Here is a 65,251-nt window from a genome sequence, read left to right on the forward strand (position 1 = left end):
TGCTGCCCTGAGTCTCATGGATCTCTCATTTGCTAAGCGCTGTGGATTTACTCTTGAACCATTAGAAAATCCTATTCCTCTTAGGGGTATTGATGCTACACCATTGGCAGCAAATAAACCGCAGTATTGGACTCAGGTTACCATGTGCATGACTCCTGAACACCGCGAGGTGATACGTTTCCTGGTTTTACATAAAATGCATGATTTGGTCGTTTTAGGGCTGCCATGGTTACAGACCCATAATCCAGTCCTGGACTGGAAGGCTATGTCAGTCTCAAGTTGGGGCTGTCGTGGTATTCATGAGGATTCCCTGCCTGTGTCTATTGCTTCTTCTACGCCTTCGGAAGTTCCGGAGTATTTGTCTGATTATCAGGATGTCTTCAGTGAGTCTGAGTCCAGTGCACTGCCTCCTCATAGGGACTGTGACTGTGCTATAGATTTGATCCCAGGCAGTAAATTTCCTAAGGGAAGACTGTTTAATCTGTCGGTACCTGAACATACCGCTATGCGTTCATATATCAAGGAGTCTCTGGAAAAAGGACATATTCGTCCGTCTTCTTCCCCTCTTGGTGCGGGATTCTTTTTTGTGGCAAAAAAGGACGGATCTTTGAGACCTTGTATTGATTATCGGCTTTTAAATAAGATCACTGTCAAATTTCAGTATCCTTTACCGCTGTTGTCTGACTTGTTTGCCCGGATTAAGGGTGCCAAGTGGTTCACCAAGATAGACCTTCGTGGTGCGTACAACCTTGTGCGCATTAAGCAAGGTGATGAATGGAAAACCGCATTCAATACGCCCGAAGGTCATTTTGAGTACTTGGTGATGCCTTTTGGGCTCTCCAATGCGCCTTCAGTTTTTCAGTCCTTTATGCATGACATTTTCCGGAAGTATCTGGATAAATTTTTGATTGTTTATCTGGATGATATTTTGGTTTTTTCTGATAATTGGGATTCGCATGTGGAGCAGGTCAGGTTGGTCTTTAAAATTTTGCGTGAAAATTCTTTGTTTGTCAAGGGCTCAAAGTGTCTCTTTGGTGTACAGAAGGTTCCCTATTTGGGGTTCATTTTTTCCCCTTCTGCTGTGGAGATGGACCCAGTCAAGGTCCGAGCTATTCTTGATTGGACTCAGCCCTCGTCAGTTAAGAGTCTTCAGAAGTTCTTGGGTTTCGCTAACTTCTACCGTCGTTTTATCGCTAATTTTTCTAGCATTGTGAAACCTTTGACGGATATGACCAAGAAGGGCTCCGATGTAGCTAACTGGGCTCCTGCTGCCGTGGAGGCTTTCCAGGAGTTGAAACGCCGGTTTACTTCGGCGCCTGTTTTGTGCCAGCCTGACGTCTCACTTCCCTTTCAGGTTGAGGTGGATGCTTCGGAGATTGGGGCAGGGGCCATTTTGTCGCAGAGAGGCCCTGGTTGCTCTGTTATGAAGCCTTGTGCCTTTTTCTCTAGGAAGTTTTCGCCTGCCGAGCAAAATTATGATGTGGGCAATCGGGAGTTGTTGGCCATGAAATGGGCATTTGAGGAGTGGCGTCATTGGCTCGAGGGTGCTAAGCATCGTGTGGTGGTCTTGACTGATCACAAAAATCTGATGTATCTCGAGTCTGCTAAACGCCTTAATCCGAGACAGGCCCGCTGGTCATTGTTTTTCTCCCGCTTTGATTTTGTTGTCTCGTATTTACCAGGTTCAAAGAATGTGAAGGCCGATGCTCTTTCTAGGAGCTTTGTGCCTGATGCTCCTGGAGTCGCTGATCCTGTTGGTATTCTTAAAGATGGAGTTATCTTGTCAGCTATTTCTCCGGATCTGCGACGTGTGTTGCAGAGATTTCAGGCTGATAGGCCTGAGTCTTGTCCACCTGACAGACTGTTTGTCCCGGATAAGTGGACCAGCAGAGTCATTTCCGAGGTTCATTCCTCGGTGTTGGCAGGTCACCCGGGAATTTTTGGCACCAGAGATCTGGTGGCCAGGTCCTTTTGGTGGCCTTCCTTGTCAAGGGATGTGCGGTCATTTGTGCAGTCCTGTGGGACTTGTGCTCGAGCTAAGCCTTGCTGTTCTCGTGCCAGCGGTTTGCTCTTGCCCTTGCCTGTCCCGAAGAGACCTTGGACACATATCTCCATGGATTTCATTTCTGATCTTCCGCTATCTCAGGGCATGTCCGTTGTCTGGGTGATATGTGATCGCTTCTCCAAGATGGTCCATTTGGTTCCTTTGCCTAAGCTGCCTTCCTCTTCCGATCTGGTTCCTGTGTTTTTCCAGAACGTGGTTCGTTTGCACGGCATCCCTGAGAATATTGTGTCAGACAGAGGATCCCAGTTCGTTTCCAGGTTCTGGCGATCCTTTTGTAGTAGGATGGGCATTGATTTGTCGTTTTCGTCTGCTTTCCATCCTCAGACTAATGGACAGACGGAGCGAACTAATCAGACTTTGGAGGCTTATTTGAGGTGTTTTGTCTCTGCTGATCAGGACGATTGGGTGACATTCTTGCCGTTGGCTGAGTTTGCCCTTAATAATCGGGCTAGTTCCGCCACCTTGGTTTCGCCTTTTTTCTGCAACTCTGGTTTCCATCCTCGCTTTTCTTCGGGTCATGTGGAGCCTTCTGACTGTCCTGGGGTGGATTCTGTGGTGGATAGGTTGCAGCAGATCTGGAATCATGTGGTGGACAACTTGAAGTTGTCACAGGAGAAGGCTCAGCGCTTTGCCAACCGCCGCCGCGGTGTGGGTCCCCGACTACGCGTTGGGGATTTGGTGTGGCTTTCTTCCCGCTTTGTTCCTATGAAGGTCTCCTCTCCCAAATTTAAACCTCGTTTTATTGGGCCTTACAAGATATTGGAAATCCTTAATCCTGTATCTTTTCGTCTGGATCTTCCTGTGTCGTTTGCTATTCACAATGTATTTCATAGGTCCTTGTTGCGGCGGTACATTGTGCCTGTAGTTCCTTCTGCTGAGCCTCCTGCTCCGGTGTTGGTTGAGGGCGAGTTGGAGTACGTGGTGGAGAAGATCTTGGATTCTCGCCTCTCCAGGCGGAGGCTTCAGTACCTGGTCAAGTGGAAGGGCTATGGTCAGGAGGATAATTCCTGGGTGGTCGCCTCTGATGTTCATGCGGCCGATTTAGTTCGTGCCTTTCATGCCGCTCATCCTGATCGCCCTGGTGGTCGTGGTGAGGGTTCGGTGACCCCTCACTAAGGGGGGGGTACTGTTGTGAATTTGCTTTTTGCTCCCTCTAGTGGTTACTAGTTTTTTGACTCTGGTTTTTCTGTCATTCCTTTTATCCGCACCTGGGTCGTTAGTTAGGGGTGTTGCTATATAAGCTCCCTGGACCTTCAGTTCAATGCCTGGCAACGTAGTTATCAGAGCTAGTCTGCTGTGCTCTTGTCTACTGATCCTGGTTCCAGTTATATCAGCTAAGTCTGCCTTTTGCTTTTTGCTATTTGTTTTGGTTTTGTATTTTTGTCCAGCTTGTCCCAATCTATATCCTGACCTTTGCTGGAAGCTCTAAGGGGCTGGTGTTCTCCCCCCGGACCGTTAGACGGTTCGGGGGTTCTTGAATTTCCAGTGTGGATTTTGATAGGGTTTTTGTTGACCATATAAGTTACCTTTCTTTATTCTGCTATCAGTAAGCGGGCCTCTCTGTGCTAAACCTGGTTCATTTCTGTGTTTGTCATTTCCTCTTACCTCACCGTCATTATTTGTGGGGGGCTTCTATCCAGCTTTGGGGTCCCCTTCTCTGGAGGCAAGAAAGGTCTTTGTTTTCCTCTACTAGGGGTAGCTAGATTCTCCGGCTGGCGCGTGTCATCTAGAATCAACGTAGGAATGATCCCCGGCTACTTCTAGTGTTGGCGTTAGGAGTAGATATATGGTCAACCCAGTTACCACTGCCCTATGAGCTGGATTTTTGTATTCTGCAGACTTCCACGTTCCTCTGAGACCCTCGCCATTGGGGTCATAACACCCGATACCCGATATCACAAAAATATCGGATCTCGGTATCGGAAATTCCGATACAGCAAGTATCGGCCGATACCCGATACTTGCAGTATCGGAATGCTCAACACTACTTGTCAAGTATCCTCAAGAATAACTGTGCTTCATAGACTTTCTGCGTGTTTGCATTTTCCTCTGAAGTTCCCTATAGACTGCTAAGCTGCTTTTAATATTTACACCAAGTGTTGTGGACTTGAGTTTCTCTCTGCACCTGTTTGAATCACCGTGTGATAATATAGACTTTACCACTTATAAAACCGTGTCCTGTAGTTGTCTTGTTCCATGCAAGAGTCTCCTGAGTTATCCCCTATAATTATTAAAGGGAGACTGGATTCTCCAGAAGCAAGGGGGAACTTCTTCACTGACAAAACAGCAAAAACTTATGCTGCGGATCCATTTGGGAAAGAGAAAGCAGCGATGTACCTGTCACCATGCACTGAAGAAGGGCCTCAAAGCTCTCTTACGAGGTTTATCTATCTACATAAAGACAAGACACCAGATGATGAAAATAAGTCGTGGCAAGAAGGAGGAGCTAAAAAGGATGAAGTTGGAGTCTGGAGGATGAACAAAAAGATCTGTCTACCCCGTAATCTTTACCCCTTAGTGACAGACTGGGCACACGGCATCACCCATAGAGGCAATAATCAGATGAATAACTTGATTTGGAAGACTTATATGGCACCTGGGATCTCTACTGTCACGCATAAATATTGCAAGTCCTGCTTTGTGTGTGCAACATGCAATCCAGCACTGCCTCAGAAAGTTCCTCAGAAACATTAAGCTAAACCACTCAATTCCTTTCAGAGAATTCAAATCAATCATATTCAAATGCCAAAAGTATGGAAGTATGAGTATGTACTGGTAGTGACTGACATGTTCTCAGGATGGCGCGAAGTCTATCCAGTAACCAACATGACTGCCAGAGTGACTGTTAAGAGACTGGTGATGACTGAAGTAGTATGCAGATATTGGGTCCCAGAGGTAATTGAGAGTGACCAAGGACCCGCATTCATTGCAGCACTAAGGAACTGTGGACTTTGGTAGGGGCTGATTTGGGTTTACACACTCCATATCACCCTCAGAGCAGTGGAAAAGTAGAAAGACTGAATGGCACCTTGAAAAATAAAATACTGAAAGCCAGTCAGGAGATAAGTCTTCCTTGGACAGACATTTTGCCCATTGCCTTATACTCAGTCAGAAACACTCCAAGGGGTCCCACTAAACTCATACTATACAAGATTCTTTTTGGGGGCCTCCAATGTTGGGTCAATATATTCCACAACAGCTAGCCTTAGGAAGTAATACTCTGGCAAATTATGTCATTACCCTTACTAAAGAACTGTCAGTAACACATGCACAAGTTTTATCATTTATTCCAGATCCAGATTCCAGTGAAGGTACCCATACTTTTCAACCTGGTGACTACGTGCTGGTAAAGAAGTTGATCAGAAAGACATACCTGCAATCAAGATTTGAGGGTCCCTACCAAGTGCTCCTGACCACTCCTACTTCGGTCAAACTTGAAGGAACACCGATGTGGACACACGCCTATCACTGCAAGAAGTCCTCCATCAGAACCTTCTACAAAATGTTGCATATCCTTTACTTTGTGTGTTGTGCCACTCTATACTCCTTTGTAGGAGCACAACAGGTCACAATTACCTAAGCAGAAGGGGGGGGGGGGTGATCATATTCTGGTCTAACACTACTGCACATGTTGCTTCTTCTAAATTTGATTATTGTGATGTAGTACAGTGTGACACTAAATGGGTTTCCTCATCTTCCACAATGAGTCAACTGGGACAGCTGAGATCAGGACAACAATATATATGTGTTACGTGTGATGGTTGGGGACAAACTTAATTCATGGAGGGCGGTTGGGTGGAACACTGGTGAAGATTGGGGGTATAGACCAAACACAGCCTCAAGAAAACAAGACTCACAGGGCAAATCCCTACTCACTAGGATGACACTCTCCCTTACAAAAGTCCTCAAGCCCAGTGATACCATTGGCCAATGCAACCCTTTAGTCCTCAACCCGGAGAACCCTCAACCTGGCGATAATGGCACCTATCTGCTGGGTACATATGTAAATGGTGTGTGCCAGTTGTGCCCATATAGGCCAGTTCATATTAGCAGACATAAAAGAAATGTCAACAAAAGTTAAAAATACGCACTCAAACCCCCTAATGTTCCGTATCAAAAACTTAAAATGATAGCCATGGCAAGCCCCACATTTGAAGATATTCTTGCTGTTAAAACGGGATACACTGAGACCAACTTATGGTTGAAGGAGATGAAATATACAGCCAATCAATATAATAAATCCAATTGCTTTGTCTGGGCAGGAGCAAGATCCCACTTAGGATCTGTAACTCTAGCCTTACCCCCAGATGTGGAAAAATGATTCCCCGAGTCTGTTCACTAACAAATCCCTTGACGAAACGAATTGCGACAACTGGAAAAAGTACCGCATAGTCACAAAAACACCTAATTCGGGTCACGGCATTACCATATACTCAGGAAAATACACCTGTAATACTAATACTGAAGGGAGCATATTTTGGGTAATTTCACAAAGGGATATTGCAGCAGATACAGTAATGCATCCAGAGGAGACCTGATCAACCAAACCCAGTCTGTTTCTGATGTTTTCTGGATATTTAATAGAAGAAAACTGAAGCGCTACTGTAAATGGTATTGAAGGGGAGCAAACCACAAAGACTCCCTTTACATGCCCTACGGGCATAGGCCACACAGGATAGCTCCAAACAAAGATGTATGCAAAAAAAAGGAGCAAAAACATCCATAACAACATAGTTGTATATAAAAATAGAAAATTTATTCAATAATAACAACTCATTAACATCATTATATATATATGCTGCAGTGAGTGCTGTACGCACTCCGCAGACACAGAGAGGTAACACAAAAGGGAAAGAATGGTAGCCAAACACAAGGAGGGAAAGCACAAAATACTATGCCCTTTAACCCTTTCATAACATTAGGGTGCCCAACCCAAAAACATCATAGTAACACACAGGGCCCTTCTGGTATCCCCTTCTCACAACCAATGAGGCACTGATGTAAAGAAAGTACAATATGTTCAGTCAGGCTTACCCATAATGATATCTTGAAAAGGGTTCCCCTTCCTAGTGTGGCTTCCCTGGACGCGCGTTTCGCGTTGTCGCTTTCTCAACAGGGTTAGTGTGTAACCGTTTTCTTGCTGTTAAAATACAAAAGTGACCGGAAATGAAGCCGGTATGTCGGCGCATGCGCGGTGGCACCCGGGTCGCGTCATCGGCTAGACCGTCATAGCAGGGAGGGCGCAAGGGGGAAAGCCTCCCATAGACGTCATGTGACGCCCCCTTGCCGTTAGAGACGGACACAGCAGAAGACGCGCCCCCCAGGCGGCAGCGGGCATGTGCGCACCTGGCATCCATTTTTAAGAAGACCGCGGCAACGGCCATATTTAGAAGGATTAAAGAGCTGCAAATTCCTACCCACCATGTAAGTGAACAAAACATAAGAAATAAAACATAATAAGTGTACGGTGCTGCTGTGCATAATAATCAAGGGCACAGGAAGGATAACAAATACTCAGCACAACCAACATAGTCGTGCACATATAACACAATTCTCTAACCATATAAGACATATATAAAACATATGTCAAAGAGTGCATACAGTGAATAAAGTGACATGTGCATATAGTGACAACATTTATATACATGGAATTAATAATATTGACATTCCAATTTTTCTTTTGTGCCAACTTTTTCTCCTTTTCTTTCTCTATTACTTCTTGAGATAGTGGTGTGGTATTATTGCATGGAGGAAAGGGATATTATGCAGCCCAAGCACCGTCCGCAGCCATAAACATATTAGAATGAACTAAAAATAAAATAAACACAAGAGCAATTAATATTAAAAGAATAAAAGACAGAATAGTGAATTGACTCAAGAGCAGAGAATAATGGGGCTAAAATAGTCCCATATATTAAAATTTCAAAATATCTAATGCCACACAGGAGTAACAGGACCAAAAGGTGGTAACTATTCAAAATACCAGACATTTCAGAGGAAAGGGGCGAAACTTATTTTCTCATTCAACCCCTTTGGAGCCACGGTATCAAGGGTGACAATCCACCTACACTCACGTTGTGCAAGTGTTTTGGCGGTATTGCCACCCCTGATCCCTCCATGTATCCTCTCTATGCCTCTTATTTTCAGGCCTCTGGGGTCACATCCATGAAACTTCCGGAAGTGTCTAGGTAGAGTTTTTAAACCTGCCACATCCACCGCCTTTTTTGCAGCAATAATGTCACGTACATGTTTGCGCGTCCGAATCCTTAATTCCCTAGATGTGAGACCTACATAAATAAGGGAGCAGGGACATGTTGCATAGTAAACAACACAAGCCGTGCTGCATGAGATAAATTCCCTTATTTTAAAATCCCTGCTCCCATCTGAGGTCTTGAAGGTCCCACATCTAAGGATATTCAGACACGCGACACATGAGCCGCATGGGAAGCAGCCCTGTCTCGGGCTGCCCGCATCCAAGAAACCTTTGTTACTACTTTTGGCTACATAGTGGCTCCTCACCAGGTTGTCTCTCAAATTCCTACCCCTCCGTTGAGTCATAAGGGGAAATTCTGTGAAATGTGAGGCCAGTATTGTATCGGTCTGTAATACAGACCAATGCCTCTTCAAAATCTCTCGGATGCGGTTCCACTGGCAGTTTGAAGTTGATATGAACCTGACCCCAGACCCATCATCAAGTTTAAGCTTCTTCCCTTGTGCTAATAGGTCCACCCTCCGTGTGGACTTAGCCCTTCCATACCCTGCCCTGATGCTCCGGTGACTGTACCCTCTTGCCCGGAAGCGCTCCGATAGGATGGCAGACTGCCTCTCGAAGCGGGCTTCCGTAGAGCACACCCGTCTGTTCCTCAAAAATTGCCCAACTGGGATGGCCTTAATAACAGAATAGTTGTGTGCCGAGGATGCGTGCAATAACGAATTAACTGATGTATCTTTTCGGTAAAGATCCATTTCAATAGAACCATCCCCAGCTACACATAAAGTAATGTCTAAGAAATCAATAGTGGTTTTGTGCCAAGAATAGGTGAATTTTAAATTAAAACTGTTGTGGTTTAATTCCTGCATAAAATTGGATAGGCTGGCTTCGCCACCGTTCCAGATCATCAGAACATCATCGATGTAGCGAAACCAGTCCACCACCGGGTCAGCGGCGTGTGCCCCGTCTCCCTGAAAGATGTGCCTCTCCCAGAATCCCAGAAAGAGGTTTGCATAAGACGGGGCACACGCCGCGCCCATCGCAGTACCCTGTAACTGTAAATAAAACCTATCTTTGAAAACAAAATAGTTGTGAGCTAAAATAAACTCAAGTAACTCCAAAACAAATTCAACTAAATGGCCATCCCAGTTGGTACCTTCAAGGAAGAAACGGGCGGCCCTAAGTCCGTCCACATGTCTGATAGATGTATATAATGACTCAATGTCAATAGTGACAAGAATCATACCCGCTTCAAGAGACAGTCCATCCACCCTCCTAAGTACATCCGTGGTGACATAGGAGGGAAGCGTCTCGACCAATGGTTTTAAGTAAAAGTCAACAAATTTACAGATATTCTCACACAACCCCCCTATGCCAGAGACAATCGGTCGCCCAGGCGGGTTCACAGCATCCTTATGCACTTTGGGCAGGGCATAGAATGTAGCAATTCTGGGGAACTTAGGCATAAGTCCCTCAAGCACCTTCCTAGGGACAGCATCCAGCCCGTCCGCCAGATCCAGGATGCGCGTCAGTTTATTAGTAAAGGTCTGAGTGGGATCTTGAGGTAGCACCCGATATGTATCCTTATTCCTCAATTGCCGCATAATCTCCCTTTCATATTTCTCAGTTCTCCAAATCACCACATTCCCCCCCTTGTCAGCTGGTTTTATCACTACGGAATCAAGTTCCTGCAATTCTCTCAGAGCTTTCCTTTGACCCACTGTCAGATTATCATTATACAGACCCCTCGATAACTTAGCCAAGTCTTCGGTAACCAGTCTACAAAATATATCCACTTGTGGGCATAAAGACAGGGGGGGGGGGAATGTGGTTGACTGAAACGGATCTTTACCGAAAAGATACATCAGTTAATTTGTTATTGCACGCATCCTCGGCACACAACTATTCTGTTATAAAGGCCATCCCAGTTGGGCAATTTTTGAGGAACAGACGGGTGTGCTCTACGGAAGCCCGCTTCGAGAGGCAGTCCGCCATCCTATCGGAGCGCTTCCGGGCAAGAGGGTACAGTCGCCGGAGCATCAGGGCAGGGTATGGAAGGGCTAAGTCCACACGGAGGGTGGACCTATTAGCACAAGGGAAGAAGCTTAAACTTGATGGGTCTGGGGTCAGGTTCATATCAACTTCAAACTGCCAGTGGAACCGCATCCGAGAGATTTTGAAGAGGCATTGGTCTGTATTACAGACCGATACAATACTGGCCTCACATTTAACAGAATTTCCCCTTATGACTCAACGGAGGGGTAGGAATTTGAGAGACAACCTGGTGAGGAGCCACTATGTAGCCAAAAGTAGTAACAAAGGTTTCTTGGATGCGGGTAGCCCGAAACAGGGCTGCTTCCCATGCGGCTCATGTGTCGCGTGTCCGAATATCCTTAGATGTGGGACCTTCAAGACCTCAGATGGGAGCAGGGATTTTAAAATAAGGGAATTTATCTCATGCAGCACGGCTTGTGTTGTTTACTATGCAACATGTCCCTGCTCCCTTATTTATGTGGGTCTCACATCTAGGGAATTAAGGATTCGGACGCGCGAACATGTGCGTGACATTATTGCCGCAAAAAAGGCGGTGGATGTGGCAGGTTTAAAAACTCTACCTAGACACTTCCGGAAGTTTCATGGATGTGACCCCAGAGGCCAGAAAATAAGAGGCATAGAGAGGATACATGGAGGGATCAGGGGTGGCAATACCGCCAAAACACTTGCACAACGTGAGTGTAGGTGGATTGTCACCCTTGATACCGTGGCTCCAAAGGGGTTGAATGAGAAAATAAGTTTTGCCCCTTTCCTCTGAAATGTCTGGTATTTTGAATAGTTACCACCTTTTGGTCCTGTTACGCCTGTGTGGCATTAGATATTTTGAAATTTGAATATATGGGACTATTTTAGCCCCATTATTCTCTGCTCTTGAGTCAATTCACTATTCTGTCTTTTATTCTTTTAATATTAATTGCTCTTGTGTTTATTTTATTTTTAGTTCATTCTAATATGTCTATGGCCGCGGATGGTGCTTGGGCTGAATAATATCCCTTTCCTCCATGCAATAATACCACACCACTATCTCAAGAAGTAATAGAGAAAGAAAAGGAGAAAAAGTTGGCACAAAAGAAAAATTGGAATGTCAATATTATTAATTCCATGTGTATAAATGTTGTCACTATATGCACATGTCACTTTATTCACTGTATGCACTCTTTGACATATGTTTTATATATGTCTTATATGGTTAGAGAATTGTGTTATATGTGCACGACTATGTTGGTTGTGCTGAGTATTTGTTATCCTTCCTGTGCCCTTGATTATTATGCACAGCAGCACCGTACACTTATTATGTTTTATTTCTTATGTTTTGTTCACTTACATGGTGGGTAGGAATTTGCAGCTCTTTAATCCTTCTAAATATGGCCATTGCCACGGTCTTCTTAATAATGGATGCCAGGTGCGCGCATGCCCGCTGCCGCCCGGGGGGCGCGTCTTCTGCTGTGTCCGTCTCTAACGTCTATGGGAGGCTTTCCCCCTTGCGCCCTCCCTGCTATGACGGTCTAGCCGATGACGCGACCCGGGTGCCACCGCGCAGGCGCCGACATGCCGGCTTCATTTCCGGTCACTTTAGTATTTTAACAGCAAGAGAACGGTTACACACTAACCCTGTTGAGAAAGCGACAACGCGAAACGCGCATCCAGGGAAGCCACACTAGGAAGGGGAACCCTTTTCAAGATATCATTATGGGTAAGCCTGACTGAACATATTGTACTTTCTTTACATCAGTGCCTCATTGGTTGTGAGAAGGGGATACCGGAAGGACCCTGTGTGTTACTATGATGTTTTTGGGTTGGGCACCCTAATGTTATGAAAGGGTTAAAGGGCATAGTATTTTGTGCTTTCCCTCCTTGTGTTTGGCTACCATTCTTTCCCTTTTGTGTTACCTCTCTGTGTCTGCGGAGTGCGTACAGCACTCACTGCAGCATATATATATATTGATGTTAATGAGTTGTTATTATTGAATAAATTTTCTATTTTTATATAAAATTATGTTGTTATGGATGTTTTTGCTCCGTTTTTTTGCATACATGTTTTCTGGATATGTGGAGACATGAAGATCAGAACTCATTTAGGAGGAAAGTGAATAGGAGAATGTACACTAGCCAAAGCCATAATGCCCTTTTACATAGCAGCAGGTGAGGAAGCCCTAACTTCAGAAGATCTCCACAGAGCAAAAAAGGAAAACAATTTTGGAACCAAAAGGCAGTTTTGACCCCCACATTTATATCGATGTTATAGGGGTCCCAAGGGGGGCACCAGATGAATTTAAAGCCATAGCTTTATCAAGTCAAAGCAGGTTTCGAATCATTTATCTTACCCTTAGTGACCATAAATAAAAATGTAGACTGGATCAATTACATCTATTATAATCAACAGAGATTTGTCAATTACACTAGAGAAGCTCTTCAAGGTTTGGCAGACCAACTAGGCCCTATATCAATAGTGGCGTTTCAAAACAGAATGGCCCTTGACATGATATTAGCAGAAAAAGGAGGTGTTTGCAAATGGTGAAATCTGCATGTTGTACCTATATTCCAGATAATATCGGAAAGGTTACAGTAGCCTTAAAAAAGCTGAATTCCCTACAAAAATAATTAAAAAGGAATTCGGGTGTAGAAGATTCCTGGCACCAATACTTTTCGTGGATGAAGGGATGGCAGAGATGGCTAGCTCAGATAGGTGATGTTATCCTTGTCATCTTAATTATTGCAGCTATTATTGTTGTGTTCTTACCTGTGTAAGGCTGGTTTCACACTTGCGTTTTGATCTGCAGCGTTTAAAAAAAAAAACGCAGGTGGTGAAAAAACGCATGTAAACGCATGCAAACGCTGCGTTTTTTAGACGCATGCGTTTTTGCATGCTGTAAAAAAACGCTGCGTTTTGCCGTGTTTACATGCGTTTTTTCCTGCGTTTGCGTTTTTGAAACGCATGCTGAGAAGTGTGTGACAGCTGCCAATCATCAAAATCAACAAGAAAACCCACTATAAATAGAAATAGCTAGGGTTAGGATCCCTAGGGTTAGGGGTAGGGTTAGGGCCTAACCCTAACCCTAGGGATCCTAACCCTACCCTACCCCTAACCCCACCCCTAACCCTAGGGCTCCTAACCCTAACCCTAGGGCTCCTAACCCTAACCCTAGCTATTTATATTTATAGTGGGTTAGGGGTATGGTTAGGATCCCTAGGGTTAAAGTTAGGATCCCTAGGGTTAGGGGTGGGGTTAGGGTTATGATTAGGATCCCTAGGGTTAGGGGTAAGCTTAGGGGTAGGGTTAGGGTTTGGATCCCTTTATCACCTTGATGGTGGGGGGTGGCTTTTCAGTGTGTTTTGTTTTTTTTTCTATAAAAACGCATGCGTTTTTAACGCAAACAAACGCATGTGCTTAAAAACGCATGCGTTTACATAGACAGCAATACGTTTTTTTGCCGCAAAAAAACGCCTCTAGAAATTACTACATGTTGCATTTCTGCAATCAAACGCAAGCAGAGAAAAAACGCATGCGTCGACAAACGCGGCAAAACGCATGCACAAAAAACGCATGCGTTTTTAATGTTAAACATAGGGAATAAAAACGCATGCGTTTTTTTTGTAAAAACGCTGCAGATCAAAACGCAAGTGTGAAACCAGCCTAAGGAAGATGATTGAGAAAGGAGTAGAAACATGATTGTCCATTTCCTAGCTCAAGAGGTTAGTTATTCTGCAGCTATAGAACAGCTAGGCCCTCTTCAGTCTTTTAGAATCCAACAACTAATCAGAGTCAGTGTATGCGAGTTTGTGATTGTAAAACCTGCAGACTGAAAGAAGAAATACTGGCACCATCCTAAGTCATGTTGACTAGCTCTACTTCGGTCAGGGTTGCTGAGTGCCTCCTGGATCCATCTCTTACACTGTAAAATTGTTAGACAGGTAGGGACAGAGCAGGATCTGACCTGCTTGTCAAAGTCCAGCTACAAAGGGAGGATTTCCATAAGGTAAAACTTGTCTCAAGCTGGTGAAAACTCCAATTTACCCCCTCCCGGGTGAGACGGTCAGATCTAGGATGTGAACATCAGGGTTAGTCACATGTGTATTCTTTGTAACCATGGTGATGGGAGATTGGAGAGTAATAGAACCAAAAGGTAGGAAAGTCCAGAGGACATGGGTAGCGTGCTCCTGTATACCTCCTGATACACCCATAATTGGTCACACATTCTCTGGTGTCTATAGCATCCGTATTGTCATGAAGCCTCTGATGTCAGAGTGGCACTTAACACTGATGGGTTAGGGAACCACAGTAGGATCAAGGAAAAAAAAAGGTTAATAAAGTATTTAGGGGGGACTGTTGAGGAGAGCCATAAGATCAAATGCTTAATTAACCAAAAAGCATAAGAGATTGAAACGACCCATAAAGTATATTATTTCACCTTACATAAGCTTGCTCGGATCAAAGTGTGACACTAAAGATGGCTGCCATTTTCTGTTTCAACACACACCTTGTGCTGGTATCCAAGATGACCTCTGGATCCTCCCACAGTGACGCCCACCCTGATGACCTCACGGACCAACCTACCCTGATGACCTCATGGATCTACCCAGGATGACGCCCACCCTGATGACCTCATGGACCAACCCAACCTAATGACTTCATGGATCCTCCCATGGACTAGGTCATTACCCAACCTACTAACCAATGAAATACATCTGATCACTCCCATTTTAGAGCTAACCGAGCCCCCTTACAGGGGTTATATAAACCTATGTTCAGATTAAATAAAGTCCCTTGGAGCTGAGCCATAGTTTGATCAAGGAGAGCTTACATCCGACTGTGTGTTGCCTGATGTTATTTCATTAGTGAACACTTGATCAATATCCATTAGGCCAGGAGTAGGCAACTATTGAACATTTTTTATTGTTTAACTTAACACGTGCAAATTTTGGGCAGCCCTGCCACTCACTGCATACGCAATGACAGTATAAGGGACACACTGCTTAATAATGGGAACAACAAAGCATAGTGGCTGATGGCTCTATAAAAGTAGGCTTTGTGACTTTCAGATATCCTCCTTCATAAATGAAACAGGATGTGTTTGCCAGTGTCATAATTCACAGATTGCCAAAGGCAAATAATTCCCTAACTAAGGACCCTAAAAAATAACTTATTATTCACTTTAAAATGGAAATAATGATTAAAAATTGTGCTTATGCTGGGCAAGAGAGTACTAGTAGCAGGATTAATGTCTCATAAATTTGCTCATAGCCCTAATCATGTCCACTGACAGTATTGAGGGGTTTCACCAGCTATACTGGCTTCATCAGGGATTGGGCTATGACAAAATTTATGAGACATTATTCCTGCTACTAGTACACTCTTTCCCAGCATAAGCACACTGATAGTGCTAATTTTTAATTATTTCCATATTAAAGTGATTAATAAAAGTTTTTTTTAGGGTCCTTAGTTTTGGAATTATTTGCCTTTGGCATTCGGTGAGTTATTATATTACCCTACATTGACTTGCATAGACAGCATATGGTTGTTGATGATGTGTCACACACATGCCCAGATAAGGTTGTAAAATGACCGATCAACCAACCGCTGCATGACCAGCTCTATCCTCGCCTACTGTATCCTCACCCATCCCTTGTAGATTGTGAGCCTTCGCGGGCAGGGTCCTCTCTCCTCCTGTACCAGTTATGACTTGTATTGTTTAAGATTATTGTACTTGTTTTTATTTTTGTTTTTATTATGTATACCCCTCCTCACTTGTAAAGCGCCATGGAATAAATGGCGCTATAACAATAAATAATAATAATAATAATAATTTCCCAGTGAATGCATTTGTCTTGGTTGAAAGCAATGCTAAATTTGAAAAAACACATCAAAAATGCTACGTGTAAACATAGCCCAAGTGGTGGAGGAACATTTTTATTTTGGGTTATTTATTTTGCCTTACATACAAATCATTACCCTGGAAAGGATATTCTTTAACATATTTCCCAGGAAAATCCACTTTGGTTTTGTTTTTGTATGTTTTATTGTGTGCCTGTAAAAGTGGTGTAAGACTCTTACAACATTGTTCACAGCTGTGACCTGAGAGTCAGAAATGCTTCCAGGGGTATTTCCCATGATGATCCTATGTCATTTGAGCACTGTTCCCATCGATTTCAGATGTTTTTAGACCCTAAAATGACCCCCGGTGCAAAAATGCTCGGTTTTCCTATAAACTTACATTGGGCTCGTTGCTCGGGTCGGGGTCGAGCACCCGAGCATTCAAATTTGCTCGACCCGAACAATGAGCATTTTAGTGCTCGCTCAACACTAGTGAATAACAAGATGTGATTTCTTGTTAAAACATTTCCCACATTCTGAACATGAAAAAGGCTTCTCCCCTGTGTGAACTATCTGGTGCTTAAGCAAATCTGATTTCTGGTTTAACATTTCCCACGTTCTGAACAGGAAAAAGGCTTCTCCCCTGTGTGGGTTCTCTGATGGTGATAAAGATACGCTTTCCTGGTAAAACATTTCCCACATTCTGAGCAGGAAAAAGGTTTCTCCCCTGTGTGGGTGCTTTGGTGGTTAACAAAAAGTGATTTACGGTTAAAACATTTCCCACATTCTGAACAGGAGAACGGCTTCTCCCCTGTGTGAGTTCTCTGGTGGTGATCAAGAGACCATTTCTGGGTAAAACATTTCCCACATTCTGAACAAGAAAATGGCTTCTCCCCTGTGTGGGTTCTCTGGTGGTAATCAAGATGCACTTTCTGGGTAAAACATTTCCCACATTCTGAACAGGAAAAAGGTCTATCCCCTGTGTGGGTTCTTTGGTGGTTAACCAAAACTGAATTACGGCTAAAACATTTCCCACATTCTGAACAGGAGAAAGGCTTCTCCCCTGTGTGGGTTCTTTGATGTACAAGAAGATTCCATTTCTGAATAAAACATTTCCCGCACTGGGAACAAGAAAATCTATTCTCTGCTGTGTGAATTTTTTGATGTTTAAGAAAAGACTTTTTGAAAGTAAAACTATTTCCATATTCTGATTGTGAAAACGGCTTCTTTGCTGTAGGATCAGTTCGTTTTTTAATGATTATTTTGTAACTTTGACTTTCCTTAGTAGTCGGTAATGAACCAGAAGACAGAACCCGTTTCATAGGATCAGATGACAGATCTTTGCTGTGAAGGGATGATGGTATAGCTGGAGTAATGGCATTAACTTCAATTGTATTCTGTGTAATCTCAAAATTATCTGATTTAAAAATTGAAGATGTCAGCTGCCCCTCTGATCTCCTGGTACAGTAATCTGCTAAGAATAAAAACAATTATTATTTTTCAATTAAATATCCTGAAACTTAATATTTTTGAACATTTCTACTTAAACTGTCATTAAAAATGTCAAGGTATGTAAAAACTTTGATAAGGTGAACTCCGGAACTCAAAGTCAGTCTATATGCAATGAAGTTTTTAATTCATGGAAAAAATATAGACAGACATCTTTATTAGTGTTGAGCATTCCGATACCGCAAGTATCGGGTATCGGCCGATATTTGCTGTATCGGAATTCCGATACCGAGATCCAATACTTTTGTGGTATCGGGTATCGGTATCGAAACAACATTAATGTGTAAAATACAACATTAATGTGTAAAATAAAGAATTAAAATAAAAAATATTGCTATACTCACCTCTCCGACGCAGCCTGGACCTCACCGAGGGAACCGGCAGCGTTCTTTGCTTAAAATGCGCGCTTTTCCTTCCTTCCGTGACGTCACGGCTTCTGATTGGTCGCGTGCCGCCCATGTGGCCGCGACGCGACCAATCACAGCAAGCCGTGACGTAATTTTCAGGTCCTTCTAGGCATTCAGTATTTTAAAATTACGTTCCGGCTTTGTGATTGGTCGCGTCGCGGTCACATGGGCGACGCGACCAATCACAAGCCGTGATGTCACGGGAGGCAGGAAACGCGCGCATTTTTAAAATTACGTCGCGGCTTGTGATTGGTTGCGTGCCGCCCATGTGACCGCGACGCGACCAATCACAGCAAGCCGTGACGTAATTTCAGGTCCTGAATGCAGAAATAGGCATCAGGACCTGAAATTACGTCACGGCTTGCTGTGATTGGTCGCGTCGCGGTCACATGGGCGGCACGCAACCAATCACAAGCCGTGACGTAATTTTAAAAATGCGCGCGTCTCCTGCCTCCCGTGACGTCACGGCTTGTGATTGGTCGAGTCGCCCATGTGACCGCGACGCAACCAATCACAAAGCCGGAACGTAATTTTAAAATACTGAATGCCTAGAAGGACCTGAAAATTACATCACGGCTTGCTGTGATTGGTCGCGTCGCGGCCACATGGGCGGCACGCGACCAATCAGAAGCCGTGACGTCACGGAAGGAAGGAAAAGCGCGCATTTTAAGCAAAGAACGCTGCCGGTTCCCTCGGTGAGGTCCAGGCTGCGTCGGAGAGGTGAGTATAGCAATATTTTTTATTTTAATTCTTTATTTTACACATTAATATGGATCCCAGGGCCTGAAGGAGAGTTTCCTCTCCTTCAGACCCTGGGAACCATCAGGAATACCGTCCGATACATGAGTCCCATTGACTTGTATTGGTATCGGTATCGGATTAGATCCGATACTTTGCCGGTATCGGCCGATACTTTCCGATACCGATACTTTAAAGTATCGGACGGTATCGCTCAACACTAATCTTTATACGTTTCTGCTAGCATGCCTTTTTCAAGTTATGTCTGATGAAGTCATTAGTGTCCTCCTTGAAAGGGCTATATCACGAGCGCCAGCACACGCCGCCACCTGGACTTTACTTATCTTTATCCGGACAAGCACTACAGGTTCTCCCTGATTTAATCTTTTACCAGACTTCTTCCTTTTTTCAACCACTTTAAGTGGGAGCTGATATAGCCCTTTCAAGGAGGACACTATTGACTTAAAGGAAAGGTGCCGCATTTTATTTTTTGTATTAAAAATAATTGTTTATATAAACAATTATTTTTCATACAAACTTCCTTTTTTTAACTTTACATTTTTTCAATCGCTGGAAAAAAAATTTTTTTGATGGCACCTTCCCTTTAAAGGGCCACTGTCACCCCCCTCCAGCCGTGTTAAACTAAAAGAGCCACCTTGTGCAGCAGTAATGCTGCATTCTAACAAGGTGGCTCTATTAGTTTTTGGTTCAAGTATTCCTCAAAAAAAGCATTTTGAAACTTATCCAAAATACCTGTCTTTATCCAGGGAGGCGGGTCCTCACTCCCCAGCTTGAACCGCTACTCTGCCGTCACTCAAATCTTCAGGGGCTTTCAGTGCCGCCCCCTCCGCGCTTTTTTCACTTCAAAACCTGCGCTGTGTTTAAGCTCTGGCCGTCTGACGTCCCAGCCAGCTCTTTTAGTTTATAACGGCTGGAGGGGGGTGACAATTGCCCTTTAATCAGACATAACTTGAAAAAGGCATGCTAGCTGAAACGTTGCATAAAGGTGTCTGTCTGTATTGTTTCCATGAATTAAAAACTTTATTACATATAGACTGACTGAGTGCCGGAGTTCATCTTATCGGATAGACTTATTTTTTCTCCAGAGCACCTACATACACTGTGAGCACCCCTTATTTCAGTGATTGTAAAAAAAATTAATTATTCACAAAAAAAGACAGTTCACAATTTATTAGAAAACTTTATGGCATGAACCAGTGGAGCGTGGTGTTCAACTGTTTGTTCATTCTGGCTCCCAAATATGGAACGAAAAGCCACCAAACAATGTTGTTATGTAGGCAAAAATTATACCAATGAAAAGTTCTACTCATCTTACAAAAAACAAGTCCCCACTCAGGTCCATCACCTGTCAATGGAAAAACAGAGGTTTCTACATTAGTAGTGGCTTGAAAAGCATCATGGCTTCCATAAAGGGGTTAAAGAAGTTGATGATGGGCAAAACTGTGACTATAGAAAATAACACATCTACTGAAATAATCAAGCTGAACAGTCTTTTTAAGTATAAAAAAAAAATAAGTAACTAATGGCAAAACCTCTTCGGGGTAATTAGTTTATATTGCTAAGAGCCACTGCGACCCATACTCTATTGTAAAGTCCAATATTTTATATCACATTAATTTCAACAAGAAATATTGTTTTTACATAGAACTATTTATAAGGCTGGGTGAGCATGTTGCATATTTTCTTGCAGAAATTTCTGCAAGGTTTCTGCATCTCTTGTTACAAAAATGCAGCTGAAAATACGAGCGTTTTAAATCTGTTTTTTTTTCATGCGTTTTTGTAAATCCATAAAGCTAAATAAAGATATATTAAAAACATAATAATAATTGTTATGTCATTTTATTGTTCAACCTCTTCAGCCATATACACCCATTAATATTTAATAAAGGCACACACACCAGACTATGTAGGAAAATTAACATAATTAACCTACATATGCTGTAACAAAAAAGCAATTGTCAGAAATCTGCATGAAATGCAGTATCTGTTTATTTTTCATAAGATTTAAAAAAAAAAAATTGCGTGGGCTCCCGCATAATTTTCATAACCAGCAGAGAGAAAGCAGACAGCTGATGTGAATATTCTGGGAAGGAGCCAAGAGCCAAATGTTTGCAGGCTATTAATATCAGCACACAACCGTTTGCTTAGCCTTTACTGGCTAGTTTACTGGGGAACCCCAGAAAAAAAATTGTAATTGTGTCCCCCTATAAAATCGAACCAGCAAAGGCTAGGCAGACAGCTGCGGGCTGATATTAATAGCCTGGGAAGGGGCCATGGATATTGGCATCCCCCCAGGCTAAAAACATCAGCTCTCAGCCACCCCAGAAATGGCGCATCTTATAGATGCGTCAATTTTGGCACTTAGCCTCGCTCTTCCCACTTCCCATATTTGTGGGGTTGATGTCACCTTTGTGTTGCCAGGTGACACCAAGGCCACAGGTTAGTAATTGAGAGGCGTCTATAAGACACCTATCCATTACTAACTCAATAGTGATATTGTATAAAACACAGACACCCAGAATAAAGTCCTTTATTTGAAATAATCACATAGATTCCTTTATTCAATCAAAATTTACCATACTTACTGAACGCCTAATCCCCGACTCCCTCACCTCCTGCAAACCATCAAAAAATAATAAACCAACATATACAGTGCCTTGCGAAAGTATTTGGCGCCCTGGAACTTTTCAACTTTTTCCCCCATATCATGTTTCAAACAAAGATACCAAATGTAAATTTTTGGTGAAGAATCAACAACAAGTGGAACACAATTGTGAAATTGAACAAAATGTATTGGTTATTTTAAGTTTTGGTGGAAATTCAAAAACTGAGAAGTGGGAGGTGCAATATTATTCGGCCCCTTTACTTTCAGTGCAGCAAACTCACTCCAGAAGTTCATTGTGGATCTCTGAATGATCCAATGTTGTCCTAAATGCCTAATCATGATAAATATAATCCACCTGTGTGTAATCAAGTCTCTGTATAAATGCACCTGCTCTATGATAGTCTTAGTGTTCTGTTTGAAGCACAGAGAGCATCATGTAGACCAAGGAACACAATAGGCAGGTCCGTGATACTGTTATGGAGAAGTTTAAAGCTGGATTTGGATACAAAATGATTTCCAAAACTTTAAACATCCCAAGGAGCACCGTGCAAGCGATCATATTGAAATGGAAGGAGTATCATACCACTGCAAATCTACCAAGACCCGGCCATCCCTCTAAACTTTCATCTCAAACAAGGAGAAGACTGATCAGAGATGCAGCCAAGAGGCCCATGATCACTCTGGATGAACTGCGAAGATCTACAGCTGAGGTGGGACAGTCTGTCCATAGGACAACAATCAGTCGTACACTGCACAAATCTGGCCTTTATGGAAGAGTGTCAAGAAGAAAGCCATCTCTCAAAGATATCCATAAAAAGTATCTTTTAAAGTTTGCAACAAGCCACCTGGGAGACACACCAAACTTGTGGAAGAAGGTGCTCTGGTCAGATGAAACCAAAATTGAACTTTTTGGCAACAATGCCAAATGATATGTTTGGCGTAAAGGCAACACAGCTCATCATCTTGAACACACCATCCCCACTGACAAACATGGTGGTGGCAGTATCATGGTTTGGGCCTGCTTTTATTCAGCAGGGACAGGGAAGATTGTTAAATTTGATGGGAAGATGGATGGAGCCAAATACAGGACCATTCTTGAAGAAAACCTGTTGGAGTCTGCAAAGAGATTTGTCTTCCAACAAGACAATGATCCCAAACAAAGCAAAACCTACAATAAAATGGTTCACAAATAAACATATCCATGTCTTAGAATGGCCAAGTCACAGTCCAGACCTCAATCCAAACGAGAATCTGTGGAAAGAGCTGAAAACTGCTCTTCACAAATGATCTCCATCAAACCTCACTGAGCTCGAGCTGTTTGCCAAGGAAGAATGGGCAAGAATTTCAGACTCTCGATGTACAAAACTGATAGAGACATACCCCAAGCGACTTGCAGCTTTAATCGCAGCAAAAGGTGGCGCAACAAAGTATTAAGTTAAAGGGGCCGAATAATATTGCACGCCCCACTTTTCAGTTTTTGAATTTCCATAAAAATTTAAAATAACCAGTACATTTTGTTCAACTTCACATCTGTGCTCCACTTGGTGTTGATTCTTCTCCAAAAATTTACATTTGGTATCTTTATGTTTGAAGAATGATATGTGGGAAAAGGTTGAAAAGTTCCAGGGGGCCGAATACTTTCGCAAGGCACTGTAATACTGTCCTGTACGCCAGGGGTGGGCAATTAATTTTTCCGAGGGGCCACATGAGAGACCGTGATCATTTTGGAGACCCGAACCAATACCCTGAAATTAATTATGCTCAATATTAATATTGATATATTATAATTATTATATTATTGATAATTTTATTAATATTAATTGTATAACTTAATATTGAGCAGAATTAAGAATGCTGACATCCCCCTATATATCGTTTGAACCCGAACACAGCCTCTTCTGTAAATCGTATGAGCCCGCCCAAGAGCCCCATATATGCAGCATGAACCCCACACAGTCTCCCCACATATGCGACATGAGCCCCACACAGCCTTCCCCATATGCGGCATGTGCCCCGCAGAGTCTCCCCCCATATGCGGCATGAGCCCCGCAGAGCCTCCCCCATATGCGGCATGAGCCCCACACAGTCTCCCCCACATGCGGCATGAGTTCCACACAGCATCCCTATATATACTGCATGAGCCCCACACAGCCTCCCCATATACTGCATGAGTCCCACACAGCCTCCCACATATGAAGCATGAGCCCCACACAGCCTCCCCATATACTGCATGAGCCCCACAGAGCCTCCCCCATATGCAGCATGAGCCCCACACAGCATCCCCCATATGCAGCATGAGCCCCACGCAGCCTCCCCCATATGCAGCATGAGCCCCACTCAGCTACCCTATATATACTGCATGAGCCCCACTCAGCTACCCTATATATACTGCATCAGCCCCACACAGTATGAGCCCCACACAGCCTCACCATATACTGCATGAGCCCCACACAGCCTCCCTTTATACTGCATGAGTCCCACACAGCCTCCCTTTATACTGCATGAGCCCCACACAGCCTCCCTTTATACACTGCATGAGCCCCCCACAGCCTCCTTATCTACAGCATGAGCCCCACACAGCCTCCCTTTATACTGCATGAGCCCCCACACAGCCTCCTCATATCCTGCACGAGTTCCCACACAGCCTCCCCATATACTGCATGAGCCCCTACACAGCCTCCCTATATATGTGGCGCCCCTGAGGGTCCAGTCACCACAGAGTACTGCACCTCACCCAGAGGTGTGGGATTACGCTCTCAGGTAAGGAGGGGCACTGCACAGAATTACACCTGCATCCAACATCAGACAATTCAGTCAGGGCACCGGGACGAACCTAAGGGAGGAAGGTCTCATCTCAGACTGGATAGGAAAGGGTGTTGGAGGAGTGAGTGGGGTAGGTAGAATAGGGGTGGAGCTTGTTAGGAACATCAGCTAGGCTTAGATTGAGAGAGAAGTGGAGCTGAGCAGACGTGGGGGTCTGCAGCTCCTGTGAGACAGGAAAGAGTTCCGAAAGAGAGGGAACTGAAGGAAAGTGAAACGACAGAAAGAACTGAAGGAAGGGGTCTCAAAGGCACAGGTAGTGAGAAGTCCATCCATGGGGCTTGTATCCACACTGACCATCTTCAGGTGGAGGGACCAGGTCACAGTGAGGGACCGGCCCTCAAACTAGTGGAGAAACGAAGGACTCCGCTAGATAACTGGAGGCTGTGGCTTTTGCAAGAAGCACAGCCACCTCTGCACACATTCACTGGAAAGGCAGCCGTATAGGATTCAGGGAGGACTTAGCACTCACCGCCCGACAGGATCCGTGGCTGCTGGCTTGGGACACTGTGGCAGGCGCAGGGCAGGAAAGGTGAAACCAGCGCAGAAAGACGACCAGAGAAAGGAACATAGAAAGAGGGTTCTGGAAAGTGCACCCAATTTGCTTGAGAGCTGGCTGGACCACAAACCTGGAGGACACAGCACCCCAGCTAGGGCAACTGAGAACTGAGAGTAAAGCATTGGAAACTGCACCACGCTGTGTCCTCACATTTATTTACTGCGCCATCCACCCTGCACCACAGCTACCACAAGCACCATCATCATCAACTCTACAGCTGCTCTGGGACTAAAGCTGTGGACAGCTGTACTAACTCTGCTGCATTACCATCAGCCCCAGCGGTCTTTCCAAGCAGCATCGGCTAACATCTTACATTTGCCAAATACCACAGGTGGTGTCACGAACATTACATCAGACTTTATTCCCATCTTCATTAAACCCTTTTATTGGATGCCCAGGGCCATGGACCGGGTCACTGCTGCTGTGACACTCCCCTTTAAGAGAACTGGCCCGGTACCAATTTTCCCCACGGCCCTGGCGGGCGCTCCATATACACTGCATGTCGCCCCTATAGCTTCCCGATGTGCCGCATTTCGCCCCCATAGCCTCCCCATACACTGCATGTCACCCCCATAGCCTCCCCATGTGCCGCATGTCGCCCCATAGTCTCCCCATGTGCCGCATGTCGCCTCCATATGCAGCACCATGTGCCGCATGTCACCTCCATATGCAGCACCATGTGCTGCATGTCGCCTCCATATGCAGCACCATGTGCTGCATGTCGCCTCCATATGCAGCACCATGTGCCGCATGTCGCCTCCATATGCAGCACCATGTGCCGCATGTCGCCCCATGTGTGCAGCACCATGTCGCCCCAAGTGTGCACCACCATGTCACATCACACCCCCATAGGCTCCCTATGCCCACTCAAACAGCCCATACACATGGAAAAAAAATACACCACATACTCACCTCGGTCCCGTTCCTTGGCGCTCTGCTTCTCTCCCTGCCTCTGCTCACATGCTGATTGGTGGAGGAAGTGGCCGGTGTCAGCGGCGGGTGCAGCACACAGCCGCACATGGAGACAGCAAGAGGGCAGGCACCATGTGGCCTGTGGACATCTGATTTCCAGCCCCACGTCTCTCTCCGTCCGGACTGCAGGCCACACTTTGCCCAGGCCTGCTGTATGCCGTAGTCCATTTAATACCGATTGTCACACGACGCTCTCACGTGTAGAATAGTCACATCAGGAGATGTGACCGCTCTACCCGACCTCCGGCAATACACTGACAGCAGGTAATCGCTTCCGCAGTGTATCACTGCATTGCCATGAGAGTTCATCAGCTCCAGTGCTCTCACTTACGGCACTAGCGCTGTGTGAGAACGTTCCCACGCAGCGATGCCGTAAGAGAGAGCACCGGAGCTGATGAACTCTCACGGCAGCGCAGTGATACAGTGCGGGAACGATTACCTCCTGTCCGTATATCGCCGGAGGCCGGGTAGAGCGGTCACATCTTCCGATGAGACTGTTCTATATGCGAGATCACCGTGGGACAGTTGGCATTAAATGGACTATGGCAGACAGGGAGGATATGTTGGTTTATTAATTTTGATTGTTTGCAGGAGACGCGGGCATCGGGGGATTAGGCGTTCGATGTATGTATTTTGTGTGTGAATATGTAAATGTTTTGATTTACAAATGAACACAGGCGCTGGATGATGAGACTATTCTCCCATCATTGGCTCATGCTGTCTGTTATGTGTGACAAAGGACATAGCCAGATGGGAGTAGTAGTCCCATCAGATGGCGCCTGGGTACACACACAGACAGACACACACACAGACACACATTCTCCGCCCACACACTCTTCCTTCTGACATCATTTCCCTTTGACAATTTGCAGCATTTTTGGCAGCAAATCTGCAGCAAATACGCAACAAATCCACAAACCTTTTTACACCTGCATTTTTGCTGCAGATTTGACTGGCTCAATTGAAGTCAATGAGTCAAAAACTCTGCAGAAATGCAAAACGAATTGCCATGCTGCAGAAAATAAAATGCCGCAAATATGGATGGAAATTTACTGATAATGTGCAGAACACTTCAGGATTGTCATTGAATTCCCTTGCTTCAGTTTTCCAGTCCTTTTTTGTAGCATTTACGCAAGTAAAAAAATGCCGCAAAAATGCACTGGTGCACACAGCCTAATAGTGCAGATAAATTTAGATCTCAAGCATTTGGAAAAGACAATGGAGACCCTTTATAACCCCTTAACGACCAGAGGTATTTTAGGTTTTGCATTATCATTTTTTGCTCCCCTTCTTCCCAGAGCCATAACTTTTTTATTTCTTGGTAAATATTGCCATGTGAGGGCTTGTTTTTTGCGGGTTGAGTTGTACTTTTGAATGAGAGCATTGACTTTAACATATCGTGTACTGGAAAACGGGGAAAAAAAATCTAAGTGCGGAGAAATTGCAAAAAAAGTGCAATCCCACACTTACTAACTGATTTGCCAATATGATTCTCCAGGTTATTAGGAATTCATAGACACCAAACATGTCTTGATTCTTTTTTTTAATCTAAGTGGTGAAAAAAAAAATCCAAACTTTGTTAAAAAAAATTTTTTTAAAAATGCGCCATTTTCCGATACCCATAGCATCTCCATTTTTCGTGATCTTTGGATGGGGGTGGGCTGATTCTTTGCACGCCGAGCCGACGTTTTTAATTATTCAATTTTAGTGCAGATACGATCTTTTGATAGCCCGTTATTGCATTTTAACGCAATGTCGTGGCGACCAAAAAAAAGGAATTCTGGTGTTTTTACATTTTTCTCGCTACGCCGTTTATCGATCAGGTTAATCCTTTTTTTTTTTCTTGATAGATCGCTCCTATGTAGATGAATTACAGCATTGCTATGAGTGCCGGCCACAGGGTGGCGCTCACAGCAATCCGACATCAACAACCTTAGAGGTCTGCAGGAGACCTCTGGTTGTCATGCCAACGCATCGCTGACCCCCGATCACATGACGGGTCACCGATGGGCGGATTTCTGGTGCGATTGCCGGAAGAACATGTTAAATGCTGCTGTCAGCATTTGGCAGCGGCATTTAACGGATTAATAGCCGAGTGTGGATCGCGATTCCACCTGCGGCTGTTCCTTGCACATGTCAGCTGTTCAAAATATTCAACGCCAGAGCGGTAAAGCCAGTGTCTGAGAGCAGATATTAATAGCCTAGAGAGGGTTCATGGTTATTGGCCCCCCTGGCTAAAAACATCTGCCCCCAGCCATCCCAGAAAAGGCACATCTGGAAGATGTGCCTATTCTGGCACTTGGCCACTCTCTTCACACTCCTGTGTAGCGGTGGGATATGGGGTAATGAAGGGTTAATGTCACCTTGCTATTGTAAGGTGACATTAAGCCAGATTAATAATGGAGAGGCGTCAATTATGACACCTATCCATTATTAATCCAATAGTACTAAATGGTTAATAAAACACACACATGATTACAAAGTATTTTAATGAAATAAAGACACATGTTGTTGTAATATTTTATTAGACTCTTAATCCACCTGAAGACCATTGTCCTGAAACAAAGTTAAAAAAACAAACAACAATATTCCATACCTTCCGTCGTTATGTCCCACGATGTAAATCCATCTGAAGGGGTTAAATCATTTTACAGCCAGGAGCTGTGCTAATGCACTCGCTCCTGCCTGTAAAACCCCGGGTACTGAATGGAAAGCAGGGTGACCTGTAGTTACCTTGAGTTGCGGTGAGGCGCCCTCTGCTGGATGTCCTCATGAACTGGAGCCTTGGAAAAGTTCCCACGCTCGAGTTCATATGAGGACATCCAGCAGAGGGCGCATCACCGTGACTCAATGTAACTACAGGTCACCCTGCTTTCCATTCACGCCAAATTTTTCCGTGATTTAACCCTTTATTTTACAAGCTACAGCGCCCAAATTTTGCACATACACACTACTAACATTAGTAGTGTGGAATATGCAAAAAAAAATGGATATGAGATGGTTTACTGTATGTAAACCATGTCTCATTTCATGTCGGGTTTGTGAAGGAGAAATGAAAAGCCGGCAATTGAATTACCGGCTTTTCACATATCTCGCGCTGAATTAAATATACAGTATATATATATATATATATATATATATATATATATATATATATATATATATATATACACACACACACACACACACAGTGTATACATACTGTATATATGTTTTAACGAACATTTGAGCACATACATCCATTAGATGTCGGTTTTGCAAGCCTGCGAGAAAATCTCGCAGTACGGATGCCATACGGATTACATATGGAGGATGCCATGCACAAAATACTCTGTCACACCCTGCCTACGGAGGACATACGGATCACTATTTTGGGAACATTTCTGCGTATTACGGCCGTAATAAACGGACCGTATTTACATACGCTGAGTGTGACGCCGGCCTTAAACTATCGTACAGAAGAACAGTTAAAAAACAAAACAGTTTTTTTATTCTATGATACATCCCCAACAACAACGTATGTATGAGCGGAGAGCTCAAACACTTAACCAGAGTTGCACTCATTTATGGTGAACAATTGGAGCCATTATGAATCCTGACCAGAAAAGTAGAGTATTAGTGCTCCCCATTTCAGGAGAGATTGTGAATTAGGCCGGCGTCACACTGGCGTATTGCATCGGATGCGAGAGCATTGGATGCGATATGCTAATAACCCTCGGCTCTGGCGGCTGCGAGCAGGAGCCAAGTGTCACGAGTTTGTGTTCCGAGCCTCTCACAGAGCGGATTGGAGCACAGCTGCGGAGGAGGCGGAGAAACTAATTTCTCCATCTCCTCCACTGCAGGGGTCCGCGTATAACGCACATCACTCGGATGATATCCGAGTGGTGTGCGCTGTCTCACTCGCACCCATAGGCTCATATGGGTGCGAGTGAGCCGATAGTCGGCCGAGTGTCGGTGACAATCGCAGCATGCTGCGATTGTCTCGGACCGAGGAAAATGGCTGACAAAAAAAAAAGAAAATCAGCTGCTGGGAGCTGCCCCATAGATTAACATTGGTCCGACTGCAATGCGATTTTTTTTTCATATTGCACTCGTCCACTTAATCAGAATTCCTGAGGATTGAAAACAATGTAATTTATGACGTAGAGTGAATCTATGAAACCAGGGCTCGAGCCATGCCAACACATTTCCTGCGGGGGTGAATAAATGTATACTAACTATTGAACCCATTCTATGCCCAGGTGGTGAGCATTTATATTGGTATATGGTCTCCATCCTGGTATGTGCTGCTACCATCTTGCGCCCCCATCCTGTCATATACTGGTCCCATCCTGTGCCCTCATCCTGTTTTGTGCACCTTCATCTTGTCATGTTCTACTCTCTTCCTGCGCCCTCATCCTGTCATGTGCTCCCATGCTGCGCCCCCATCTTGTCATGTGGTGCTCCCATCCTGCGCCCCCATTCGGTCATGTGGTGCTCCCATCCTGTGCCCCCATTCTGTCATGTGCAGTAAAAAGTCACTGGCTTGCTGCGCTGATGTATTTTATATATACTGTTATGCTGTAAGAATTAGGCTGCACTCAGATGTCACCCGAGTGCAGTCCTATTTAAGTGTGACGATTCAAAGAGGAAAAAACGGAGAGTGGACCCTCTAGACCGCGATGACGAACCCCTCACAGACGAGCTGACCAGATAGACCGTGCCTATACAGGGAGAGTTAGGGGCAGGCCCGTGAGGGACTATCGCCACGGAAGCTGGAGGACCAGGATGGGAGAAGACCAAGAAGAGGCGGAGATAGTAGGACCACAGGATAGGTGAGTACTGCAGAGAACCAGGACTGATGGGTAAAACAGGACTGATGGGTAAAACAGGACTGATGGGTAAACTGCAGCAGTACAGGGACTGGCGGAGGAACTGAGGAAACGCAGAGGCAAGCAGGATACAGGAAAGACAGGATAAACCCAAAGTCAGAGGGAAAACGAACTTCACAGAGACTAAGAGCGGCCAGGAACACCTGAAGGAACAAATGATAACCAGGCACAGAGGGACGGCAGGAAGCAGTTTAAATACCTAAAGGCAGGGTAGCGCTTCCGGGTAACAGAACTCCAGAACCATAGAGAGGACAATAAGGAGAACCGACTTCCAGGTACTAGTCCTCCAGGACCATAGAGGAGACGAAGAGGAGCGCCAACAGAAGATCAGAAGTGCACATGCACAGCACTGAACCTGGTATGCGCACGCGCACGAGAAGCAGAGGCCGGGAGCGAGCGAGGAGGCGGCAGCAGCGGTATGATAGTACCCCGTCTTTACATCCCTCCCTCCTCTTTAGGCCAGAAAGAAACGTAGCTAAAATTCGGGGAGCCTGAATATTCTCCCGAGGCTCCCAGGATCTCTCGTCAGGACCGAAACCCTTCCAGTCGACCAAAAACAAAGTTCTACCTCTAATTTTTTTTCATGGCCAAAATGTCCTTAACCTCAAAAACATTGTCTGCGGAAACAGGCGAAGGTGAAGAAAGAGTCGAGGTATAAAACCAATTAAAAACTACAGGCTTAACTTCCGGGGGCGGAGCCAATTAAGATGGCCGCATTTTAGAAGCGCTCCCTGTCAACAAGAAACTCAATCTGAAATCATCCCAGATTACAACCCTCTAATACTGGCAGATTATATTGGTTGAGATTCGCCATGAAAGGAGGATCATAGGGGTATGCGCATTATTGTACCCGGGAGTCCCTGCCGTCTACTATCCTTCCTGGGGAGAGAGACCTGACCTGAGGCCTGAGAGTGAGACACGTGGAGGCGTGAAAGTGCCCAGAGATACCTGGCTGAGAAGCAGGATCCGTGGTTCCTGAGCGATTGGGCTCTAGTTGTGGCCGGAGAACGACTGAGAGAGACGTGGAGGAGTCGCGGCTTCACAGAGGAACGAACGGGAGCCGGAGGACGCGTAGGTGCTACACTTGACCGGCGCACCTACCAGACGGACCTGGTCAGCCTTGGGTGAGACCACTGGAGCGGAGCGAAGTACCCGACAGGCGAGGTGGCGGTGAGAGGCTCTATACGAGCTGAAGGCAGAAAGATATCGCGGCTGTGGTGTGGAGGTGCCTTCCCGCCATATTAAGCTTAAGTTTGGGGCTGGACATTTGACCCTCTGGTGTAGTGGCTGATTCCGGAGTTTGCCTTGATCTGGGGGGAGCCATTGGAGGTGAAGTGACTGGCAGGGCGGAGGTGAGCGGAGTCGTCTTGCTCAACTGACTATATATTGTGGTTCCAGTGAGTAAAGGGCCCTCCTGACTTGTTAAGCCCTTGTTAGCTTGCTGGCTGCCCGTGGCGTCCCCTAGGCTCTATCGTTTCAGCCAGGACCTTGTCTCAGCCCTGAGTGAAAGCTCCTTGGAATCTTCCTGGAAGAAGGATAAGGACTTCCTTAACATTGGGAAGCATAGGCAGAGCCAATTTCATTTTCTATTGAACTCTTTCTTTTAATTTTAAGTTTCTTTTCTTTTTTCTTTTTTCTTTTTACATTTTTGTAGCTGTAGTTCCTCCCCTTATAATTTTATTTCCCCTTTTGGGTGTGTGACGGGTGGCTTTGTGGGGGGGGGGGAAGGGAGAGAGCAGTCTCACTATATTCTGCTTTGTGACAGAAAAATAAGGGAGGCAGTGAGACAATAGCCATTAGCTCGCATTGGTTCTGCCCTCTCCTTTTCCCGCCCTTTGTGGATAGCACTTAGAGTCGCAATTTAGGTTTTGTTGCCCAACAATGCCATCTAGTGGTCCTTTTCCTTTAACACTATAGATTCCTATCACTGCATTGTGGAAACCTATTGTACCTATTGTGTTTCTTTTTATATATGGCTGGTTACAATATTTAGGCTCAATAACACCTGATATATTGCTTATATTAACAGGAGGTTCATATTTACTAAACCTTTTTGGCAGTTATTTAGCCATATAAATAATTACTTTATTTCTGATGTGATCCCTCTCTACTGGGCAGATTGGATTCTCTGTCCCCACTATCGCTATTTTAGAATCCTAATCTAGTTCGCTTGAACAATAGAGGTAGCTGAATCTAATTGGTCTATAACCAAGGCTTATCACTGAAGCCCCTAGTGTTGGGGGAGTCTTGGTGTTATTGCATTATGGAGAAGTATCTGGAAAAAACGCAAACACCTTCACAGAAAGGGGTTATGACTAGACGGACAAAAAATAAAAATAAAAATGGACAGGAGGTGGAGCTTCTGGTTGAAGGGTCTCTTGATCAAATGTGGCTGGAGGAGGGGTCGCAGGACGCCTCTGATTCGCAGCTCCCACCCGGGCCTCACACTGCTACGGCTCAGGCAGTATCGAATATTCTCCTCCCATATTTTGACAAAAAATTTGAAACCTGGAATAAGGCCCTTGAGGCAACAGTAACTGCTGTGTCGGCTAATACATCTCGGATTACAGTAGCTGAGCAGCGGATTAGTGATGTGGAGGACACAGTGGTGAATACCCAGACCACGGTGGAGGCACAAAAGATTCTTATTGGTTCTTTGTTGGACAAAGTTGAGGACCTTGAGAATCGTAGCAGGAGGTCCAACCTCAGGTTTATTGGCATCCCCGAGAGTTGCAGGGGTGCGGACCTTATTCGGTTCCTCACGATTGACTTGATGGCGGCCCTCCAGCTAGAGCCTGGCTCTTCTAGACAAATTGAGAGGGCACACCGGGTGGGACCGGAGAGGAGAGAGTCTGGTGCGAGACCTCGCCCAGTCATTACTAAATATTTCCATTACCATGACAAAGAAAGGGTTCTGGCAGCAGCTAGGAAACTTAGAAATGTTACTATTCAGGGGTCTAAGATCTTGGTGTTTCAGGACTTCTCGGCAGCTATCTCCCAGCGTAGAAGGGAGTTTGGCCCGGTTTGTCGGCTCCTCATTGATCAGGGGGTCCGTTTTGCTTTGGCTTATCCGGCTAGACTCCGAGTAACCTTGGGCACAGAGACAAAGGTGTTTGAAGACCCTAAGCTTGCTTTAGATCAGCTGAGACGAGATCTTGCTCCCCCAGACACTTGAATCACATCTTAACATTTGGGATGGGACTAGATGTGATACTAATAGACTTTTCTTTAAATAAGTCAAAATGACAAGGAACATGAGATATATAGTAATGATGAATATACTTTGGTTAACATTAATTTTTTATAACAGCATGAAATTGGTTACTATGTTTTTGTATAAGTGTATTGTTGCTAATGATGTCACACACCTATTTAATTTAAGGGGTCGCGGAGCAGCTGGGACTCCGAAACCCTATATGTTATTATGCATTGGAAGTACTCTGCTTTTACGCCACTTCTATCCACCATGATGGCACCTTCGCAATTACTGAGTCGGAAGGGGATAGGTAATCCTTTAAAAATTTTATCATGGAATGTGGCGGGCCTCAATTCGCCAGTAAAACGGCATCGTGTACTACAGGCACTCAAACGAGCCAAACCTGATGTTATATTCTTGCAGGAAACCCATTGGTCGCATAAAGATGCATTACATTTGAGAGATAATTGGCTAGGCCAGACTTATGCTACCACATACTCATCCAAAAAGCGGGGAGTGGCCATAGCGTTTGCTAGACACTTACGGATAATCCCGGGAGATATAGTCAGTGACCCTCAGAGCAGATTTCTTCTTATGAAAGTGACCATTGAAGATACCCCCTACTCATTATTGAACATTTATGCCCCGAATGTTGACAACGCTGCCTTTTTTGCCTCCGTTTCCCAGATGATCTTAACGGAAAACTTGCCTAATCTAGTGGTGGGAGGCGATCTTAATGCTGTGCTAGATCCTCAATTGGATAGATCCATGGGTTTGCCTACTTCCTGCTCTGGTTCGGGACCTGGCCTGATTAATCTCATGCGTGACACTCCTTTGGTGGACATATGGCGAGTGTTGCATCCGACGGAGAGAGATTATACCTGTATGTCTAAGGCACATAAATCCCTCTCACGCATTGATATGTTCCTGGTTGGTGAGTCCCTTTTGTCAGAGGTGGTAGAAGCAACTATAGGGGATGCTGGGATCTCTGACCACACACCTATTATTTTGCTTCTTCGCTGTGGCCGTAACGCACATCAGCCAGGAACATGGAGATTCCCAGCCTATTTGGCTAAGAGCAGAGAGTTTGAGACGTTCCTCAAACAGGAATGGGGTAATTTTCTTGATGACAATATTCAGCATTGGGATGATCCTGTACTCATGTGGGAGACGGGCAAGGCAGTTATGAGGGGGAGAATTATAGCATATGTGGCAGGGAAAAAGAGAAAGACTGGACAGGAGACGAGAGACCTCCAGACTATGGCCATACTAGCCTATAGACGGTACCTGGGATCTGCTGATCCAGAGGATTGGACACAATGGCAGGATGCTTTATCATTACTAAATGCACATTTGACTAAGATAGCCCAACAGAAAGTGGACTTTGATAAACAGCATTTCTTCCGATGGGGTAATAAAATAGGAACTCTACTGGCTAGACTGGCAAATCCAAGAGGTCCCAGACAGAAAATCCCACTTCTAGTGGACCCCATTTCAGGGGCTCATCTGACTAATAGTGAGGACATACTACAGGCAGTTCATACTCACTACACGGCTCTTTATTCTACACGGGGAGGAGACATATCTTCTATTACAGATTCTTTAAATTCTTTACAGTTACCTATATTGACAGACTCCCAGCGCACAACCCTTGAGATGCCTATTACATTAATAGAGATACGCTCTGCCATCAAAACAATGGCAAACTATAAATCACCAGGACCGGATGGTTTACCTGTAGAATATTACAAACTGCTCTCCCCTGATATAGACCCCTCCTCAAAGATCTACTTAACTATTATTTGGAAGGAGGTGCATCCCTAACCTCTTTTAACTCTGCATTAACTTCCCTAATTTTAAAGCCGGGTAGAAGCCCAACACAGATAACATCATACAGACCTATATCCTTGTTGAATCTGGATTATAAGTTGCTGGCAAAGATTATGGCTAATAGAATACAGATGTTTCTCCCCGAGATTCTCTCGCCGAACCAGTATGGTTTTACCCGAGATAGGCATTCGACCATTGCCATTCGCACGGCAATTGCGGCCACTATAGTGTCAGCTAGAAACAAGAACTCTCCTAATATCTTACTCAGTCTGGACGCGGAGGCTGCGTTTGATAGTGTAGAGTGGCATTGGATGCATGCGGTGCTTGAGAACCAGGGATTTGGTGAGAAATTTGCGGCATTGATCAGACTATTATATAATTCACCTAGGTCCAAAATTATAGTTAATCAACAATTAACGGAAGGGGTGGAGTTAACCAGAGGCACTCGTCAGGGCTGTCCACTTTCCCCCATCCTATTTAATCTTGCCCTTGATCCTCTTATACGGGCTTTAGAGTCCCTGCCATTGTTTAAAGGGATACGGGTGGGGAGACTTAGTTTAAAGCTTACGGCATTTGCAGATGACATTTTGCTCTATATTGCCAACCCAGAGGAGGCCCTCCCTGGAATTATAGCCCTTATGGAAAGACTGGGGGCTATGTCTGGCTACTCTATTAACCCAACTAAATCTAAGGCACTTAACCTGCGCGCTTCGCGCAAACCACCATGGGCAGGGTTGTATACTTTTGAATGGTGCAAAAAGGCATTGCCCTACCTAGGCGTACTTATAACTAAAAACCCTCATGATCTTCAGAGAAGTAATCTTTTTCCTCTTATACAAAAAATTAAAAAAGAACTGGAAGGATGGCAACATTTAACCCTTTCATATTTGGGTCGGGCATATCTGTTAAAAATGATTGCTATTCCACAGATACTTTATTTTATACAATCCCTCCCAATATTGCTTTCCCCTAGTGATTTGCGGGGAATAAATGGTATGTTTCGCACTTTTATCTGGGCAAAGAAGCATCATGCTATTAGTATGGACATATTAGAACAACACCCATCAAATGGAGGTATTAATTTTCCTAATTTGGAAAATTACAACCTGGCGGCGCTGCTTCGTTATCTTAAAGACTGGATTCATGATACTTCCATATTCACTAACACTCAAGTAGATCAGAATCTGATACCTCATACCAACTTATTATATCTACTACATACACATAAGGAACTGTTACCCTCCTCAGTGCTAGATAATCCTTTGCTAATGGTGATATGGACGGTATGGCATAAGCTACGACATAGACTTTCTCTTAATGCACATTCTTCACTTTTTTTGCCAATATTTGGAAATCGAGATGTTGGGTTGAGAATGGGGAGGGAGGACTTAGATGCCAGATATCGGGTCGTGACAGTGGGTTTCATATTAGACTCTTCGACACGCAGACCACACTCCTGGTCAGTTACTAGGAGATACCTTCCCTTGACAATGGGGTGCCTTGCGAATTGTGCGACCCTGGAAGTTTATGCTACAAAGGTGGGAGAAAGGTTATCGGATACAGATTGGGAAAACCCATTTGATACCATGCTACGTAATAGGTCTTCACTATTCCACTCTACTTCCAGATTCTATCTCTTTTTGAAAAAGGGGATGGACTACACTAAACGAAAAGCAGGCCTTCCAAAATGGCTCTCTCGTTTCCCAGCCTTAACCCTAGAGCATATCCTTGAGGCAATGTTTTATGCTTGGAAGGCTTTACCGGCCTCTTCTTATAGGGAAATGTTGCTTAGATTGTACCATGGTACATATATATCCCCACATCGTTCGTTTCTCATGGGCCTATCTCAATCGGCTAATTGTTTAAAGTGTGCAGCTCCTGAGGCAGACCTTTTTCATCAATTTTGGGATTGCCCGGCTATTATGAGGTTTTGGGGGGAAGTGAGGGGCTTCTGTCTAGATCACCTCTTGAATTATCTACCCTCCACGGCAGAGTGGGCGATTTTGGGAATATGGCCTGGGGAAGCCTTAAGAATTACAAGAGGGGCCAAACGTTTGGCATCAATAGTGTCCATGGTAGGGAAAAAATGTATATTACAACAATGGATAACAGCGGAACCTCCAACACTGATAATGTTTTTGAATAAGCTAAAGCATGTGTTCCGTATGGAATGGATAGAGACACAGTTGGGGGAAGATCGCATGGTATCCCGCTTTTTTGATACTTGGGAGAGTTTTATTGACATGTTCTCTGAAGAGGTGAGAACTCATCTTATAGCTTGTTTTGAACAGTCCCCATGGTATATTACTAGGATGGTGGCAGGCGATCCCCCGATCCGATCTAATGGACAGAATAGGGTGGGATAGAAGTGACAAAACATCAAATAATTGTTGCCAGTGGGTTAGGATGGTTTTTACAATGTAAGGATATTGTTGGTTTGATTAATAGACATGATAGGGTGTGACGGAAGCGACATTACACTAAATAATTGTTACTTGTAGGTTATGATAGTTTCAATAATGAAGAGTTATTGTTTGTTTTATAATCTTTATTTTGCGGTTTAAAAATGAAACAAAAAATAAGTTAAAATGAAGGTTATCTTTCCTTTGAATATGTGATACTGTTGAGCTTACTATTCTCATGGACACTGATTGTATTCACACATGTTTCAACTATTTGTTGCCCATGAGACGCTGAATTGTATACTAATGCATGGATTACTGTATTGCATAATTTTGTGAACATGAATATTTTATCCTTCAATAAAAAACTTTTAAAGGAAAAAAAAAAACTACAGGCTTAAGGAGAGATACATGAAAGGAATTAGGGATACGAAGAGAGGCAGGTAACTTAAGTTTGTAAGAAACGTTGTTAATACGTGCCAAAACCTCGAAAGGACCAATATAACGGGGACCCAGTTTATGTGAAGGGATTTTAAGGCGAATAAATCTAGAAGAAAGCCAGACCTTATCCCCAGGATGGAACACAGGAGAATCGAGACGCCTTTTATCTGCATGCCTCTTCATCCTATGTTGAGCTAGTTCGAGAGCAGACTTGGTCTCCTGCCAAACCCTGGAGAATTCTCTAGACAGAAGATCTGCCGCCGGCACAGTAGAGACAGGAGGAACTGGTAGAGGAAGACCAGGGTGTTGTCCGTAGACGACAAAAAATGGAGATTTGGTAGAAGCTTTGCTGGTGTGGTTATTATAAGAAAACTCGGCCCATGGTAGTAAGTCTGACCAATCACTTTGATGAGCGTTGGAGAAATGCAGGAGATAAGTAACCAGGATCTGATTGGTGCGCTCCACTTGGCCGTTGAAATAAATATGAAAAAATCCGGCACTCAGGAAAGAATGTCTTTATGTATATTTATTTAATCATATGTCCCAGTATATTTCAATGTAACGTTTCGGTCTTTCTGACCTTCATCAGACTAGGGTACAAAAATAAAAAGAAACTCAATAACATAATAATGACATACAGTCCAATATGTACATATAAATAGGTATATATATACAAAATCTTTGTCTCAATATAACCATTAGTACATGTATATGCAGCGCCCCAGAGTCCTGGTCGTTGCAGTACTGTGGCTCCGCCACTATGGGGAGCTATGGTACGTCTGATTGCACTAAAGGAGTTTCTCTGATCAGGTAACACCTCACTACACTTCACACTCCGGCCACCAGGGGGGGTGGTCCTATCCAGTAGGCCACTCCTCACACTCTGGTAAAACTGGGGGTTGGACAGGAAGACAGGGAGAAGTAACTGGGAAGAGCTGGTGAGAGGACCTGTCAGGGATGGGATCCTGGCAGACTCCTAAGAGCAGAACTAACCAGTGAACAACGGGAATACAGTAAAGAGGAATTAGGACCAGAAGGAGTCGTGCTGTTAGACCGAGGCAACATCCTTCTGAGGCGCAAACAGTCGGTGGCCGGAACGCCGAGCAAGTAAGAGACTCTAAGTACTACTGCAAACCACGGCAGGACAGCCAATTATAGGTTGGCTGTCTCACACAAATCACCTAAGCAGACATCGGAGGCAGCTGTGGGAGAGGGGCGACTCTAGGGTCCCGGAAGAACTCCAGGCCTACCCCGTCATACGGGTGCGTCCTAGCCATATCATCTGGGGGACGGAGAGAATGAACATCAGAGACAGACAGATTCAGTTGTGAGGACTATCCCGGGAGCTCAGCAGGGAAGGACTACAACACCCAGCGCTAGAAGGTAGACACTGATTCCCACCTGTAAAGAGAACTCCTGATATGCCTTTGGACCGGCCAGTCTCTGACAGCCCGGTGGACAGCGCTCTGGACTGAGGTCTCTACACCCTTCAGTAAAGAGGTAAAGAGACTGCAACCTGGTGTCCTCGTTATTTACTGCACCGCACCATCTACATCCGTCGCATCATTCACTGTGCGCCCCTCGGCAGGGTCACGGATCGGGCCTAGCCACCGTGACAACCCCAGAGCAGAGACTCAGGCCCGGTACCGGGTACCCCTCGGCCCTGCGGCAGTGGGGGCGCTCCATTTTGGCGTCACGAACAGGATCTACTTAAGCCTGAAGAATCAGGTCATGTGTGTCTTGGAACTGTGATTTATTGTGCTTGGACTGTGTATTGCCATTTACCGCCAAAATTCGCCATTGCCGCGCACGGAGGGAGGAGCCTTAGCTTCGTGGGCGGAACCAGCCAAAAGAAGCGCGGAACGGAAAGCGCGGTAAGGCGCCAATCCCGGAAGAGGAACTCCGACCTCCAGCAGGTTAGTGGGAGGAAGGGACAGCCATATCTGAGTCGGGAGGAGAGGAGGTGGCGGCCGCAGCCGTGGACGCAGGGGCAGCTCCGGTCCCCGCAGCGAGTGAAGCCGCGGCCCTATTACCACCACCAGTTGCCGCAGAACCCGCTGCCCCCCTCAGCCAGTCGGACACTGCTGCTAACACAAAAGCCATAATGCCCTTCTCTATGCCGTACCTGCCCGGAGCGGCCTGGCTCCCACGATACTCTGGGGAGTCGCATACATTCACTGACTTTAAGGAAGGGCTCTGCAGCCTGCTCGAGTTCTATCCCCTGACAGAGCCTCAGAAGGTTCATATGATAACCGGCCAACTCTTTGGGGCGGCTCTGAGAGAATTGAAGTCCTGGCCCGCCGAGGATAAGGGAACTGCACAACAGATTTTGGCAAAGCTTAAAGCCACCTTCGATACTCGCACTGCTACAGAAATTAAACTGACTTTCTATGGATGCAAACAGGCCGCAGGATAGCTTACGGGACTATGCCCTTAATCTCCAAGAGGCGATGCGGGCCATTAAGCAGAGTGACCCCGGCAGCATGCAAGATGAGGATAAACTTCTGAAGGAGCGGTTCATTGAGGGGCTCCTGTGCAGTCACCAGCGGGGCCAATTGCACTTCCTGGCCATGCAAAATCCAGACTTGACTTTTGCGCAATTCAAAGATAAGGCTATCCAGGCATTGCAGGAGCGACAGCCCAGCCGCGCAATACCACCCAGGCGCCCCGCTCTCACATACCACCAGGAGGTGGCATCGGATACCCCAGTTGCCGCGGAGGCCGACGCCCAGAGCTTCGAGGACGACTCCCCTGCAGGACTTCGCCTCCAGATGCAAAAGCTAACCAAGAGCGTTGCTGCCCTAGCCCGGACGGTGCAGTCCCTACAGGAGGCCCCCAAGGAAAAGATCCAGCTAGCCTCCGGACCAGAAGATGTCCCCTGGACGCGACAGAAGAGGACCCCACCGACCAGAGGCCGGGACAGCGATCGCTTCCATCAGGACGGACGACCCATCTGCCGCCGATGTCACCAGGTGGGCCACCTTGCAAGGTACTGTCCTTTAAACGAGCAACCCCTGGGGCAAAGGGCCAACCCCCAGGAGTAGGACGGTCAGGCCCGCAGCATTGGAGAACCAAGTATATTGGAGGACGACCAGTTCTCCCTGTAGTGGTTGATGGAATCCCCTTGAACGCTTTGCTGGACACCGGTTCTCAGGTGACGACTATACCTTACGTGCTTTATAAACGGTATTGGGAGGACGCTGATATTACTCGTGGCCCTGACGATGATTTCACCATAATAGCCAGTAATGGTCAGCCGTTGCCACAAGTGGGGTATAAGGAGGTCACCATCAAGGTGGGGCGGGTGGAATTGAAAGCCCAAGGGATTGTGATTGTTGATATTGATCGTCGAGAATGTAATCCCATGATGACTCTTGGTACTAATGTTATAGAAAATTGTCTTGCAGAAGTTATTGTTTTGTTGCAACAGGTGGCAGAAACCGCTGGCCACAGTGAGCAACGTGCCCTGCAGAAGGAAATCAGAGCTCTGATGCAGAGACAGCAGGTAGAGCTGACTGGTGGTGAGATTGGTCGTGTCACTGTGAGTGATTCAAACCCCATCGCGATACCCCCCAGGAGTGAGATGTTAATATGGTGTCGGGCAGCCATAGGCCTCAGGGGTAAGGACTACCAGGCCTTGGTAGAACCCGTATATTCAGACAATAGGCCTACTGTTCTGACAGCCCGGGGGGTGGTCGACGTCCGCCAGGGGAGAGTGCCCGTACGTGTCCTCAATTGTGGGGAGGAAGAGGTTCACCTCACCAAGTATACCACGCTCGCCAAACTGTTCACTGTCAATAATAGTGTGATACAGACCCCTGAACCCTTGGTCCTGTCAAACGTGGCGGAGAACAAAGGTTCTGCAGAGCACTCGAAAGACTGGTGCCGGGAATTGCATGTGGGCACTGACTCTACCCCATCCCATCAAAAACAGGGGGCCTACAGAGTGGTACACGAGTACGAGCAGGTATTCAGCAAACACCCCTTAGATTTTGGGCAGGTAAAAGGGATCCAACATCACATCCCCACGGGAAATCACCGACCCATAAAAGAGAGATATCGCCCTGTACCCCCAGCTCATTACCAGTGTGCCAAGGACATGCTGCGGGAAATGAAGGAGGCTGGGGTGGTGAGAGACAGCTGTAGCCCCTGGGCAGCTCCGTTAGTCCTTGTTAAAAAGAAAGATGGTACCATGAGGATGTGTGTTGATTACAGGCAGTTGAATCGCATTACACATAAGGACGCATACCCACTGCCCAGGATAGAGGAGTCTCTGGCTGCCCTAAAATCTGCTAACTACTTCTCTACCTTAGATCTCACCAGTGGGTACTGGCAGGTTCCTGTAGCGGAGGCGGACAAAGAGAAGACGGCCTTCACGACACCAATGGGTCTCTGCGAGTTCAACTACATGCCCTTCGGATTGTGCAATGCTCCCGGGATGTTCCAGAGGATGATGGAGTGCTGCCTAGGACACATGAACTTTGAAACTGTGCTGCTGTATTTGGATGATGTCATTGTCTTCTCTAAGACCTACGAAGACCATCTGAAGCACCTGGCCGAGGTGTTTGAAGCCCTGTCCAACTTCGGCTTAAAGGTGAAACCGTCCAAGTGTCATCTGCTGAAACCTAAAGTGCAGTACCTGGGCCATGTGGTGAGCGCTGAAGGAGTGGCCCCAGACCCCGACAAGGTCACAGTGATCAAGGACTGGCCAAAGCCCAGTGACCTCCACGAAGTCCGGCAGTTCCTCGGGCTGGTAGGCTATTACCGAAGGTTCATTAAGGACTTCACCAAGAAGGCCGCACCCTTGCAAAACCTGTTGGTGGGCCAACCAAAGAAGACCAAGGGGAGGAACACCCCCTTTGATTGGAACAGGGAGCTGGAGGAATCCTTCACCTGTTTGAAGTCGGCACTGACGGGAGAAGAGGTACTGGCTTACCCCGAATACGATCAACCGTTTGTGCTGTACACAGATGCCAGCAATGTGGGATTAGGAGCCGTGCTGTCTCAGGTCCAGAAAGGCAAAGAAAGGGTGATCGCTTACGCCAGCAGGAAACTCCGTCCCACGGAAAGGAACCCTGACAACTACAGTTCCTTTAAGCTGGAATTCCTTGCCATTGTCTGGGCAGTGACAGAGAGGTTCAAACACTACCTGGCCTCCGCGAAATTCACCATCTTCACGGACAACAATCCGCTAACGCATTTGGATACTGCCAAACTCGGGGCTTTGGAACAGCGATGGATGGCCCGGCTGTCCAACTACGATTACACCATCAAGTACCGGGCAGGACACGAGAATGCCAATGCCGATGCCTTGTCCCGAATGCCCAATTTGCCAGAAGCGGGAGAAGACCCGGAGGCACTTGAAGAGGTGGAGCTGCCTGCATTCCATCGCCCCAAAGCCACTCAGAGCTCTCATCATGTGAAGAACAGGCACAAGAACCAACCGGATGACACGCTGAATCCCCTGCCCCATCACGGGTGGGCGGAAACCCAGGATGGTGACCCCGCGGTCCGTCGGGTGAAAGAGCTCTTGACGCAGGCAGGGTTGCACCCTGGCCCAGATGACCCACAAGAGACCCAACAGCTGTGGAAGGGGAGAAGCAAACTGTTTATCCATGATGGCAAGTTGTGCAGGAGGAGCATCGACCCACGTACTCATGAATTGGTGTGGCAGATAGTGGTGCCAAGGCGAGATGCGCCCATGGTTCTGGGAGCCTACCATGATGGAGCCGGACACTTCGGATGGAGGAAGCTGGAAAGGCTCCTCCGAGGGAGGTTCTATTGGATTGGCATGAAGAGAACCATTGAGAAGTGGTGTCGGGAGTGTGGTCCATGTAGTCTGCGCAGGAAGGACCGTGACAGTTAACGGGCTCCCCTGCGGCCTATCATCACCAAACGGCCACTCGAACTGGTCGCGCTGGATCATGTGAAGCTGACACCTAGCCGGTCGGGCTATATCTACGCCCTTACCATCGTGGACCACTACTCCAGGTTTTTGGTGGTTGTACCTGTCAAGGATCTAATGGCCAGGACTGCTGCCAGGGCCTTCCAGCAGCACTTTTGTAGGCCCCATGGCTACCCAGAGAAGGTACTGACTGATCAGGGACCTGCATTCAAAGCGGAAGTGTTCCAAGAATTCTGTCAACTGTACGGGTGCAAGAAGATCAGAACCACACCGTACCATCCTCAAACCAACGGGATGTGTGAGAAGATGAACCAGGTGGTAATCGATTTATTGAAGACCTTGCCTGTGGAGGAACGGAACCTGTGGCCAATAAAGTTGCCTGACTTGGTGGATATATACAATCACATCCCAGTAAGTTCCACCAACTGTACTCCATCGTACCTGATGCGAGGAAGATCTAGTCGGTTACCCGTTGATTTGGACATGGGGGTCCTAGTACCCGAAGATACCTCGCCGGATGCCAATTGGGATGCAGAAAGGCAGCGAAGGTACCACGAGGTACAGGAGTGTGTAGAAAGAAGTCTCGCCCAGGCTAGGCAAAAACAAGAAAGGGACTACAACCAACACGCTCCTGCGATTCCCCTGTCCCCTGGTGAACAAGTACTTAAACGAAAGAGGAGATTACACAAGCTCGATGACCAATGGGAAGCGGAACCGTATACCATCCTGCCATCCGACTTCGATAACACGAAGGTCTGTCTCATCAGCAAGGACAGAGGGGAGACTTCGACAGCGGTATCCAGGGATCACCTTAAGGTCTGCCCCGATAAGTTGAGAGAGAGGGACATGGCCCCGGAAATCTCCCCGCCAGTGGAAAAGGAGAAGATGATCCATACCGTCCTTGGTGATTTTCCCCAGTCCTGGACTCAGATAAATCAAGCCATCGTGGTACCTGTTCTAATGTTTCAACAGCCGGACCCACCAGAAACAATGGTGGTACCAGATCATCCGGTCCCGCTACCTCAACAAGCCCTACCTGAAGATGCCATGCCAACCGTTGAACCGGCAAATCCTCCCTCTGCTATCGGTGAATCTGCTGTACCCACTGTTGATAGCAGCAGCTCAGAGAGCCCCAACCTGCCAGTGCTACCCAGACTCACTAGAAGTGTAGCTAGAAGACAGTGCACTACACCAGCGGTAGCAAGCTTAGCGGGCCCTGTTAGGCCAATAGCAACCCCTGCGCTGCGAAGGTCCACACGCAGCACTCAGAACCAAACTCCCCTCCGCTACAAAACTTGGAGGTATTGATAGGGCTGCTATCTAGTTGAAAATGTTTGTGTACATATTTTTGTTACAGGTTGTAAAATGGACAATAGAGTAATGGACGGTGAATTGCTCAAAAACTTTCCAAAGGTGGGACCCCTTTGTTTACCCGGGGTCCCCGCTGTTTCGACCACTGGACTGAGAGTCATAAACTGTGCATGACCTAACTTTCGCAACGTTCAAGAGTTCTCATCTCCCATAAAGGGAAGCACTGTTATGTTTACTTGTTTATGCTATTTCAAAATTTTGTGTGTTTCCTGCTAACATGTATTGTTGTTCTTGTTTTCCCAGTCCCGGAGTACTGGATTTAACCGGGGGGGAGTGCAGCGCCCCAGAGTCCTGGTCGTTGCAGTACTGTGGCTCCGCCACTATGGGGAGCTATGGTACGTCTGATTGCACTAAAGGAGTTTCTCTGATCAGGTAACACCTCACTACACTTCACACTCCGGCCACCAGGGGGGGTGGTCCTATCTAGTAGGCCACTCCTCACACTCTGGTAAAACTGGGGGTTGGACAGGAAGACAGGGAGAAGTAACTGGGAAGAGCTGGTGAGAGGACCTGTCAGGGATGGGATCCTGGCAGACTCCTAAGAGCAGAACTAACCAGTGAACAACGGGAATACAGTAAAGAGGAATTAGGACCAGAAGGAGTCGTGCTGTTAGACCGAGGCAACATCCTTCTGAGGCGCAAACAGTCGGTGGCCGGAACGCCGAGCAAGTAAGAGACTCTAAGTACTACTGCAAACCACGGCAGGACAGCCAATTATAGGTTGGCTGTCTCACACAAATCACCTAAGCAGACATCGGAGGCAGCTGTGGGAGAGGGGCGACTCTAGGGTCCCGGAAGAACTCCAGGCCTACCCCGTCATACGGGTGCGTCCTAGCCATATCATCTGGGGGACGGAGAGAACGAACATCAGAGACAGACAGATTCAGTTGTGAGGACTATCCCGGGAGCTCAGCAGGGAAGGACTACAACACCCAGCGCTAGAAGGTAGACACTGATTCCCACCTGTAAAGAGAACTCCTGATGTGCCTTCGGACCGGCCGGTCTCAGACAGCCCGGTGGACAGCGCTCTGGACTGAGGTCTCTACACCCTTCAGTAAAGAGGTAAAGAGACTGCAACCTGGTGTCCTCGTTATTTACTGCACCGCACCATCTACATCCGTCGCATCATTCACTGTGCGCCCCTCGGCAGGGTCACGGATCGGGCCTAGCCACCGTGACAACCCCAGAGCAGAGACTCAGAGGCCCGGTACCGGGTACCCCTCGGCCCTGCGGCAGTGGGGGCGCTCCATTTATCTCCAGATAAAAAGACATCATTAATATCTATAAAGATTAAATCCATTTATATTTATTCATTCTCATAGGAACCCAATGTCACATAAGAGCTTTTTCATACTTTCGCTTAAATAAAAATAATCAGAAAAAAATCAGAAAAATATATGAAAGTAATATGAAAAAAATAATAAAATAGAAAAAAATAGAAAAAAATAAGAATAAGAACTGGTACATAAATATACCTCCGTACGTCATGGAAAAGGATAGACCTAGTACCAAATACCCGAGAGATAATCCCATACTATATAAAGATATTCCCATACTATGTGAAGATATTTAGAAATGCTGTAATTGTACATTAATTATTGTGAATATATTATCACAAAAGATAGAGAGAACTCGCTTACCAGGTAATTATGAGAATTGTGAATAACACTGTGACTGGAGTAAGCCCATAAATCAGGTACAGAACTCCATAGAAATACTGAAACAAAGGACCAACATATGAATATAATATATACAGCCCAAAGAAACTAATAGGAAGACTCCGTTTTTTTAGAATTATAACTGAAGCTTACCGCTATAAAGTCCGTTAATAAATGACCCAGCTGTAATAAGGGTAGACCCACCTATACGGTAAAGTGACTCCAACGGGAGTACTGAAACAAAGGACCGAAGACTAAATTAAAATATAGTATTTGCCAACTCATGCATGCAGAGCACTGGGAAATCTCCTGCATGTTTGCTATAGAACCGCACTCCCAGTAAACATGCAGGAGATTTCCCAGTGCTCTGCATGCGGTCAGCCGTTTTCTTACCACCGTACTCCTTAGTGGTAAGCCCACGCTACATAGCGGTTATTCTTTCTGAGTTGGCAAATAAGCGAGTTCTCTCTAATTATTGTGAATATATTATAACAAAACATAATGTACAATTACAGCATTTCTAAATATCTTCACATAGTATGGGAATATCTTTATATAGTATGGGATTATCTCTCGGGTATTTGGTACTAGGTCTATCCTTTTCCGTGACGTACGGAGGTATATTTATGTACCAGTTCTTATTCTTATTTTTTTCTATTTTTTTCTATTTTATTATTTTTTTCATATTACTTTCATATATTTTTCTGATTTTTTCATTTAAGCGAAAATATGGAAAAGCTCTCATGTGACATTGGATTCCTATGAGAATGAATAAATATAAATGCAATTAATCTTTATAGATATTAATGATGTCTTTTTATCTGGAGATATACATGTACTAATGGTTATATTGAGACAAAGAGTTTGTATATATACCTATTTATATGTACATATTGGACTGTATGTCATTATTATGTTATTGAGTTTCTTTTTATTTTTGTACCCTAGTCTGATGAAGGTCAGAAAGACCGAAACGTTACATTGAAATATACTGGGACATATGATTAAATAAATATACATAAAGACATTCTTTCCTGAGTGCTGGATTTTTTCATATTTATTTACCATTACCATTTAAGGAGTGACGTGTTATTCTCTTGGAACTTACCACTTGGCCGTTGGACTGTGGAGGATAGGCCGAAGAAAAATCAAGCGAAATGTTCAATGACTTACAGAGAGATCTCCAGAAACGAGCGGTGAACTGAACTCCCCGGTCAGAAACAATGTGTTCTGGAAGACCATGAATGCGAAAAATATGTTGAACAAAAATCTTCGCCAGTTCAGGAGCCGAAGGCAGACCAGGAAGAGCAATGAAATGTGCCATTTTAGAAAAATGGTCCACAACCACGAGGATGACGGTACAACCACAGGAACGAGGCAGATCAGTTAAGAAATCCATTGCAATATGTTGCCACGGAGCGGTAGGCACTGGAAGAGGAAGAAGAAGCCCGGAAGGAAGCCGCCTGGGTACTTTGTTCTTGGCACAGGAAGGACAAGAGACCACAAAAGCTTGGACATCCTTCAAAAGAGTCGGCCACCAGTAGTAATGAGATATTAGATCAAAAGTTTTCTTGAAACCGACATGTCCCGCTAGCTTGGAAGCATGTCCCCAGAGTAACACATGTCTCCTGTTCCTCTCAGAAACGAACGTCTTACCCGGAGGTAAAGAGGTCATAGGTACTGAAGCAAGTGTGATGATTTTAGCGGGGTCAATGATGTGCGAGGACTCCTCCTCAGTGTCCGCCGACAAGAAGGACCTGGATAGAGCGTCAGCTTTGAAGTTCTTTTCTCCAGGTAGGAAGCGAAGTTCAAAGTCAAATCGGGCAAAGAACAAGGCCCACCTGGCCTGTCGGGGATTCAGTCGGTGCGCTGAACGGATGTATGCCAAATTCTTATGATCCATAAAGATGACAAAGGGATATAAGGCTCCTTCCAACAGATATCTCCACTCCTCTAAAGCCAATTTAATGGCCAAAAGTTCTCTATCACCAATGGAATAATTTCTTTCAGAAGAAAAGAAAGTCTTGGAGAAGAAACCACAAGGCACAAGACGACCAGTAGAAGACTTCTGAGAAAGCACAGCTCCGGCACCGACAGTAGAGGCGTCAACCTCTAGGAAGAAGGGTTTATTAGCTTCAGGGCGATGGAGTAAAGGAGCGGAGGCGAATGCTTCTTTGAGAGAATGAAAAGCCTTTTCAGCCTCTGCTGGCCAAAGACAAGGATTAGCACCCTTCTTTATCAAAGAAGAGATGGAAGCCGACAAGGAGGAGAAATGAGGAATAAATTGCCGATAGTAATTCGCGAATCCTAGAAAACGCTGAATCGCCTTAACCCCAAGCGGACGTGGCCAGTTGAGTACGGCAGAAACTTTAGCCGGATCCATACACAGACCAGAATCAGAGATGATGAAGCCCAGGAATGGTAGGGACGACTGTTCGAAGACACACTTCTCAAGTTTAGCATACAGATGATTCTCCCTCAGACGGAGAAGAACTTGCCGCACATGTCTCCTATGAGAAAGCAGATCCGGTGAAAACACAAGGATGTCGTCCAGGTATACCACTACACAGGTGTAAAGTAGGTCCCGAAAAACATCATTCACCAACTCTTGAAAAACTGCAGGAGCATTACATAAGCCGAAAGGCATCACCAAATACTCATAATGACCGTCTCTGGTGTTAAACGCAGTCTTCCATTCATCTCCCGAACAAATTCGGATCAAGTTGTAGGCTCCTCTGAGATCCAGTTTAGTGAAGATTCGTGCTCCACGCAGACGATCAAAAAGTTCTGGGATGAGAGGAAGTGGATACTTGTTTTTAATGGTGATGTTATTGAGGCCACGGTAATCAATGCAGGGACGAAGGGAACCATCCTTCTTCTTGACGAAGAAAAAACCAGCGCCTGCAGGAGAGGAGGACATCTGTATAAAGCCTCTGGCCAGATTCTCTTGAATGTATTCAGGCATGGCTTGAGTCTCGGAGGGTGACAGGATAAATATGACCTCTAGGAGGAGTAGAGCCGGATACAAGATCTATTGGGCAGTCGTAAGGGCGATGCGGAGGTAAGACCTCAGCTTCCTATTTGTTGAAAACGTCCGAAAAAGAGTGATAAGCTGCGGGTAGATTCGCTAGTTCCGGAGCCGAGGAAGGGAGACTAGCAGGCTTGACGGGAAGCAGGCATCTGTTTTGACAAAACTGTCCCCAGGATAGGACGTCCCCAGTACGCCAATTCAGAGTAGGTTCATGGTTTCTTAGCCAGGGGAGTCCTAAAAGAAATGCATGGGATAAAGACGGTAAAACATAAAATGCCAACTTTTCTCGATGTAAAGCTCCAATTTGAATCTCAATCTCCTCTGTGACAGAAGAAATTACCTCCCGCAAAGGCTGACCGTCGACAGAAGCTATTTGCCTAGGAACCTCCAAGGATCTGGCAGGAATCCCAAGCCTCTCGACCAGCTCAAGTTGAACAAAATTCCCAGCCGCCCCAGAATCTACATAAGCCTCAAGAGAGAAGCGACTGGAACCCATGTGTAAAATGACAGGCAAAATCAAAGGTGGAGAGGAATCATGGCTACCTAGGGAGGCCTCTCTTACCTGACCTAGGGGGAGGCGTTTCCCGGCTTCTGGGGACAAGAACGCAGAAGATGAGAAGCGCTGCCACAATAAAAGCATAAGCCCTGTGCAAGTCTCTCCTTTCGGCGTTGTTCGGCAGGCTTGAGGCGATCAACCTGCATAGGCTCAGGGGAAGAAGGGGAAGAAACTGCAGTGGTTTGGGAAAGAGAAGTACCACGTGTAACGGAGGATAAACGAGGAGGTCTCCTCTCTCTGACAACCTCACGAGAACGCTCCTGGAACCGCAAATCAATGCGAGTTGCCAAAGAGATAAGGTCATCTAAAGCAGGAGTATCCCGCCCTGCCAGCTCATCCTTAATGCGGGAAGACAAACCTCACCAAAATGCTCCCACCAAAGCTTCATTATTCCAACCTAAATCAGAGGACAGCGTCCGGAAACAGATGGCATATTGAGCTACAGAAAGGGTCCCCTGACTAAGGTTGAAAAGGGACTCAGTAGTCGATACCAGACGACCAGGTTCATCAAACACCTTGCGGAAAGTGTCTAAAAAGAGAGTAAGTTGAGAAACCACAGGATCATCTCGCTCCCAAAGAGGGTTCACCCAAGCCAAAGCCTCACCCTCCAAATGGGACACCACAAAAGCCCCCTTAGCTCCGTTCAGTTGGGTACAGTAGCGGGGATAATTCAAAGTGTAGTTGACACTGGTTGAGAAACCCGCGACATAATTTAGGATCCCCACCATACCGAGGTGGCCTGGCAAGACGGGGCGAGGGCTGTGGAATGGACGCCTGTACAGGAGCAGAAGCGGCAGTCTAAAGAGAGAGAAGTCGATTATCGACAGAGGCCATAACATTCAAAATATGGTACTGAGGGTCCCGTTGTTGACTTAACTCTTGCTGAAGAAACGCCAACTGAGTAGCGTTACCAGGGTCGGTAGACTGTAACGTCGCGAGACGAGACTCCATGTTCTTGAGAAAGGACATGATTCTAGTCTGGTTCTCCTGCAAAAAAAGTAACTCCTTTTGAGTGGCAGAGACACCAGCGGGGTCCATGGCTTGGTTATACTGTTATGCTGTAAGAATCAGGCTGCACTCAGATGTCACCCGAGTGCAGTCCTATTTAAGTGTGACGATTCAAAGAGGGAAAAACGGAGAGTGGACCCTCTAGACCGTGACGACGAACCCCTCACGGAAGAACTGACCAGATAGACCGCCCCCTATACAGGGAGAGTTAGGGGCAGGCCCGTGAGGGACTATCGCCACGGAAGCTGGAGGACCAGGATGGGAGAAGACCAAGAAGAGGCGGAGTTAGTAGGACCACAGGATAGGTGAGTACTGCAGAGAAACAGGACTGATGGGTAAAACAGGACTGATGGGTAAACTGCAGCAGTACAGGAACTGGCGGAGGAACTGAGGAAACGCAGAGGCTAGCATGATACAGGAAAGACAGGATAAACCCAAAGTCAGAGGAAAAACGAACTTCAGAGACTAAGAGCGGCCAGGAACACCTGAAGGAACAAATGATAACCAGGCACAGAGGGACGACAGGAAGCAGTTTAAATACCTAAAGGCAGGGTAGCACTTCCGAGTAACAGAACTCCAGAACCATAGAGAGGACAATAAGGAGGACCGACTTCCAGGTACTAGTCCTCCAGGACCATAGAGGAGACGAAGAGGAGTGCCAACAGAAGATCAGAAGTGCACACGCGCAGCACTGAACCTGGTATGCGCGCGCGCACGAGAAGCAGAGGCCGGGAGCGAGCGAGGAGGCGGCAGCAGCGGTATGATATATATATTCAGTAGAAAGTGTCTGGATTGCTCCACTGACATATTTTATATATAGATTCAGTATAAAAATGGAGCTGGAAAGTGCGGACTGCGCAGGCGCCAATTCTGGCACCACAACCCTCCTGGGCCACAATCCTCATCCCCGGATGCTTAACTTACAAAATGGCGCCTGAAGTGCACTATACGCATGCGCCATTTCCAACAGAGGGTTCATGTCCCAGCCTCCGGCCCGAAGAGACCCCGCGGCAATACCGGATAGGTACCGTGTATACTCGAGTATAAGCCGACCCGAGTATAAGCTGAGATTCTTAATTTTGCCACAAAAAAACTGGGAAAACTTATTGACTCAAGTATAAGCCTAGGGTGGGAAATGCAGCAGCTACTGTTCAATTTAAAAAATAAAAATAGATACCAATAAAAGTAAAATTGATTGAGACATCAGTAGGTTAAGTGTTTTTGAATATCCATATTGAATCAGGAGCCCCATATAATGCGCCATAAAGTTCATGATGGGCCCCATAAGATGCTCCATACAAAAATATGCCCCATATAATGCTGCACAAAGGTTAATGATGGTCCCATAAGATGCTCTATAGCATAATATGCCCCATATGCTGCTCCATAAAGGTTGATGGCCCCATAAGATGCTTCCTAGCATAATATGCAGCATATGCTGCTCCATAAAGGTTGATGGTCCCATAAGATACTCCATAGCATAATATGCCCCATATGCTGCTCCATAAAGGTTGATGGTCCCATAAGATACTCCATAGCATAATATGCCCCACATGCTGCTGCTGCTATTAAAATAAATAAATAAATAAAAATGACATAATTACCTCTCATCGCTGGGCACCGAGTGCTGTTGTCCTGAGCAGGCGGAGATACGGACGCTATGGGGGTCAGGTGCTGGAGTCGCTGCTGGCTCAGGACACCGGCACTTGAGATATTCATCTGTCCTCGTTCCACCGCCGTGTGCCGCTGTGACTTCCGGGTCCTCTGGCTGTGACTGTTCAGGCAGAGGGCGCACACTAACCACGCCATCTAACCTGAACGTCACAGCCATAGGGGTGGAGACGCATATTCATCACTGTAATGAGCGGTACCACGTGACCGCTCATACAGGACAAGCTGCGGCGCTGAGAGGAAGCATCGCAGGAGCTGGGTGAGTATTTTAATGCCAGCGGGCGGGCGCACAGGGGGTGGGAGGCGGGAGCTGACCGGGAACTTTATTTAAAAAAAAAAAAAAAAAAAAAAAAACCATGATTTTTCATTCCTTCTATCCAGAGAACGCTGCTGGGGAGAAGGAATGAATGGCGGCTTCAGCGCCACACGCTGGGGACAGCGCTTACTGTAGCGCTGTCTCCTGCACGGTCCGTGTGGTCCTCAGTTGGCACACGGGCAAGACACACGGCTGCCGCACGTGTGCCAAACTGATGTGCCATGTGAGCACACGGTCACGGATAACTCTGGTACCGATTTTTCCGGTACCAGAATTATCTGGACGTGTGAGACTGGCCTGAGAAGCAGGGACTTGCAGAGACCACGCCAGGAGCAGGTGAGTATGATGTGACAGCTTCCGCACCCCCTCCCCCGCCGACCCCCTGGGACAATGATGCCAGTGATCGCGGTATGCGTTCAATTGCTTACGCATACTGCGATCTCCTGGGTCACAATCCTCATCCTCGGATGCTTAACTCTGTGGGGTCCAGACTGCGCAGGCGCGTCGTGCTAGTGCAGAATTTAAAGGCTTCAGACAGAGTGACGCTCCTACCATTATATTATAGATTACAGTCATCAGCCACGCACAGCTTAGAGATAAATCATGGCACAGGTGTAATGTTTTATATGCAGTTTAGCACAATCCTCCTTGAAGTTATTCATTTTTAAAAGAAATTGAAAATTCAGCATAAAGGGAAACTCTGCTGTTATTGTACAGAAATTCACACTTGGCCTCACTGCAAATTTAATGTTATCGATCATAAAAGGGAAGTTTGTCCAGAAAGACTGGACCTGGTCTTGTAGGGACCATATGAGCACATTCAGCAGCACAGAAGGGAGAGAAGGGAGATTCATCCAATAAGATATCAGGGATCTAGGAAACCAACAGCATCATTACCCTCCGCTTTCCCTTACAGGCCCATCATAATATTTTTCTTCAAGTGATTTTCTAACTTATCAGCACATTCTACGTACGCTGTCATTTGGCTTTGCAGTTTACAAACCTGAGCAGGTTACGGTCAGCATCTCCTAATTTCAGGGGGTAGGTGTTCTATAGAAAAAGGCTTTTAATTAACCCCTTAATGACCTTGGGATTTTCCGATTTTCCATGTTCGTTTTTCGCTCCCCTCCTTCCCAGAGCCATAATTGTTTTATTTTTCCGTCAATATGGCCATGTGAGGGCTTATTTTTTGTGAAACAAGTTGTACTTTTGAACGACATCATTGGTTTTACCATGTCGTGTACTAGAAAACGGGACAAAAATTCCAAGTGCGGTGAAATTGCAAAAAAAGTGCAATCCCACACATGTTTTTTGTTTGTCATTACGAGTTCATAGACACCTAACATGACTATTTTGTTTTTTATCTAAGTGGTGAAAAAAAATTCCAAACTTTGCTAAAAAAAAAAATTGCGCCATTTTCCGATACTCGTAGCGTCTCCATTTTTCATGATCTGGGGTCGCGTGAGGGCTTATTTTTTGCGTGCCGAGCTGGCGTTTTTAATGATACCATTTTGGTGCAGATACTTTCTTTAGATCGCCCGTTATTGCATTTTAATACAATGTTGCGGCGACCAAAAAATCGTAGTTCTGGCGTTTCTAATTTTTTTCTCGCTACGCTTATGCTTTTTTTTATTGATAGATCGGGCGATTCTGAACACGGCGATACCAAATATGTGTAGGTTTGATTTTTTCTTATTCATTTATTTTGAATGGGGCGAAAGGGGGGTGATTTTAACTTTTATATTTTTTTCACATTTTTTTAACTTTTTTTTTTAAACTTTTGCCATGCTTCAATAGCCTCCATAGGAGGCTAGAAGCTGGCACAACTGGATCGGCTCAGCTACATAGCAGCGATCATCAGATCGCTGCTATGCAGCAGAAATGCAGGTGTGCTATGAGCGCTGACCACAAGGTGGCGATCACAGCTAGCCGGGATCAGTAACCATAGAGGTCTCAAGGACCTCTATGGTTACTATGCAGAAGCATCGCTGACCTCCGATCATGTGACGGGGGTCAGCGATGCGCTCATTTCCGGCAGCCCGGCCGCAAGCGCCAGTTAAATGCCGCTGTCAGCGTTTGACAGCGGCATTTAAGTAGTTAATAGCGGCGGGTGAGTTGCGATTTCACCCGCCGCTATTGCGGGCACGTCAGCTGTTCACCGCCGGAGCCCGCATCAAAGCGGGGGTTCTGACCTCGGACGTACTATCCCATCCGTGGTCAGAAAGGGGTTAATGCCCAAAGTCGTTTGAACAGTTTTGGATGGAGGAGAATGTTGTGGTCTAGAGGTAAAATGATGATCACACGATTGTGATACTGCCGGACTACACCACCGATAAAGCAGCCACAGCCGGTGACTGAGAAGAATCTGTGACTTCTCTGCATTTAGTGGTCACTACTCACCTGGGTAGTCATATGTAGGAGTCTCCTCTTTACACCGCTCATCACCCCTCACATATGTCTCTGTAGTATTAATATGGGTCAGATCTTCACCCTGAAACAAATATTGTAAAGGTCACAGACAGATGGAGAAGTCACATCTATGATCAGCTCTAATCCTGCCATCTCCACCGTTCTCATTACACAAGTATAAAACATATAATATTGGTGGATAAAACAAAGCTGAGCACAAGACCTTCACAGCTGTCTACACATCATAGGGGAGATCTCCTGACACCTTCTCTCCATCTACCTGATGATCCTGAGGAACATTGGGATCTTCTTGGTTACAGTCCTGTGGAAGAAGAGGACGGGGACATCTCTCTGGTGTTGTCATCTTACTCGATAGATCTGGAGGAAACACATACAGGGAGTGAATTCATTCTTTACATACAGATAATTATAGGCCGTGTGTATTTAGTCCTGTCTATTACCTGGAGATGTGAGGGGCTGGGGAACCTCCATTATGATGTCCTTATACAGATCTTTGTGTCCTTCTAAATACTCCCATTCCTCCATGGAGAAATAGACGGTGACATCCTGACATCTTATAGGAACCTGACATATACAATATCATCATCCCCTGATCCCTTCTTACTGTATAATGTCCCAGCATTCCCAGCAGTGTCACCTCTCCAGTCAGCAGCTCAATCATCTTGTAGGTGAGTTCTAGGATCTTCTGGTCATTGATGTCCTCATGTATCAGGGGGTGAGGTGGAGGCCCTGTGATTGGGCTCAGTGGTCTTCCCCATACCTCAGACACAGGGTCCTGACAGCGCTCACTAGAGGTCTTCTTCACAACTGTGTAATCCTGGTTATGGAGAAACACATTAATAAATCTACAGACATTTCCAGAGTCCTCACCTCTCCAGTTCTGTCCATCTGTTATTCCCATAGATAAGAATGATGTAATGTGACGTCATCAGAATCTCTCACCTCTCCAGTAAGCCGGAAGAGGATCTCTAGGGTGAGGTGTAGTATCCTCTCCGCCATCTTGTCTCTGTCCATATCCATCTGTGATGGGTAATTCAGAAAAATTCTCTTATATAGAAGATCTTCACTGAGAGGATCCGATATTGTAGAGACCTGAATGAGAAGAAGATGAGCCGATGTAACATCATAAAAATCCTGGAAATAATAAGGGAAACATAAGAAGATACAACATCTACAAGTTCTATTTTCTAGTCTTGTATGGACTGGAACATAAGTTGAATTTCTGACTAAGACATCTCCTCCATGCTCACAGTCACTGGCTATGTTACTCACTGCTTCAGCAACTGATTGGCTGTAAGAATCATAAGTTCATTAGGACTGACCAGAAAATACACAGACTGGTGGGGACCCAAGCAGCAATGGTATTTTTATTATTTTACAGCATTCTATTTTTTTTAATGACATCTAGTAATAAAACCTATATATATTTAAGCCACAGACAACAAGCAGTTTCTCCCTCGGAGTCGGCAGCTGAATACGTTTCTCATAGACTCATCTTCCATAACGCTAATTCACGTCTCATTTACCGACACTGGAATCGGCATTAGCAATACTGCAGGAGATATTCATTGACAGGAGAAATAACTACTTTATGATGAGGACAACATCCTCATCTTCTACTAAGGCTCTAGAAACAGATTTGGCCAGAGTCCATCACTGACTCCATCCCCACCGGCCTCTATATGAATGTTTCCCGTGTGTGGGGCCCCGTACTATGAGAGTAACACGTGTTTCCTTGGTTCCCGTCTTTTATAGTCGTTTGTATCTATCAGCGGAAAAGGAGCAAAACCATTGTGATTCTTATAAGGAGACAACACAAAACCCCCTAAGTATAACATTTTATCAAAACTTGATCAAAACTGTGCCGCTAATTATAGACCTGTCTCTAATCTTTCCTTCATCTCTAAACTCCTCGAACGCCTGGTCCACTCCCGTCTTACCTGCTATCTCTCAGATAACTCTCTTCTCGACCCTTTACAATCTGGTTTCCGCTCTTTACACTCTACTGAAACTGCCCTCACTAAAGTCTCTAATGATCTAATAACAGCTAAATCTAATGGTCACTACTCCATGCTAATTCTCTTGGATCTCTCCCCAGCATGCGATACTGTGGATAATCAGCTCCTCCTCACTATGCTCCGCTCCATCGGCCTCAAGGACACTGTTCTCTCCTGGTTCTCCTCCTATCTCTCTGACCGATCCTTCACTGTATGTTTTGCTGGTTCCTCTTCCTCTCACCTTCCCCTTACTGTTGGGGTTCCTTAAGGATCAGTCCTAGGCCCCCTCCTCTTCTCTTTGTGTACTGCCCCTATTGGACAAACAATCAGTAGATTTGGTTTCCAGTACCATCTCTATGCTGATGACACCCAATTATACACTTCTTCTCCCGATCTCACGCCTGCCTTTTTAGAAAACACCAGTGATTACCGCTGTCTCTAACATCATGTCCTCCCTCTATCTGAAACTGAACCTTTCAAAAACTGAACTCCTCGTGTTCTCTCCCTCTACTAACCTACCTTTGCCTGACATTGCCATCTCCGTGTGTTGTTCCACCATTACTCCAAAGCAACATGCCCGCTGCCTTGGGGTCATCCTTGATTCCGAGCTTTCATTCACCCCCCAAATCCGATCATTGGCTCACTCTTCTTATCTGCATCTCAAAAACATTTCTAGAATTCGCCCTTTTCTTACTTTCGACTCTGCAAAAACTCTGTCTCACTTATTCATTCTCGTCTGGACTATTGTAACTCTCTACTAATCGGCCTCCCTCTTTCCAAACTCTCCCCGCTCCAATCTGTCCTGAATGCGGCTGCCAGGATTATATTCCTCACCAACCGTTACACCGATGCCTCTACCCTGTGCCAGTCATTACACTGGTTACCCATCCACTCCAGAATCCAGTACAAAACTACTACCCTCATCCACAAAGCACTCCATGGCTCAGCACCACCCTACATCTCCTCTCTGGTCTCAGCCTACCACCCTACCCGTGCCCTCCGCTCCACTAATGACCTCAGGTTAGCATCCTCAATAATCAGAACCTCCCACTCCCGTCTCCAAGACTTTTCACGTGCTTCGCCAATTCTTTGGAATGCACTAGCCAGATTAATACGATTAATCCCCAATTCCCACAGTTTTAAGCGTGCCCTAAAAACTAATTTGTTCAGATTGGCCTACCGCCTCAACGCATTAACCTAACTATCCCTGTGTGGCCTATTCATATAAGTTAAACCAAAATCAGGTTCCTCGCATCATGTTCTCATACACGTTATGCAGTTAATAGCCCTCTGTGTCTGTACTGCTACATACTTAGGCTGTTAACTGGTTCATGCAGCTTTACATGATCACCCGAGCCTTACACTATGGCTGGTCCAAACAACAAATGAATTGTTACCATCCACCTCTCGTGTCTCCCCTTTTCCTCATAGTTTGTAAGCTTGCGAGCAGGGCCCTCATTCCTCCTGGTATCTGTTTTGCACTGTGATTTCTGTTATGCTGTAATGTCTGTTGTCTGTACAAGTCCCCTCTATAATTTGTAAAGCGCTGCGGAATATGATGGCGCTACATAAATAAAATTATTATTATTTTATAACAACCCCACAATCTGTGACTCTTCAGGGTAAATCGCTCTCTCACCATTGGATTAGAGCTGATACTATGGAGCTAAAGGGACTAAACAGACTTTCTGTCACCTCCATAAAGGGGCACTTTTCTGTGTTTGTCAGAACTGTCCGAGGATTATTAGAGGTGATAGCTTCCCCCCAATTAGAAGGGGCACCTGTGGATATTGGGGTGTTTACCTGCTACAGTTCTGGTGTGGACCCTCCACCCACAGAGCCGCACTCCACATAGAGAATAATGGAGCCTCCAGCACCGACCTCCACCCACAGAGCCGCACTCCACATATATGGCTGCTCTGTGCACCCAGGACCTGTGATGAGGTCACAAGAGGGGAGGAGTCAGGGGTCACATAATCAGGGGCCTCAGTGTATGCAGGACTCTGCTGTGCTGGTTGTCATGGTGCTGGATGAGAGGACGTTTATGTGTGGGGTCAGGAGGGGTTAACAGTGTGGATGTAGCAGAGCCGTGTGTGTAAGGTGTATGGAGCGGAGCCGTGTGTGTACGAGGTGTATGGAGCGGAGCTGTGTGTGTACGAGGTGTACGGAGCGGAGCCATGTGTGTACGAGGTGTACGGAGCGGAGCCATGTGTGTATGAGGTGTACGGAGAGGAGCCGTGTGTGCATGAGGTGTACGGAGCGGAGCCACGTGTGTACGAGGTGTACGGAGAGGAGCCGTGTGTGCATGAGGTGTACGGAGCAGAGCCGTGTGTGTACGAGGTGTACAGAGCGGAGCCGTGTGTATATGAGGTGTATGGAGCGGAGCTGTGTGTGTACGAGGTGTACGGAGCAGAGCCGTGTGTGTACGGAGTGGAGCCGTGTGTGTACGAGGTGTACAGAGCGGAGCCGTGTGTGCATGAGGTGTACGGAGCAGAGCCGTGTGTGTACGAACGAGGTGTATGGAGCAGAGCCATGTGTGTACTAGGTGTACAGAGCAGAGTAGGTGTACAGAGCAGAGCCGTGTGTTTACGAGGTGTACAGAGCAGAGCCGTGTGTGTACGAGGTGTATGGAGCAGAGCCACGTGTGTACTAGGTGTACAGAGCAGAATAGGTGTACAGAGCGGAGCCGTGTATGTACGAGGTGTATGGAGCAGAGCCGCGTGTGTACGGGGTGTACGGAGCAGAATAGGTGTACAGAGCGGAGCCGTGTATGTATGAGGTGTATGGAGCAGAGCCGCGTGTGTACTAGGTGTACAGAGCAGAATAGGTGTACGGAGCGGAGCCGTGTGTGTACGGAGCGGAGCCGTGTGTGTACGAGGTGTATGGAGCGGAGCCGTGTGTGTACGAGGTGTACGGAGCAGAGCCGTGTGTGTACGAGGTGTACGGAGCGGAGCCGCATGTGTACGAGGTGTATATTTGCAACGTCTCATTAATCTACAGGCACAGTCACAGAATGTAGGGGGGAGGGCAGTACTCTCGCTAGATGTGGTGAAAGCTTTTGATTTCATCGAGTGAGAGTACTTGTGGTCGGTCATGAGGGGCTTGGGTTTCGGTCCCATATTTCTGTCTTGGGTGAAACTTTTATACTGCAATCCATGTGCCAAAATTAAAATAAATGGTTGTAGGTCAGAGGCTTTTGAGCTGTGTAGGGGAACTAGGCTGGGCTGCCCTCTGTCCCCTCTGTTGTTTGCATTGGTGATAGAACCCCCGGCTATTAAACGCCGGACTAATGGGGAGATAAAGGGCTTTGTGCATCGCTCTGTGGAAGATAGGGCGTTATTGGATGCAAATGACCTGTTGGTATTTCTTGGGGATACAGAGGATTTATTGTTAAACACTATATCTATGATTAGCCAGTTTGGGGATTTTTCGAGGCTTCATATTAATTGGGAGAAATCTATGCTAATGCCAGTGGATGAACTTTCTCAAGCATCCAAAGTAAGTGAAAAGAGACTTAGGGTAAGTTCACACAAGGCGTTTTTCCTGCGTTTTTTTTTCTGCAGCAAAACCTGATCTTCTTGGCAGGAATGAAGCTGTGCCAAAAACGCAGGTTTACATACATGTTGTTTAATAATTTGTTCAAATATCTTTCCAATATCTTTCCGTATAGAAGTCAGACTCACTGACCTATAGTTCCCTGGGTCCACCTTCTTCCCCTTTTTGAAGATAGGAACAACATTTCCTGTCCAAGAAATTTCAAAGATTATGGAGAGTGGTTCAAAAATTTCTTCTGCTATCTCCTTCAGTACTCTGAGGTGTAATTCATCTGGACCTGGAGACTTGAATTCATTTATGTTAGCTAAGTGTTTTCTCACTATCTTTCTGTTTATAGATATCCTGGATTCTTCTATTCCCTTAATAGGAGAGTGAAAATCAGTTGATGTTACATTTCCTTTCTGAGAGAAAACGGATGCAAAATAGGAATTTAAAAGTTCGGCCTTCTCAACATCCTTTCTTACCATTTTATCATTTGAATACTGTAAAAATCCTATAGCATCTTTGACTATTCTTTTACTTTTGACATATCCCCAAAATCCTTTTTTTATTGCTTTTGACATCTCTTGCAACTGCAAGCCTTAATTCATTGTCAGCTTTAGTTAATCTGATTCGTGCCCTGCAGGTTCTGGAGACAGCATTATATTCTTTAGGTATGCCTCCCTCTTTCCATTTGATAAACATTTCTTTCTTCCATTTTAGCATGTGTTTAAGGTCTGTGTTCATCCATCCTGGTTTCCTTAAATGCTTCCTATTCTTCCCTCTTCTTGGAATTGTTATTGATTGTGCTTTGAGAATCTCCTTTTTCAAGATTTCCCATCCTTCCTGAAAAATATTTAGAATTGAGAGTCCTCAGTGGTTGATACCTTTTAATGGCTAACTGAAAAGATGGTAACAAATTGCAAGCTTTCGAGACTACATACGTCTCTTCATCAGGCAAAGACTAAAACAAATTCTGAAGAATCACATATTTATGCACAACATAGTATAGGAAAAAAAAAAGGGAGAGGGAAAAAAAAACATGGATAAGCCAGATGACATGAAGCAGAATTACCATGGGTGATAAACAGTTACGTCCATAAATATTGGGCCAATTCTTAGATAAGGAATGTTTTATTGTCCTGTGATTAGGGTCTGGTTCTGTTGTGATGACCCCACATTAGCCATTAAAAGGTATCAACCACTGAGGACTCTCAATTCTAAAAGCCATTAAAAGGTATCAACCACTGAGGACTCTCAATTCTAAATATTTTTCTATCTACTGGCTAACACGGTACCAACATATATTTCTTTCCTGTACCATCCTTCCTGGACATTTTTGCCCTTAAGGATATCCAGGCATTGGATATCTCCTATTCTCTTTCGGAGTCCCTTAAAATCTGCCTTTCTGAAATCTAACCTTGAAGTCTGAGTCTTCACAGGTCTTCCTCCTCTAGTTATCCAAAATTCTAAAATAGCATGGTCGCTACCTCCTAGGGTCCCAGCCACTCTTACCTCCTCAACCATTTCTTCCATGTTTATAAGGATTAAATCCAAGGTAGCAGATCCCCTTGTTTTCTCAGCAAATGTCTGGATAGTTGAAATCTCCCATGACAACTATGGCCATTTGATGCATAAAGAGTTCATTCATATCCTCAGCTTACACAGGTGGCCTGTAGTAAATGTCTACAATCGTGTCCTTTCCATTGTTCTGTTATTGTATTCTTATCCAAACAGTTTCCACAGAACTCCCAGTCTCTGAAGCTTCAATCTCTGTGCAGATATATGCTTTTCTAACATACAATGCGACACCTCCTCCTCACTTATCAAGTCTGTTTCTTGCAAATAAGTTGTATCCTTCTAGCCTTGTATTCCAATCATGTGTATCATCCCACCAAGTTTCAATAATTCCAATGACATCATATTTCTTTTCCTGCGTTAGTAGTTCCAATTTTCCTTGTTTGTTGCCCATGCTTTGTGCATTCGTATAGAAACATTTTAGTTTGTGATTGGTTTCTCTTCCTCCAATTTTTTTATTATTTAGATTTTTTTGTCTTTGTTCTTCCTTTCCACTTCCAATAGCAGAGTTCTGAATAGTATTTATCAGGTGTATGGCTTTTTCTGGCCTTTTGCTTCCCTTCCCACATTGTTCTAGTTAAAAGCTCTCCTGATGAGTGTAGCAAGGCGACTTCCAAATACAGGTTTTCCAGTCTTCGTAAGGTGCACCCCATCTCTAGCAAGTAATCCATCGTATAGATAATTCACTCCGTGATCGAGAAATCCAAATCCTTGCTGACGGCACCATCGATGTAGCCATTTGTTCACCTGCAGAATCTTATTCCACCTCCTTGTTCCATGGCCATCCACTGTGAGGATGGAAGAGAAGACCACCTGCGCTCCCAGCTCTTTCACTTTCTTTCCTAAGTTTTCAAAGTCACTGCAGATGGTGTCCAGGTCCGTTCTTGCGGTGTCATTTGTCTCCACATGTATTAGCAGGAATGGGTGGTTGTCTGTAGGTCTGAAGAGTCCTGATATCCTGTCAGACACATCTTTAATTTTTACACCTGGAAGACAGCACATTTCTCTTGAGGTTATATCCGGTCTTAAGATTGCGGCCTCTGTTCCTCTCAACAGGGAATCCCCCATGACTACAACTCTGTTTCTTCTTCACAACATTCTTTTTTCTCCATTCAGGAGGACTCTGAGGGCCTCCAAGGTTGTTCTTTGTGGGCAAAGTCTTATCTTGATGTATTTCTCCGTTGTTCTCCTGTGTGAGAGCCTGGTATTGGTTCCTGAGCATTATGGGTGCTGACTGCCTCCTGATCCTCCTGCTTCTCTGTGTCACATGCTTTTATTCCTCTATTTCTTCAGGTGCACTTGGAATTTATTTTCTTTCTGTTACATGAAGAGATAATTCTGCTCTGTATAAGAACTCTTCACCTTCCTTAATGATTTTCAATGTTGCTAACCTCTCTTTCTAGATTTTGCAACTTTTCCTCCAATAGGGACACAAGCTTGCATTTCTGGCATGTGAAGTTTGGCTTTTCCACTGGTTAGTCTGTGAACATGTAGCAAGAAATGCAGCTCACCAAATGGCTCCTGGCCTCTTCCATATTCTTACTGTAAAAAAGATATCAAAGCGGTGAAAAATATGCTAAAATTCCTACCGGCGCGCGGTTTACCGATGTCCTCCTTTCAAAATCTGCAACAGCCAAAATCCAGTGTTCTTTGAGCTCGCGGAGACTCTTCACTTATCACCT

General features: G+C 45.6%; 1 protein-coding gene across 2 annotated transcripts; it reads right to left on the bottom strand.

Moving 5' to 3' along the window:
- Positions 1–16,224: 16,224 nt before the first annotated feature.
- LOC143767970 (uncharacterized) lies at positions 16,225–60,381 on the bottom strand. Of its 2 annotated transcripts, none has more exons than XM_077256557.1 (7): positions 60,261–60,381; positions 57,403–57,552; positions 57,098–57,277; positions 56,901–57,024; positions 56,720–56,817; positions 56,431–56,521; positions 16,225–17,614 (listed from the first exon to the last, which is right to left on the bottom strand). In XM_077256557.1, the coding sequence occupies exons 2-7, from the start codon at positions 57,478–57,480 to the stop codon at positions 16,746–16,748; spliced, it is 1,440 nt and encodes a 479-aa protein (XP_077112672.1). In that variant the 5' UTR covers positions 57,481–57,552; positions 60,261–60,381; the 3' UTR covers positions 16,225–16,745. The 2 variants fall into 2 exon arrangements, with proteins under 2 accessions (XP_077112672.1, XP_077112671.1); XM_077256556.1 differs by having other exon boundaries at positions 16,225–17,617.
- Positions 60,382–65,251: the final 4,870 nt, after the last annotated feature.

Source organism: Ranitomeya variabilis, chromosome 4, assembly GCF_051348905.1.
Source record: "Ranitomeya variabilis isolate aRanVar5 chromosome 4, aRanVar5.hap1, whole genome shotgun sequence".
NCBI lineage: Eukaryota > Metazoa > Chordata > Amphibia > Anura > Dendrobatidae > Ranitomeya > Ranitomeya variabilis.

Bases quoted from the DNA above. Each gene is read 5' to 3' on its own strand.
- LOC143767970 (XM_077256556.1), bottom strand. From the start codon at position 57,480: ATGGATATGGACAGAGACAAGATGGCGGAGAGGATACTACACCTCACC. The intron at 56,818-56,900 runs GTAATAGACAGG...TGTTTCCTCCAG, and splicing joins CCAGCCCCTCACATCTCCAG to ATCTATCGAGTAAGATGACA. The intron at 17,618-56,430 runs GTGAGTAGTGAC...TTTTATTCTTAG, and splicing joins TCCTACATATGACTACCCAG to CAGATTACTGTACCAGGAGA.